At 41.0% G+C, this 71,784-nt stretch overlaps 4 protein-coding genes across 6 annotated transcripts in view; 2 read left to right on the top strand and 2 right to left on the bottom strand.

Annotated features, from left to right (window-relative positions):
* Positions 1-612: 612 nt before the first annotated feature.
* On the top strand, positions 613-12,224 carry cdcp1b (CUB domain containing protein 1b). Its single transcript, XM_053491471.1, has 9 exons — positions 613-840; positions 4,092-4,301; positions 6,028-6,363; positions 6,626-6,979; positions 8,200-8,394; positions 9,076-9,423; positions 9,503-9,856; positions 10,043-10,130; positions 11,174-12,224. Exons 1-9 carry the CDS (start codon positions 789-791, stop codon positions 11,673-11,675), a joined length of 2,439 nt encoding a protein of 812 aa, XP_053347446.1. The 5' UTR covers positions 613-788; the 3' UTR covers positions 11,676-12,224.
* Positions 12,225-20,297: 8,073 nt separating this feature from the next.
* On the bottom strand, positions 20,298-27,521 carry exosc7 (exosome component 7). Its single transcript, XM_053492797.1, has 8 exons — positions 27,390-27,521; positions 27,154-27,255; positions 25,587-25,681; positions 25,018-25,183; positions 23,829-23,899; positions 23,387-23,510; positions 20,832-20,987; positions 20,298-20,463 (listed from the first exon to the last, which is right to left on the bottom strand). The coding sequence occupies exons 1-8, from the start codon at positions 27,444-27,446 to the stop codon at positions 20,359-20,361; spliced, it is 876 nt and encodes a 291-aa protein (XP_053348772.1). The 5' UTR covers positions 27,447-27,521; the 3' UTR covers positions 20,298-20,358.
* Positions 27,522-27,709: 188 nt separating this feature from the next.
* On the top strand, positions 27,710-40,384 carry hgh1 (HGH1 homolog (S. cerevisiae)). 3 transcript variants are annotated; one of them, XM_053492795.1, is made up of 7 exons: positions 27,710-27,942; positions 31,309-31,879; positions 31,993-32,093; positions 34,472-34,570; positions 37,380-37,471; positions 37,564-37,686; positions 39,009-40,384. In XM_053492795.1, exons 2-7 carry the CDS (start codon positions 31,338-31,340, stop codon positions 39,198-39,200), a joined length of 1,149 nt encoding a protein of 382 aa, XP_053348770.1. In that variant the 5' UTR covers positions 27,710-27,942; positions 31,309-31,337; the 3' UTR covers positions 39,201-40,384. The 3 variants fall into 3 exon arrangements, with proteins under 3 accessions (XP_053348770.1, XP_053348771.1, XP_053348769.1); XM_053492796.1 differs by lacking the exon at positions 27,710-27,942 and adding an exon at positions 28,006-28,256; XM_053492794.1 differs by lacking the exon at positions 27,710-27,942 and adding an exon at positions 30,872-31,035.
* A 19,856-nt stretch (positions 40,385-60,240) lies between these two features.
* Positions 60,241-71,784, bottom strand: part of bop1 (BOP1 ribosomal biogenesis factor) — a 73,473-nt gene continuing 61,929 nt past the window's right edge. Inside the window, exons 10-18 of the mRNA XM_053492830.1 lie at positions 70,293-70,454; positions 70,080-70,160; positions 69,356-69,425; positions 66,415-66,547; positions 65,623-65,803; positions 64,754-65,045; positions 61,606-61,690; positions 61,383-61,490; positions 60,241-61,010 (exon numbers count right to left, since the gene is read on the bottom strand). Coding sequence (XP_053348805.1) covers positions 60,857-61,010; positions 61,383-61,490; positions 61,606-61,690; positions 64,754-65,045; positions 65,623-65,803; positions 66,415-66,547; positions 69,356-69,425; positions 70,080-70,160; positions 70,293-70,454 — 1,266 coding nt within the window. The 3' untranslated portion in view covers positions 60,241-60,856. The remainder of the gene's footprint in view (positions 61,011-61,382; positions 61,491-61,605; positions 61,691-64,753; positions 65,046-65,622; positions 65,804-66,414; positions 66,548-69,355; positions 69,426-70,079; positions 70,161-70,292; positions 70,455-71,784) is intronic.

Genomic DNA, 71,784 nt, shown 5'->3' with positions numbered 1-71,784 from the left:
GGCATAGGCTCACAACTCTGTATACAGGATAAAGCGGGATAGATGAGGAGTGAGTGAGTAATATTTGAGATTGACGAGTCCAAGCAACTCCTATAGGGGGGCATTTACTTTGTGTTTTTGCTAGTTGTAAATTCCGAGCCAGTAGAGCACAGTGATAGAGATGATGATGTGTAACCGGCTGAACCTGTTCACTAGTGGTTTGAGATTTGCATTCATTTGCCTGGTGCTTGGTGACTTGTACAGACCCACAGGGGGGACTTTTTTTTTTTGCCTTCGCAGGAATGCGCGCGCTCGGGCGTGTGGAAACAGTGCAGGAATCCGAGTGTAGAGAGAGAGAGAGACACACACACACACACACACACACACAGTAAGTCCAACTCGCGGTTAGGAGTCAAATGCGCATGCGCGCGATTTAAAAAAAAATAAAAATATAAAAAAAATAATAATAATATCGTCAGGAGTAATCAGCGCGCATGTGCAGACGTAAAAGAAAAAAACATTTATATATGTTTTTCACGCCTTTGGTTACACCGCGTGAAGTTCGTCGTGTGAGTGTGTGTGTGTGTGTGAGTCACGCTCTCACGTCTCAGCGCTTCACCTCGCCCGTGCGTGTCAGGTTCGGGCAGGCAGGTGAGCCACGCCCAGCCAGGTGAGGAACCCGGAAGTGCTGCTGCGACTCAGCTACAAGGGCTCGCGGATAACGAATTACAACAACATGCTTAAGACCTGAGGTGTTTTGAAGACAAGTGCAGTGTTGGACATTTTGTTTCTTGTGTGTTGAAGCCAATATGAGCTGGCTGCTGGTGGGGCTGCTGGTGGGGCTGAGCGCAGGAGCTGCAGGTGAGTCTGAACACTCACAGCGCTAACACTCACTCTCAGTCCTGCTCAGGGTCCCGGAGTGGCAGTTAGGGATCATTTACTAATCATTTCCACAACACACATTTACATGGATAAGAAATTATTAATCATTACGATGTGTCATGAATATATATATCAAACCAAGAATTACAGAAATACTTCCCACCATGAATATTAAACTAGATCAACACACAGAACAAGTCACAGAATGTCATTCACTTACAACAGATGGTCCATGTGGCAAAGAAGTAAGTAGATGCATAGGAATTGCGAAACGTGCCTTTAATGACATAAAATTTGTGATTAAAACATCAAAGAAAATTCCCCTTCCAAAAAGATTCAGAATTTTAAACTCTTATGTCATATCTAGGTGGTGTTGTGGTTAGCACTGTCGCCTTGCACCTCCAGGCTCTGGGTTCGTTTCCCATCCCAGGGTCTGTGGTTCGTAGAGTTTGCATGTTCTCCTCACACTTGGTGGGTTTCATCCGGGTACTCTGGTTTCCTTCCACAGTAAACACAAAGACATGCACATTAGGTTAGTCAGAGTTGCCTTGCCCGTAGTATGTAAATAAGCATGTGACAGTGTGTGAATGTGTGTGCCCTGCGATGGATTGACACCCCGTCATGGGTGTACCCTGCCTTGTGTCCTAAGTCTATATGGAAGTAAATTATGGACATTGAGTCAAAACTTTATCTACAAATTTATATGACTTTGAAATGTGATGTTTTAGAAACAGCCAAATAATTTTATAGAAAGAAAGAAAAAACGTGACGAAATACTACTAATATCAGGACAGAAAATATCATGAAAAGGAAAACCAGATTTTTGGACATGTATCAAGACATGGAAACTGCCAAATAAAACAATTAGAAGGAAAAATTCAAGGGAAAAGAGGCAGAGGAAGGCCTAGAAGACAATAGCTTAATAATATTCTAAGCCGGAATGATGCAATATAAGAACAATACCAAATTAGCACAGAACCGAGTACAATGGCGACTCACGGGGGTACTTGGGTACACCCAATCCAATCGTATGACGGGGTGCCAATTCATCACAGGGCACACACATATATACACAGGAAACCCACAGAGCATTGGGAGAACATACTCATGCACACAGACCCCGAGGCGTGAATCAGACTCGGACCCTGGAGGTATAAAACAACAGTGCCACTACGATACCGTGGCAGACACACCCTTTCTTATGTAAATCAATTTAAATTTTCACGACCCAGAGGATTATTGTAGGTAATGCTTAAGTAAGATTCAGATTTGTGAAAACTAAAAAACCCTGCTGCAATAATTATAGAATTAATTTCTTATTTGCGTTCGTTTTCCACAATCAGGTTGATTCAGCAATTCTGTCATAGAGAGGTGAAAACAATCAACGTTACATCAGTAGACACTGTGCAAATTTATGTTGAGACAGTCATTCGTTGTTAACTAAGCATGTTTGTGAGTTGTTCACAACATCGAACTGGTAATTTGCAGTGTTTCACGCAAGTATTAACGCTGGGATTTATAAACACTGCTGGCATGAGGACATCCAGTTAGCAGTAGCGTTGCGATCAGAAACTGTCCAGTCAAGGTCTAAGGAAAGATAAACAGGTAGGGAACAATGTGTTCCAGACTCTGAAAGTGAAGGTGAATTATGATGTAGGTGTGTCTAATAAAATACCCACTGATGGAGTCCTCACTGCTTAGAGAGACAACTGTATAGATTTCAATGAAACACTGTGAATGAGTGATAAATTGTGCATGAGTCCATACATTAACTGTACTTACAAAGTGCATCAATACGTCAGATCAAATTAATAAAATGTCTGATATTGTAGGCACAAGGTAGGTGTACTAATTAAACACATACAAACACAGTTTTATTAGCTGTGTTGTTTATACAGTAATCCCTGTTCAAATGTGTCTGAGCTGCCTTTGAGGTTGCCGTGGCAGGAAGTTGTCAGACCGGAATACCCGTAACTGCAGCTGTGTGTGAACAACAGATAGTTGTCCTATTGAATGTCGCACTGTTCAACTGTTCCTTATGGCCTGAGCCATGACAAAGTTAGGATTTGGATTGTTCACTCTGTTGTCATGATATGGAGAAGCTTTGAAGCTCTTGTCCTGCAGTAATGAGGGAGCAGACTGAGTTTCAACTAATTTAAAGCCGAAGCTCTGAGCTTCAAACACAACTTAACTGCATCGATTACAATCCATTGTGGTGCTGTACAGAGTCATACATGCATTGTATCTTTGTTTTAAATACTTTTGGACCTGACTGGGTGTGTGGGTGTGTGGGTATGTGTTTACATAGAGTACCAGCTAGTTTCAAGTTTGCACACACCTACTCAATCATGGAGCTTCTTTAGATATAATATTTTTTGCATCATTAAATAAACCTGAAGACATAAACTATGAAACCACATGTGGAATGATCTTATTCTGTACATTTCACATCATATTGATTTTAGATTCTTTAGCCAGTGTTTACCCTGATGGCACGTACACACTATTTATAGCCATCAAGGCCTTGGAAACTCCTTCAGGATGTTCTGTTTGATGACCTCATGAAGCAGCTGAAAAGGATGTGAAGTGGTCGTTAAAGTGAAAGGTGGCTAATTAGAAAAATCTAAAGCATTCAGCTGTGTGTGAGCCAGGGGTAGCTCAGTGGTTAAGGCATTGGACTACGGTTCGGAAGATCCCAGGTTCAAACCCCACAACCACCAAGTTGCCACTGTTGGGCCTTTGAGCAAGGCCCTTAACCCTCAACTGCTCAGATGTGTAATAGGATAAAAAAAAAAAAAATGTAAGTCGCTCTGGATAAGAGCGTCTGCCAAATGCCTAAATGTAAATGTACTGAAGGCCTTATATGTGTGCCATTACTTATGTAATATTTGTGTGTGTTTCAAGCCCAGACTTGTGAGTTAATGTGTTTCTTCAGAGATGGAGTAACCTGGAATAGCTCACTAACACTAATAATTCCTGAACTCATTTAAATTCTTCTTCTACTTTTTTTTTTTTTTATTCAGTCATTTTCAGTCATTTTCAATTTTATGAATCATATCTTAACCTCGGGCATCTGTGTAGTGTGTACAAAGGAAGATTCTTTTTTATGTGAATCATGTTAATGTACGCTATACATCGATTTCCCATGAGCAGGGCTCCTAACCTCTCCAGATCAAGTGCTTTAGTAACCAGTACTGGATCTGAAAGTGCGTCTCTTGTTGTTCCTGCAGGGGGAGATGCAGTGCGTGTGACCACAGACAGTAACACCAAGCTGACCATAACCAGAACAGTAGAGGCTATTAACTGTTCTGTGTGTGTGGGTGAAGGCTCCTCCCGGGTCTGTAATACACAACACACTATTGGTAAAGATGAAAACACTCAGGTGGACTTCACCTGCAGCAAACCACAGGACATCTTCACTGTTCAGATTAATAAGTTTGGTAAGTGGGAAGGAGACTAGATGCTTCTTGTTTCCTGTTTCATTCAGAATGCTCACAGTAACTGCTTCACTTCACTCGTCTTTTAGTTATTAGTCATTCAAACTGATTCTACACTGTGTTCCAAATTATTATTCAAATTGGATGTAAGTGTCGACAACATTAAATGTTTAGTTTTTAAATTAAACTGTCTGGGCTTTTTGGATTACTGAAATGAATCTCAGACACGTGTGATAATTAGTTTGCCAGATAAACCCAATCAAAGGAAAAGTACTAAAGAAGGTTGTTCCACATTATTAAGCAGGCCACAGGTTTCAAGCAATATGGGAAAGAAAAAGGATCTCTATGCTGCCGAGAAGCGTCACATAGTGCAATGCCTTGGACAAGGTTTGAAAACATTAGATATTTCAAGAAAACTTAAGCGTGATCATCATACTGTGAAGACATTTGTGGCTGATTCAGTGTACAGACAGGTTCGTGCAGATAAAGGCAGAATGAGGAAGGGATGGTTGTGGATGGAGTAGTGGATGGTTGGTGGCTGGCCACCATGTCCTAACAAGGCTGCGACATCAGCAAGGAGGTGCCAGAGTCATGTTTTGGGCCGGAATCATGGGGAGAGAGCTGGTAGGCCCCTGTAGGGTCCCTGAAGGTGTGAAAATGACCTCTGCAAAGTATATTGACTGACCACTTTCTTCCATGGTAATAAAAGAAGAACCGTGCCTTCCGTAACAAAATCATCTTCATGCACGACAATGCACCATCTAATGCTGCAAAGAATGCCTCTGTGTCATTGGCTGCTATGGGCATAAAAGATCATGGTGTGGCCACCATCCTTCCCTGACCTCAAACCCAAAACCTTTGGAGCATCCTCAAGCAAAAGATCTATGAGGGTGGGAGGCGGTTTGCATCAAAACAGCAGCTCTGGGAGGCTATTCTGACATTCTGCAAAAAAATTCAAGCAGAAACTGTCCAAAAACTCAGAAGTTTAATGGATGCAAGGATTCTGAAGGTGATATTAAAGAAGGGGTCCTATGTCAAGATGCAACATGCCCTGTTAGGATGTTTTTGATTAAAATAGCTTTTAATTTTAGTAAATATGACCCCCTAAAGCTGCAAATTCAACAAAAGCCCATTTTCAGTTCTATACAGCCTATAAAATGTTAAAAGAGTTAAAACTCTGTTGTGCATAATAATTTGGAACAGTGCATTTTCAGTTTTTTTATTTTTGAAATAAATATTATCAATAGGATGTTTGTTCAATAAAATTCAAATTATACACTTAGGGTTGATAACTAGAAAATTATACTGACTGTCATTTGCATTGACTAATTATGAAAATCAGAGAAAGATATCATTTGCATAATAATTTGGAACGTAGTGTAGGGATGTGTGTAATACGTCTATAATATTTATACAGTTTTGTGTCAATCGGTGGGTGAATGAGGAGCTGATGAGATCTGTTAAATGGGGGAAGACCCTACAATATAGCTACCTATATAAACGAAGAAACTAAGTTTACCATTCTGTATATACAGTAAAGCTTTGACCTTTTGACACGCTCCATGTTGTCTGTAATGAGCAGGGGACTTAATGGAAATTAAAGTTATTTAGAACTTTAGCGTTAGAACTTTGAACCAGATTCAGGAGTCTCTTTTATCAAAAGCCCCAAGTTTACATATGTGATCTATTTCTTCATGAACTAACACTAAGTCTGTTTTCTTCCTGTTAGATTGTTCAGGCTATTGCAACTTGGATTTATTACAACCAGAATGGACCTTATTCAACCGAACCTTTATCTGGGACCTGAAAGTCCAATCCACCAGTTCTTTACAGTTTGAGTTTCCAGCTCCAGGACTGAGACAGATCCAGTCATTGGAACAATGTCCTGACAAACCCACATACTCGGTCGTAGCGTATACACGGACAGGAACTATGAACATTGGCAGGTTCTGTCAGAATGGCACGATCACTCGCATCCAGCTTGTGTGGAAAGGGCGCATAACCCTGGAGGTTCCCAAACAAACGCTGCAAAGCTCATATGCTTTTAAATACTCTAAAGTTGACGGTAAGGAACAAAATTGCTCTTGTGAAGTGGAAACCATTACAGTTTAAATGTTTAAAGTGCAGTGGCCCCTTTTAAGAGATATCGGCAGTGTTCATTTAAAAAAAATACAAAATAATTATATATATATATATATATATATATATATATATATATATACTCATAAACCACTGGTTTGTCGTCATAAACTGCAGATGATGATTAAATGTTGCATGAATAAAACAAATGAACCCAAACTTTCTCCATGATCCTCTTTTGTCTGTAGGCACAGTGTTTGCTGTGAATGCCGTCCTGCCTTATGGCAAATCAAACACAGACTTCTTCAGTGCCACTGCCATCCCTCCCAATCAGATGATGATGTGGAACTTTGTTGTACTGCCCAAGCACAACTTCACGGTTCAGTTTGTGAAATACAACCATTTACAGTGCAACCAAAAGAATTCAGTTATTGTGAATTACCAGCTGGCCAACATGACTTTAAATAAAACACTGATGGATGACCAACCTGCTAATTATCAGGGAAACTTCAGCTTGCTTCTGAAAAACTGTGCTGAAGTTTCCAGTGGTTCTGAGCCCTTGCTCAACTTTCAGGTCTCAGTATTTAGGGGTGGAATTCCAGGTAAAAAAAAAAAGTACATTTTTGTGTGTAAATAAGCAATGACTTGTTTATTTAATAGGTCAGCTTTGATATTTGTCTATCTAGTGGCAGTATATTTCCTAGGCTCATGCAGTGTTTCTCATGCTCCCTGAGTCAATACTTTGTAGAACTATGTTTCTCTGCAATTCCAGAGTCTTTTGGTGTGTGTCTCTACCAGCTTTGCACATCTAGAGACATTTTTGCCCATTCTTCTTTGCAAAATAGCTTAAGAACAGTCAAATTGGATAGAGAGCATCTGTGAACAGTAATTTTAAAGTCTTGCTACAGATTCTTAATGGATTTAGGTCTGGACCTTGACTGGGCTGTCCAGCACATCACTATGCTTTGATCGAAACCATTCCATTGTAGCTCTGACTGTATGTTTAGTGTTGTTGTCCTATTGGAAGGTGAACCTCCTCCCCAGTTTGAAATCTTTTGCAGACTGTTCTGTCATTAGGGTTTCGTTTAAGTATGAAACAATTATTTGTCTTGGGCTGCGTAATTGTGGGTAATCATCTCCCATGCTCATATGTTACTCGTACAGTCAACATCCGTGCACATGTGTACTGTTCATTATAACATTGTCACCATGTGTGTGCACGTAAAGCATCTTTAATTTTGTGTGTGTATATGTGTGGTTAGTGAGAGTCTTTATTCGATAAACTGGTGTGGTTATGTCTACAAAGCAGGCTCCTTCCCTATCTTGTCTGCAAGATAGAGGGTGTGTGTGTCCATGTGTCTGTGTGGTTGTGGAATGAATTTTCTGAGTTTCCATTATTTCTTATGGGGAAAATTAACTTTGATATACAAGCAAGCTTTCAGAACGAATTATCCTTGCAATCCAAGGTTAACAAAGCCCAGGGCCACATTCTTTAGATATATTCTTGTATTGTGTTTATGCATAACAATGTTCCCAGTTTTCCCAATTAAATCATGCGAAGTGGACACCTCGAAAGAGAAACCTGACAGACTCCCAAACCCAAATGATTATTTCCCTATTCCCTGTGGATGGACAAGATTAAATAAAAAAATGGCCTGTCTAGTTGTCATGGCGGGGGTCTGGTTGCCATGACGGCCCACTGTGTCCGTACTGTTATGGTAAAACACTGTCATGTAATATGATTAAATTAGAGATTTAACGTGATGTTCTCCCTGAGCATGGTGCATATTAATATTGCTCATTGTCATTCTGTCCTGTTTAGATGTGTGCAAAGTGGATCTTCATAATGATGAAGGCCTAAGTCTTCAGATAGAGAAGAATCAGGACTCTTACTGTGAGCTGGGTATGAATGCAGTGGTGCAGGAGAAGATTGTAGTGCCAGCAGGCTCCCAAGCCAACCTGTCTTTCCTGGACTGCCCCAAGGACAAACTCGTTCTCACAGCCACAAAGACAATTGGTAACCATTAGAGTCCTTTTCTGTACCTTCAGCAGTAATAAAAAGTGTGTGTACCTGTACAAAAGTTTGTACCTGCTATGATTGTATGAGGGGTGTTTGAGTCAAACTGAGACTTTTGATTGTACAAGGGATGGGGTCCCAATCCATCACAGGGCACACACACACACACACACACACACACACACACACACACACACACACACACACACACTGACTAATTTGGAAACACCAATTAGCTTAATCTGCATGTCTTTGAACTGTGAAATTATAAACAATCTGAACTGTGGAACGAAAACCACTAAACAGGTCCCCCTTAAATTTTATCTTATAAGTTTACATTATATTCAGCATACAGTCTGTGCCTTCACATGCATGTGTAAAGGCAGGCAAGCGAAGACTTTTGCACATATAGTGTGTGTGTGTGTGTGTGTGTCTATACTGTATGTGTGTGTATACATGATCATCATGTCTAATTGCATTACAATTTTAGCTTTAAATTTTTAGTTATTTAAAAGTTCAGTGATGGAGAGTTAAGTGTACAGCTGTTTGTAGTACTTGCAGTCTTAAATCAGTGTGTTAATGTGATGCAGTGATGTGGTACTGTATAAATAAGATTTAGTGTTCTGATTCTACTTCACATTGTTTATCTTTTAAAGTGCCAAAATTTATCCTTGTGTCTAGTATCTGGGACTCTCCTCACCATCCCTGTTGTAGACCCCTGCCTGCCACCTCCCCTGAGGCAGGTGACCTGGGTGCTGAACGCTCCAGAGCAGGGCAGTGTGGAGCTCAGCTCCCCTCAGGGCAGTCTGTATCAGCAAGTGCCTGGAGAGCAGCCGTGTGACGGCACAATATCTGCGCTGGTCTCTACAGCCGACGGCTTCAACATCGGTCGCTTCTGCTCTGCTAGCAAAGGCATCATTCAGAGAGTTCAGTTCTCCTCCAACATCACAGTGACTGCTGCTGCAGACGTGGATCTAAGACAGAACACAGCACCTATCCTCAACGTGTCCTTTAGTTCAGAGATCCCAGGTAGGCGTGAGCTCACTGATCAAATTTCATACCACGTATTTCATGTTATTCACATTCAACTCCCCGCTCTTTTTCTCAGAGACCTTGATCTACACAGTTTCTCCAGTCAGCATGACCCCTGTACGCCTCATGACACCCAACTGGCCTGGGCCGATGAAGCCTGACTCCAGCTTGTCATGGATTGTAAATGTCCCAGAAGAGTACAGTGCTCAGGTGAGCTTCACAAATGTCAGCCGGCCAGTGTGCTCTGCCAGTCACGCTATGATCCAAATTCGGGAGCTAGGCTCGGAAATGGAGATTAGCTACAGGGAGGACCAGTTGCTGGAGATTGATCACAACGTTTTGAGGAGTTTCTACCTGAACATGTCCAACTGTGAACCGATGGAAGGAAAATTTGCGATTCTAAGCCAGCTCTCCTTGCAGAAGAAACCTCGTAAGTGTTTACAGTTATAATTTTCCTTGATTACAGCAATCTCTAATTGGTGTAATTTCAGGAATGTAGAGCTGATGGACATCGTTACCTACTGATACCAATAATCATTATTAGTAATTGAATATATAATAATATAATATAATACAATAATGATATAATAATAATAATCACTTATTTATCTCTTAGAGAAACTGCTGGGCATCATTTTGGGCCTGGCTGCAGCACTGCTGGTGGTCCTCATCATCGTGCTTATTGCAGTTTGCATGGCAGTAAGGTAATTACAATATGGTGTACATTTATGGCAGTTGGGAGCTGCCTTTATCCAGAGCGGTATACGTTCATCTCATTTTTACAGCTAAGTAGTTGAGGGTCTTGCTATGGAATAAGATCACTGTCAAAAATATTTGTGCGTAAAAAAAAAGATTTGTGTGTAAATCTACGGCCACGACAGCTTACAGAAATGAGATTTTGTGTGTTTGTAACAGTACAACTCTTAAATATACGACTCGTATATGACCGTTTACAAACACAAAACTCGTTTTTACAACCTCTCAGTTACACAGACGAATTTCGTAAATTAATTGTTTTAATTATTGTCAATTAGGCTACTTTGGGCTGCATTTAATGATATTTGAATAAAGTTGTGTTAAAGTTTGCTGAGACCTTTATCTGGGTGCACGTTTGCATAATCACACCAGGAGTTGTTGATCATGAAGCACACGCCAGATTTCCGTAAGGCAGATCACGCAGCGGTCCAGCATCTCTCGCTGGAATGAAATTCGTGTCCGAAGTTTGCAAAGCTTGTTCTCCAGCTGTGGAGCGGTGCTCTGTTAGTGCGCTGTCTCAGTCGAACCAAAACGCCAAATCTTCTGCCTCTACGCCGGCGTTTGCGAGTTCTAGGTATCCAGGACAAAGGCATCTCGGACGAGATGAATGGGGGGTTTATAAATGAAGGATCTGTGTTCCAAAACTTGAGTCCAGGTTGCCCATGATCCTGTCATCAGTTTACTGAAGTATAGACTTGTTTAGTTTACCTGGCAGTGGTATTAATGTTATGGCTGATAAGTGTAAGAGTAAAATATGAAAGTTTCAACAAACACATGCGATTTCCATCTGAGTTCACTGTGTAAATGCTTATATGAATGATTTACAGTTAAATCCGAATCAGTGGTTGTGCATTAACATGTTTGGATTAAATATTACATTCTACAACATTGGTTATGCCAAACATCTTAGTGCTCCTGTTTCCCCTCATTTGTGTTTATACAGATTCAAAACTCAGATAGTATCTGACTTTCTCTCTTTTCTCACCAACAGGAAAAAAAAGCATCAAATGACCAACAGGTCCTCCATCTACATTCCCAAAGGGGTCGCGTCTCTTCCTGGTGATGCCAGTTTCCCTAAAACACGGGCCAACAACGAGTCTCATGTGTACACCTCCATCGATGATACCATGGTGTACAGCAACCTTTTACAGGATGGAAGCGGTCCTTACAACGGCCATCAAGTGGACAGTTATCACACTTTTATCGGCCCCATGGACAAGGAGATCGGATACGATCAGAACGAAGACAGAGGTCCTGATAAACTGCCCTTTCTGGCCGAAACCTTTGTCCCTTCCAGGCCCCGCACTCCACTGGGTCCTCTTGACACAATGGACTATGGGGACCGCAGGATGGACAACACGCTGCATACGTTCAAAACCCCAGGTGATCCAAATCCAGTCCGAATTTCTGCTGTAGAGCTTCTGCCTGAGCCGGAGCCCGAGTCCGATTTTGATTCTGAGCCATATGATCAAGTATATGAGGAGGCCATGTGACCTAAAGGCAAAAAGTTCTGATCTAGGATCAGATTGTAGATTTGATTTCTGATGAGCCTCTGAAAGAGGTCTGTGCTGCTGCTCAGGGGATCATTAGATTAATAAAAGCAAGCAGCATGTGTCTGACTGTACTGAACACACACTCTCAAAGTGTTCTCTATGCCTGATTTACAGACATTTTATAGGAGACCGAGCAGAACCTTCAGCATTTATAAGACCTCAGTGTTTGTGCCTAGTTTTTTGTTGTTGTTTTTTCCACATGCAGGCTGCTGTTTAAGTGTCTTATGATGCGTACATGACTTCTTTATAACTGAAGAATGAGACACTTGAAAAGCTTGTGAACACTAACAGTCGACCTGGCCTTTAGGAGAAACTCTAAAAAAGGATTTTTTTGTACAGATTTTCAGGAAACTTATTTCATCTGCTAAAAGTTTGTCTTTGGTCTTTTAAATTGTTTGGATACAGTTGTACAGATTTAGATTGTTTCGAAATATTTTAAAGTTGTGTTCTTTTTACATTTTTAATAATAAATTTTAAGTCTTGAAGCAGGCACGTTACACAGCCCCTGTTTCCTGTGGATTAAACTTTAAACTGAAAATTAGGTGTATAGAATTAAATGTCTAAAAACAGCACTTCCAGGAGCGCTAGGAGAGATGAAACGTGACGAGCAGTGGGACTGTAATGGCTGTGTTTAGAATAATGCTTTTAATAAACTGAAACCCACAGCCACTGTTTGTCTCCTCTGTGAGACATGTATAGAGCTGTACTGAAGACGACTTGTAAAAAAAAAAAAAAACTAAAAAAATATTTATTTGTGATTTAAGACGACAAAGTGTGACACACACAGAGAGTAGAGACTGGACTTTATTCTTATGCATTACTAAACTCTTTACATATGTAGAATCATACTGGGACTAAAGATGTCTATGGATAATGGATTTAATGTGTTTAAGTAAGAGAATCCTTTGTCTCTGAGATAATGTGACATCATATAAGATAAGCCCCTCCCTCTGGCTCGATGCTCAGCTCTGTAAAAGTAGTAAAATATGGGACCTTCAGTGTTTATTGTTTGTAATCTGCCCACCTCTGTCATCTCGAAGATACTGTCCGGGTCCAGGGAAAAGTGTGTTGTGACGTCAGGTTTGTGAATTCGGGTTAGATGCTAACTGAGCATTTAGTTCCATCATATTTTTCTGCAGTCAGGTTTATTGCTTACCCTAAAGTAAAACACTTTACATGTTTACTTTGCATGAAGTTGTGTGGTGTGAAAACCTGCTTTAACTGCTTTGTAATTTAAATTTCTAAAATAATTCTGATTTCAGAATAATTTCTCTAGGGATAAGTGATTTTTACTAATATGTTAATCAAATCCAGAGATTAGCCATACAACGGCAAGTTAAAGAACCGTTTAGATAAAAAAACGTTTTTAGGAGTTTTACTTGATTTATGTTTTATTAAAGTTCAGCATTAGAGCATTACATTAGGGGTGTAGTGATGGGTGTAACTTAACAGCGAATCCATCCTCATGCAACTGCAGCCACAAGTCTTGAGAGAACAGCTGTCTGCATCACCCCGAGGCCAGGACCGTCTTTATGGTAAAGTGGAACCATCCATAGTCACCATATGCATTCCAAGCAGGCCACACAGGACACCCAAGCGTCACACCGGTTCATAGGGTAGAGTGGAGTGGCACTGGCAGCATATGTCGCTCAACATAGAGGGACAGGGAGCGAGAGAAAGGAGACAAGATGGGGGTGATAAACCTGACAGAGAACCTGTCGGGAAACATCTTTAACAAGGAACCATTTGTGTGGACACACACTAATGAAGTCACTGCTCTCTGACAGGAATGACACTAATGACCTCTCTAATGACACTTGCTTTTGCTTTAACCACACACACACACACACACACACACACACACGTGGTCACAATGTTATAATAAACAGTACACGCATGCACAGATGTTGACTATACAAGAGTCAACACACACACTGAGACTGAGCATTAGTGATGGGTCGTTCATGAATGATTTGTTCTTTTTGAACAAATCTTTAACATGACTCAGAAGAACGATTAGTCTCGGAGAGTAATTCGTTCATTTTTTACTGCACGGGCTTTTATACAAAGCACTGGATAAAGCATCGTAAAACCTCCATAGGTTATGTTCAGAAAAAAGTCTACATTTGAGTCTTTTCGGTCCGAATTGTTCTTTCTTTTGTCACGTGACTCCCATAAATGCTATGCAGTGCAGTACACAGGAAACAAATTGAACGATTCTTCTTAATGAGTCTTTGAATCCTAGTCGTTCTTTCTATTGTCACGTGACTCCCATAGACGCTATGCAGTGCAATAGATTCAAAATAATGAACAACCCAGACTAGAAGATATGAGAGGTGAGCTGCTCATTCTGTTTATCGTAACATGTCCTTAGCTGTGCTTGGTTGTTCATTTTGATGAACGAGATTTAACGAGTCACTAAAATGATTCAAAATTCCCATCACTAGTGATTACCCACAAGCCCACTGCACAAGAGAGAGAGAGAGGAACGATTGGCTCAGTTGTGATCACGTGACACTTACATATATAATTGTAAATATTGGAATCTGGTGCATTGCAGAGTCTAATTTTTTTACAATACACATGATCATGATTTGTTCACATCTACACGTGTTTGTAGAACACGTCAGTTCGTGATCTGCTTAAATTAAATTGTTAATTCACGCTATGAAAGATTGAGTGCTGCTGATCAGATACCATAATACTGTCAAATACCATAATATTTAATATAACTGTGCTCCGACAATTAATCTAAAGTCATATTCATACCATCTGAATCTATGAAAATCTGATTAATATCCTGAAATATTAGAGTAATTAAGATTAATCAAAAATTCTGAAAAATTATGTGCATTTATGCCCAAAAAAAAACAGTGTTGAATGTCATCTGAACCACTGTTAAACCTGCCGTCTGAACACAATGAACTGGACCGACAGATCCACAGAATTTTTATTGTATGAATAGTAATGTAATCAAAATCAAAATAAAACATTATATTACTTTAAGATACCGATTTTTCATCATAATTTAAAGAAAAAAAGGTAATGAATTTAGAATATGAATTTCACTCTTTAAATTGCAAGAATAAATTATAAGGTGAGTTTTTAATCAAAAGATTTTGCTAGGGGACTCTGCTATTGCCAAAAATAAACATTTCTACATACCTCTTGCTTTTTCCCCCTCTTTCTGTTCATCATCTGTAAGATCCAGGCAGGTAGCCAGGCAGGATGTGTAAAGGAAGAGCAAAGAGGAGATTTATGGATGAAGAACATGAAGTTAGTTGGTCTGAGAGCAGAGGAAGCAGAGGATAGGGTTAGATGGAGGCAGATGATTCGCTGTGGCGACCCCTGAAAGGGAACAGCCGAAAAACAAAGATCTGTAATATCCAGAACACATTTGAACTATAAAAGTCAATATTACAGACCAGCGGTTCCCAAACTGGGGTGCGCGAGAGAATATTTGTAATGGCGGGGAAAAAAATATTTTATAATTTTTTGGGCGAAACTTAACATGTCATATTTTTGAGAGAAAATGAATTCACTGAGAGAAAGAAAAAAAATCGCATTACAAATTGTAATTTACAACCCATGCAATTTACAACCTATGCATTACTCATTATCAACTTCATAAAAACTCGTCCACTAAATTCACGTATTTTCCGAACAATATGCAACGAAATGGGCAGCAAGCACAAAACTCTTCTGCCGCACACAGAAGTGCGCTAGTTATCGCGTGGAAAGGTCTTGTCAAGAATTTTTTAGCTCCGATGTGAAGTGCAGGAATCTTTTGTTCATAACCCATTTCACCTGTCTTCATTCTTGAAAGATGAGATCTGGCTTCAGAAGCTGGCGTATTTGGCAGACGTATTTTCTACTCTTACTGAACTTAATTTAGGTCTGCAGGGCCTTAGTACTACCGTTTTTAACACCCAGGACAAAGTTGAAGCACTTATTAAAAAGCTAGTCTTCTGGGCTAACTGGATAAATGGAAACTCCACCGAGTGCTTTCCACTGTTGTCTGAATTTTTGCAATCCCAGGAAGCTGCACTTAGTACTCATGTCAAAGGCCTCATAACTGAACATCTCAACCAGCTCAGCCAAAATCTTAGGACTTACTTCCCCCCTATGGACCAGTCTAAGATATGGATTCGGAATCCTTTTAATGTCACTCCTCCAATCCCACATCTCTCATTTCACTCGTGGATTTCTGGGCTTCAGCAGTGGTGGAGTATCCAGGATTGTCAAAACGGGCATTGAAAGTGTTGATGCCCTTTGCAACCACATACTTATGTGAGGCAGGCTTTTCTGCACTGACATTGTTGAAAACCAAACATTGACAAAGACTAGATGCTGAGAATAATTTGAGGGTAAAACTGTCCATTGAACCAAATTTTGATGATCTGTGTGCAAAAATGCAGGCCCATCCATCTCACTAAAAAGGTAGGAAGCAATGTTTTTATTCAAAACTGAAATGTTGATATTTTCTAATATCTAGAAAATGTGTATTTTAGTTATTGGAGTTAGAAAAGGTGGAGTTTAATCGAATGGGTGCTTGAACGGTGTCAAATATTAGAAAGGGGTGCACACAGCAAAAAGTTTGGGAACCACTGTTACAGACCAACAGACATAAAACTAATTTTAAGTTAAACCAACCAAAGGATAAACGCAAATAAACTCAGATCCATTGTATAAGGTTTACAGGAACACAACCAGTACAATAACTCGCCACAACAAAACCTAAAAAATACAGTGAGTTATAAAAAAAAAAAAAGCGGCTTAATTAACTAAAACTGAATAACTCGCTAATTAACGAGATGCTGCGGTCCTGTGCTCAAATAAAAATTTCAGAATTAATTAGTCGGCTGAATATTATATGTAATTTCACTTTTTCACATTTTAAAATGGGAGGGTTGTGTCAGGAAGGACATCTGGTGTAAAACCTGTGCCAAGTTGTAGTGCGGACTGGGTATTCCTCTGTGGCGACCCCTTTCCGGGAGCAGCCGAAAGATCAACAACAACAACCAACAACAACAACCAACAATATAGTTTTTAGAGGGATTTTTTTACTGGGCGCGCCTGTGCAAAACCTCCGTAGTTATTGTACAGGAAACAGAAATGAGTTGTTACCTTTGAGTCTTTTGGTCTGAATCGTTCGTTCTTTTGTCGCGTGACTCTGAGGCATAATCAGAGTCTCAGATAATTGCTGGACATTATTGAATATCAGGTTGCTTTGATAGCAGACTACAGCTCATCTGTACTGTATAGGGGGTGTGCATGTGATGTCACAGAGGTCACAGTTAGTCACACCTACTGAGTGGCAGCAGTAATACTGTACCTAAAGTAAGGAAAGAGTTGTTGTGCAGTTGATTGTACAAGTAGTGATTTCTTTTTTCAGACTTCCAAAAGCTAAAGAAAAAAGAAAAGTGGATTGCTGCAGTTTGGAAACCAGGCACTGAACATGGACAGGCATTTCATGTCACATAATATTATATAGTTTCTTTTTGTTGTTTTTTTGTTGTTCTTATTATTAAATCATAGTGTTACCTATTTACTTTTAGACACCGCTTTATATTCTGTGTAATTGTAAAGTTTTGTCTGCATTTATTTAAAAGCATTTATATTGATGATGAGCCTTGTTTTTTGTTCTCCAGACCCACACAGGGATTATCATGGCATTAACTAACCAAACAATCCTAGCTTTACTCACAAAGAAACTGAAAAACTGTCGAGTCCAAGTGCCTTTAATTTCAGCAGATTATTATTAAATTATACCCGTGTCCTGACCAGTCACTTAAACACAAGGTGCAGCAACTAAATACACTGCAAAGAGGTCAGAGTCTTAAATCATGTGCAAATAAATGGACAACACGGAGTAAACGTTAACACTGTGAAACACTGAAATACCACTGAGTCTTTATGCTACTAATAACGAACACACACACACAATTACTTACAAATCAATGTGTCTCATCAGTGTGTGATGGGACAAACATCACCTAAATTATTTCTGTGCTCCAGTCAGAATGCAGGAACGTAATCCTTCGAATCATTCAGGCTGATGGAGGAACCATGGACCAAGTTGAGATGAGTGATTTGTCTCATAGCTAAGAAATGTACACCTGTTTTAAGTAATTTAAATCATAAATTCTAAGAAACATAATTGAATTAAGTGATTCGTTACATAACAAATGTAAGTCATTTGATTAATTTAAATTTGTCCCATTGTAAACCAATGTCAGTGATTTGATTGATTTATGTCATTTTTAACAAATGCTATTTTAATTTGTACAATAAGAAATGTAAATGAAATGTAATGATTTGATTAGTCTCATAGAAAAGTAGGAAGCGTTGGGGGTGTATAAAATAAGATTTTACATCACTAAGGATTTTAAACACTGCATGTTGACCTTCTGACCTGCACAGACACAGCTCACGGGTTAAAGAGGAAAACACAAGGCCTTCCCTGAAACGTCGTCTAAATCCTTTATATACCTTTCAGCATTCATAGTGTCTTCCAAAACATATAAACAGCCATAACATAAACAATATGTATGCAATTATTTACTTTTCAACTGAACACTGATAAAACGCTGAAAGGTCTCCCTCCTCCTTAGCTCGGAGGACACGGCGTCTGTGATTTCCAAAAATAATATATTTTGAATGAGCCTTGGCCCAAGGACACGACAGCGGGGACAGCTGGAAGTATTCCTGGGCCCATTTAGCAATTTCAGTGACTCAATCATGCTGATGAGTGATGTAGTGTCGTTTAAGGGCATCCAATAAAAGACTTCTGCCTTGTCCCTTTCGCACAGAGATTTTTCCAGTTACTCTGAATCTTTTGCTGATATGCTCTGTACATGATGAGATTTGCAAATCCTTTGCAATTTGACATTGAGGAACATTGTTTTTAAATTATTCCACAATCTTTTTACGCACTTTTATAGATTGAAGATCTGCGCTACATGTTCTCCCAGCTGAATCTTTTTACAATTTCTTGCTTTTTCAGCTTTGTTGCCTCAGTGCCAACTTTTTTGAGTATTTCAGCAGGCAAATTAGCTCATTTGGTGGATAAAGTGTACAATTTCTCTAGTTAAACACATGTTCTTTATGTTTTATATAAATTATTGGCTCACGTAATTTGAGAGTCTTTCAGTTTTCATTTTATTCGAATTTAAAAAATGTCACAAATGTTCTGGAAACCGGGTTGTTTGTGTTCAGTGGTATATGATGTGCATCCATCCAAACTTGATTTTATCTGTATTACGAGGACTCAATATTTTTTATATTACACAGAGATAACCTGAGTAAATACAAAATGCAGTTTTTAAACGATAATTTCATTTATTAAGGAAAAAAAGCTGTCCAGACCTACCTGGCCCTATGTGGAAAAAGTGTTTGCTCCCATCGCTAAACCATAAATAAACTCTGATTTTTAAAAAGCAGAGTTCAATTTTGCCACACCCAGACCTGATCTTTGTCTTTGTGGCTACTGCCAAGGTGGCAGATCGTGTGTTCATGGATTGTGTGCTCCGGTCCCTTCTAAAAGACGAGGAAAAAGCCGTAGGCATGAGGCAGCCAGGGAACATGTGGGAGATGGACTGCATGTTAATTAGGCTTCTATGGGACTAAAAAGATATAGTACTCCTAGTTCCAAAAAGAATCGGCTCCTCCATGGCCACCACAGCTTTTGCAAGACGAACTAATGCTGCTCTGAGCCAGTAGTACCATGAGCATCAGTCAGAGGTTTCCTCAACAGCCACTAATGCGCAGGAGAAGCTGCACCTGTAATGCTTGCCCATCTGTAGTGCCTGATCTCTCCAATAACATTTTTTAATCGTTTTTAGAATCCATCATCGTTTTACCACTGGGTCAACACCTCTGGTCCTATCCACTGGCATATCAATTGGCCTACTTAAGCCTGCATTTAATAATATTTGAATAAAGGTTGTGTTTAAACTTGCATCTTTTGTAATTAATTAATCTTAGTGACCTACAGCCATTAATCTCTCACATGAACGCGCCAGGGTACAGGTCACAGCAGTAGGGTAGGTCGATGTCAGCACGCATCACAAAATACTGATGTGTAATTTAAATACATACAGACTTTTATAAAACAGTTACTGAACTTCTACGTACAGAACTATACATCTGTAGATGTACATGCACTGATTAGCCGTAACATTACAACCCCCTGGGAATCTCTGGCCCCTTTTGGTGTGGCTGCGCAGGCCCTCTGAGAATGTGCTGTGCTGTTTGACACGAGCAGATCCTCTGGGTGCTGTGGGTTCTGGCCCTCCTCGGATTGGACTTATTTGTCCAGCACATCACATGGGACTTGACTGGATTGGGTTCTGGTGCCTTTCGATAATAGACGGCACTGACTTTTATTGGTAATGTGTGTTGCGTTGGCTTTTCTGTGGGATCAGACAGAATAAATTGCGGATAAAGTAAAACACACAGCTACTGTCCGCCTCCCCAGTGCAGAGACCTTACTCCATACGAGGCAGAGGGGCAGAGCTGTACCAAATGTAGCGCTGCAGAAGGAAGAAAGACAACTTTTAAAAAATTGGAAAAACATATTTATTTGAGATTAGAGAGTGTGTGTGTGTTTGTGCGTATGTTGCTATGCCAAGAAGCCCACTCTTGTTCTCTCTTTTCCGAGACCCTCTTCTTTTTGCAGCAGCTCCATCAAAGGTCCATGAAGCATCTTCCCCACTCGCTTTCCCGTCTAAAACACACACAGAGATAGGACTTAATTGGCATTACTAAACTTGTTACATATGTATATTCATACTGGAATTAAAGATGTTTAATGGAATTAATGTGTTTAAGTAAGAGAATCCTTTGTCTCTGAGATAATGTGACATTATATAAGATAAGCTCCTCCCTCTGGCTCGATGCTCAGCAGGAGCTCTTTTACACAGACACCAAAACAATGCTCTCAGAGGAGAAGTGAAATAGAGAAAGTTTAAGGGATGAAACTAATTATTTGATGATTTCAGGTTTCACACACTTTAAGTGCGCTCTGAGACATATTATGTTGGTAAAATAGTAAAATCTGGGACCTTTAGCGTTTGTTGTCTGTAATCTGCTCACCTCTGTCATTTCGAAGATACTGTCCGGGTCCAGACTGCCCCCTCCGAGCTTGCGTACACACGTCACTGTTCCTTTCTGGGTGACTGAAATCAACAGACTGGCCACGGAGCAGGCTTTCTCCTGCAGGGTCGCGTCCACTACGTGCCTGTGGCCGATCTGCGCGCGCACACACACACACACACACACACACACACACACACACACACACAGAGCAACGGTCAAAAGGGTCCCTACTCAGCCCCTGGAGTTCTTCCCGTCCTGTCTGCAGTTTTACTTGCTACCAAACACACATATCAGGAGTTCCTGATGTGAAACTGGTGTGTGATGCTGCAACACGTCATATTCAAAACTCAACTCTACACTACTCAACTCAGAATCCTAAGTCAGGAACTTCACCTAACCCCGTGGTTCACAAAGTGTGGGGCGCGCCCCACTAGTGGGGAATACAGACATGACAGGTGGGGCCCAATGAACGGGAGGGAATTAGTCGAAAATAATAGGAAAGTACCTATTCTAATTCATGCTTTTCTATATTGACAATAAAGATCAGACACTCGAAACTAAACAATCACACGCAAAGAAATGGATCATTAATACAAGTAAATTAAAATAACATCAGAGAAAAAGTGGAACCATAGTGCAACAATAACGGTTTAAGGTCGGCATGTTAATTGCAGAGGAACAGTATAGGGTGCAGTGGTGGCTCAGTGTGTTGAGGCTCAGAGTTACGGATCGGAAGGTTGGCAGTTCGGGCCTCAGCTCTGCCAGGTTGCTGCTGTTGGGCCCTTGAGCAAAGCCCTTAACCTGTCTGCTCCAGGGGCGCCGTAAAATGGCTGACTCTGCGCTCTGACCCCTGCCTATTAACAAGAAGCTGGGATATGCGAAGAATAAAGAATTTTACTGTGCAGTATGTGTGATGAATAAAGGCTTAATTTAACTTAACTATATAAGGAAACATTCTGTATTATATATGTAATTTCATTTATCCCAATGTGTATGATGATGTTTCTGTATTTTGGTTGAATATTACTATTTTATCAGGCAGTACTAGTCTGGCATTTCTAGTTTCCAGTGTGGCAACAAAGTTGCTTTTTGATCCTTCAGGCGCTGAACAGAAGGGAAGATCAATATCGTTCTACGCTTTTTGTTGGTATGCGGCATTTTGCGATGATCCCTAAATCATTTGTTGCGCCGTAGAGAATAATGGTGTTTATGCTTTTAAACATGTATAATTTAAGGCGGATGTAACTTAAAGACAACGTAGAGAGGAAATATATGTGTATCTTATTCACGGGTTTATTTTTAAGCAGCTCTTGAATTTGAAGTTGCGAATATAGAACTAACTTTACAGCGGACACAAACCGGGTCAGTAGCGTACTGTATGTAGTGAGCATAATAACGTCAATGGATACATTTGTTACATGGACCACAAAAAAGCAGGTGATTTATCACTATCAGCCTAATTAACCAAAAAGCCAGCCGAAAGGAAAACATGATGAAGCCTATATGTTGCGCTTGGACTCATGGTGGGGATGGTGGAGGAAAAGGGGAGACCTGTGTGTCTTTTGTGTCTTAAACCACTGGCAGCAGACAGCATGAGACAAAGTGGGAAGACACTTAAAGACAACACACCCCAGTCATGTTAATAAGCCACCCGACTTTTTTGAAAGAAAGCTCTAGATAAGTGATGAAGTAAGCCTGTTATAACAATTGCACGTGTGTTTTATCTGTTTTGAACTTGGTGTTATTTGATCTTATTGGCTTAAAAATTTATATTTCAATAAATAGTAAACTTCTATTCGTTATCATTTTGTTGACAAGTGGGGCTTGAAAATTCGCCCACCCCTTAAGTGGGGAATGACAGAAAATGTTCGAAAACCACTAACCTAATCCAAGTTCACAAACCTTTAAAATATTTCTGCTGATTTCAGAAATAAGATGAGTAATTTTTCTTAGCATGTTTATCAAATTCGGACATTAGCTGTACAAGTCCAAGATTTTCCTGGATTGAAAATCGACTTTTGTAGATTATTGCAGCATTAAAGCATTACGTTAGGGGTGTAACGATGCAGCACGAGATGAAACCCAGCCGATTTAGCCAAACTTGGAGCTCTATCTACAGAGCTAAAGAGTTAAAGCGACTCCTCAGGTGCTGTACAGACGTCCTTATGTGACATCCATATGCACCATCCTGCCCAGGTCAGAGGCTTTTGGGAGAATTAAATTTTTCTTTTTGGCAAATTAATTAATGTTTTTATCTATTTATGTTAAAATGTGGTGAATCTGTAGGATGTTTTGTTTATGATGACTGTAGCAATGTGCATTGATTTGCACGGTTTATAATTTAGAAATAAAAAGGAGTCTTTTCCGAGTCAATGTTCCATTGTTAAAATATTCTGAGAATCGAATGATGTCGTAGTCAGAGTGTATCGCTACACACCTAGAACACACTGAGCTGTGTAGAACTGGGAGCGGTTGTGTTATAACCACTGCTGTAAGACTGGCCATGATGAGTAACTGAATAACAGTGCGCGGTGGAGAATGCAGTACGGTACCTTGCACAGGGTCACGATGCAAGGGACGTTTTCCACGTTGAGGCGCATGCAGTCATACGGGTCATCAGACAACTCAATCTCCTTTCCTCCTTCCTCATCCTCCGAGATGTGAACTCTGGGAAGCCTGTTTATCCAAAACACAAAGTCAAACTTTCTGTCATGCCATTTGTACACGTTCAAATTCAGAGCAGGCATAATTAGACTTTTACATTCTCCTAAAAGATCCAAAGTTTCTGATCCAAATAATGCCATCTTCTTTAGATTAAGACTGGGCATAAAAAAATCTTTCAAAAGCAGCACATGTATACGCTTAAATGCGTCACCTTTAAGAGACATGCAAAGTATGATGCTCCAGTCTGAAACATCTTCATGGTCCAATCAAGATGCACCAAACTATTAGATGACCAACAGAAATTTAAACATGAAAAGTGTTGTTGTGTACCGTGTGCTGAAAAGAGCTGCTTTGATGGCGATGGATATGGCGTCGAACAAGTTCCCATCACACTGGAGAAGCTGGAAACAGACAGAAGAGTCATGGCTCCAGTGGTACAGTCCCAGTTACAACATCTATATAATCACTGAGCACTCCGGACATTCTGTTTAGGGAGACTTATAGTCGTGTCCAATTCCAACACGTCATTCAAATCTTTTTGAACTGCTCACTTACTGTTCATATATATTTTTATATATAAATATACAGTATATTTGGAATTTAGTTCTGGTTTTCCTATAATTCTATAATATTTAAAAGAATATAAACATTAAATATAATTCACGTTGTGTGCTGCTTGTATGATGTTCATATCCTTGATTGTGTTTTTCTCTTCTATTGTTTTCCTTTTCCTGACCTTGGGGTCACATGGACATGTCCGTGTACGACTGGTATAAATACTGGCTGTCTTACAGCTTATGTAAACTCTCTCTTTTTGTTGTGCTTTGTCTCTTGATTGTTCATCTAGTCCCTTGGTCAAATGTCTAGAAAAGTTTACAACTACTCTACCAGTCAGAAGTTTGTACACCCTTCTAACTCCATATCGTTCCTGATTTTTATTACTTTCTACACTGTAAAACAATACTGAAGGCGTGTATCCAAAATACACACTAATCTCCTTTGATATTGAGATGTATATCTGCTACTTCTGCTCTGTAAAGCTTAATAATGGCTCTAATCTGAGGTGCTGGTTGTTAATTGATGATTTTGGAGGCTGGTGACTCTAAATGAACTTCTCCTCTGCAGCAGAGCTCAGTTTTGGTCTTGCTTTTCTGGGAAGGTCTTCATGAGAGACACAATACTGTTCTTGTAAGGACTGTTCCAGAACAGCTGACCTTCAATAATCACTGACTGTTGTTGTTGTTACTAAATTACCTAATGCCATGTGTTATTTCATACTGTATATTACAGTATATTTAAATATTCTTGGGTCCTTCTCCTCCTGGATGTCTTCCTCTCCCTCTTTCATTCCCAGTTTTCCCAGAGTAATGTTCTGGACCTTGACGATTAAGAAGTGTGTATTAAGGTGTTCTAACTGCCATACAGTGTGTGTTTCCCACAGGTTTGGTTGGTACCTGCACACCAGTATAATCTACAAGGTGATGTGATGCTACTGAAGTGCTGCGGTGTAGCTGCTCACCAGCACGTCCACATACAGAACCCAGCAGTGCTCTCCGGGGCAGATACAGAGGCTGCGCAGGTCCAGACTGTGTCTGTTATTAAAGACTTTATACAGCTTGTTGCTCAGCTCCACCCCCAGCTCCTCACCTCCGCGACCTTCAAACTCCGGCGTGGCGTTGGCTGAGCTGAAACCAAGGAGGGAAAGCAAGCGCACGTGAGAAAGCTTCATGAGTGGAAAAAACTTTGGAGATTTCAGAACTAGGGCTCAAATATAACATCATTACTGGTATAGTTCATTTAAAAATATATACACTTTAGTACAACATTTATTTGCTTTAAACTAAAAATTACAAACTCAGACTGGAAGCAACTGATGTAATGTTAACGTTTTGTACTGCAGTATGACAGTTTGGTCACAACGCTCAGCCCTGCAGGTTCGAGCCTCATAGTTAGATTCATAACCAATATATAAAGACCTGCAGCATCAAAGCCGCGCCTTCTATTTAAGTATAATATTTAAAGCAAGTTAACAGTGAAAAAAGCCCAAGATGTCTCCCGTATGGAGTTTTAGCTTAACCTTATCATTACCAGTCAACAAAGAACTCCAGATATCCCTCGTCTGGTGCCGAGGGCTTCGGCCTCCCGATCTCGGCTTTAATTCCCACCAGAACGTCCGTCTGTCCCTGTAACAGCACACACATCACAATTTCACTCCATTAAACATTAACAGGTTTTTAGCTACAAATACTCTACAGCAGGATGTGCTCACCTGTAAGGACTAGGTCAGTCACACCGGTGCATCTACAGTACTATTTTTTACAAATCTGTAGACAGTTTTAACTGTTAAAGATTCAAAACAATATAAAACTTGACCAAATCTGCTCATTAAAAAGTATATAAATGTATATAAAGATTATAAAAATGACTAATGACTGTTGTTTCCTGGGTGTTACTTAGAAAAATGTAATTACTATATAAACTTACTATTTACTTTATTAGGAACACCTATGCACATTTGTACAGTTATCCAATCTACAGGTCAAGAGCATCAGTTAATCAGACATCACATCAAACATCAGAGTGGGGAAACCGTCTGATCTCTGCAGTTTTTACCGTGCCATGGAGGTTGCGCTGTGAGTGACGGCTCTGAGAAGGTAACACCATGTTAATTTGCTTGTTGAGAGAGCGAAAGAGAGGGAGAGAGCTCAGGAGAATGAGCAGACTGGACTGAGCTGACAGGAAGATTATAGTCTGTGCATCACTATGTCCATCTGTGGTGAGCACAAAAGCATCTCAGAACCACAAGAGATTCCACTCCTGTCTCCTGAGCACTGAGGGCACAGACTCACCCGAACTGGTGTTTCTGAAACACTTCTGAGACCTGTGATCAGATTCTTTGCCGTGTCTGATACACTGTAGCTCCTGTCCCATATCATGTTTCAGAATTAGTGCTACTGTGTGATTCCAGCAGCAGGTGGGAAGTGCACGTTTACATTTAGACATTTGGCCGACATTCTTATCCTGAATGATTTTAAAAAGTGCTTTAAAGTTTCCATTATTGAGTAACCAGATCCTTACTCTGGTTCCTAAAGAATGTGATCAGAGCTAAGGGGTAGGTGGTTCTGGGCTGGTTTTAGCTTGTAGGCGAGCATCAGGGTTTCGAATTTGATGCGAGCAGCTACAGAAATCCGGTGGAGGGAGCAGAGTGGGGTGGTGTGAGAGGACTTGAAGGTTGAAAACAAGACGTGCAGCTGAGTTTTGGATCAGCTGCAGAAGACATATGGTGGACAGAGGCAGACTGGACAGGAGTGGGGTGGAGTAGTCCAGTCTTGAAATAAAAAGGGACTGAACGAGGACATGAGTAGCCTGTGTAGAGAGAAATGGACGAATTCTTCTGATGTTGTAAAGAAGAAATCGACAAGAGCGAGTAAGGTTAGTAACATGTAGGGAAAAGGACAGATGATTGTCCAGAGTTTACACCAAGGGAGTGATCCGACTGTACATGAGTGTATCTGTTTGTATATACAGCCGAAATGAGTGTGTGTGTGTGTGTTTCTCAGATTCATAACTATTAAATAGAATGAAATGAGCTGCAGGAGGTTTAGGACACCACAGTCTGAACACATGTTACACCACAGCTGGATGAGAGGATTACCAGGCTGACTTTGGCAGATCCATCAGTGTTGGACACAACATCCGTCTCAATCTCCATGCGTCTGTAGTCCTCACAGCCTCGCCCGTCCACTCGGAAATCATCCTACACACACACATTTTATACACTGTAAAGCCTCACTAGCACCAGCTACAGTTACTTAGAGTGAGATAAATGAATAATAAATGTGATAGATATTGTTTATGAAGGTGTAGTTACACAGCTGTGAGCTCACTGACCCGCACTCCGTGTATAATATACATTCTCTCCGCCTCGCTAACCTGTATAGTTGCCATGTTTCAAACACACTTCGTGCTCAGGGGCGGAAACCAAAAAGCTGCACTCAACACCTGAAGTGAACTGCAATGTAGTGCGCGCGTGCGTATTTTACAGGCGGTGTAGTGTACTCGCACAGGGAGCTTAGAGTGGTTTAAAGTCCAGCCTTCGCTGACGTCATCAATTTGCGCCGCCGCGCTAAGCGTAGTGTGGATCAAAGGGGGCGGGGCGGGTTGAGGGCTGAGAAAAGTTTTACAGTTCATTATTAAGAGATAAAATACAGATTCATTTAAAATACATACAAAGTCATTAGGTCACCTGTTGGACTGCCAGCCTGTGGACCGCCACCTGTTGGACTTATAAGTTGGCTGCCAGGCGCCAAAAAAAACAACAAAGAAGAAGAAGAAGAAGCACGTCCCCTCTCCAGTCCTGCAGGGGGCAGTAAATCACCTTTACTCATCTCCACAACAGGGGAAGAAGTCGTTCTCTACCCCATGTGTTTGAGTCGAGTGTAAGGTGAGTGTGTTTAACGTTTATTGCAGTCCTGTTCAGTGTTTTGTACCAGAGGAATCCTGTGTCTGATGTTTACTGTTAGATCTGTAACACGTGATCTCAGCTTCTAATCTAATGTTACTGTATTTTATAAAAAGTCCTACAGTTATAGTTATGAAGGAGTAAAATATGGTTTGCATCTTTTTTTTAAAGAAGACTAGAACTACAGTAACAGCTCTGCATGTTAGTTATTACTAATATTATTGATATTTACCTATTAATATCTGTACTATAACTACTGACACCTCCGACTAACTGTTACTGCATCACTGCTGAAGGTAACAAAGTAACTAATACGGCTTTAAAAATGTCTGAAGTCGACGGATGACGTCATACATGATTATTTGTACTTCAAAACCTGTGACGAAGTAAGATTTAATAAAGAGGCAGAACAGAGTTTTATTAGAACATAACATTTCTTTAGAAGGAATAAGTATTTGGTCATTAAATGATTAAATATATATGAGTGTGCAGACATATATATATATATATATATATATATATATATATATTGTTACGTTCCAAGACGTAATTATTTTTATTTGTAATATTGTGTGTATACAGTGTGTAATCTGAGTTTTGCCGTGTTTTGGTTTTCTCCCTCATTTTCTTTTCTCTCGTCCACCTTACTGCAAAGCTTACTGATGCGGCAGTGCTTGCAGACGAATTTGCACTTACTCACCGAACTGTCTTCTCCTCTGTGCGTCCGTCTAAAACTCCTCTCGTTACAGAAACTGTCGCTCGCATTGTGCCTAAAGCTAATGTCAGTATGTCTGGTGGTGGTGGGAAGTCTGTTTTGAACGGCACGGAGAAAAGGAGGGTTTGTTTCTACTGCCTTGATCCTGGTCATATGATTTCTGATTGTAAGGCGTGGAAGCGAAAGGCCACGTACACAAAACCTAAAAGCGTTGTGGCTGTACAAGCTGTTCTTGATTCGTTCACGGTTGACACTTCCTCCTATAGTCCTTTTCTACTATCAGGTTATGTGTCACTGGCAGGAGACTCTGCAGATAGGTGCGTACAGATTTTAAGGGACACTGGGTCGGCCCAGTCCCTCGTGTTGGAGGATGTTTTGCCTTTTTCTGATGCATCATATGCAGGAGCAAATGCTCTGGTACGTGGTATTGAGATGGGCTGCATTAGCATTCCACTACACACCCTCAAAATAAAGTCAGACCTGGTTACAGGCCTAGTCCAAATGGGTGTCTGTAAGAAATTGCCCGTTGATAATGTCAGTATAATACTGGGAAATGACCTTGCTGGTGGTGCAGTTTTTCCCAGTCCGTTAGTGGTAAGCAAGCCGGTAGCCTTCGATGTCCCTGATCTCTCTGTCATGTTGCCTCTAGCTTTTCCAGCCTGTGCTGTTACACGGTCGCAGTCAAAAAGTTTTCAAGACGTTGTTGATTTGTCTGATTCTTTTCTGAATGTGCCACTTAAGCAGGTAGAGTGCAGACTGTCTATTGAGAATGATGTTGAGTGTGATGGTGATTGAGAAGTTACTTTGCATTACGATACACTGAAAAGTATTTACAAGCCATAAGTTGTAAATTTGGTGATGGGGGTGTTACGTTCCAAGACGTAATTATTTTTATTTGTAATATTGTGTGTATACAGTGTGTAATCTGAGTTTTGCCGTGTTTTGGTTTTCTCCCTCATTTTCTTTTCTCTCGTCCACCTTACTGCAAAGCTTAATGAAGTTCAGCTGTTGGTAATTGCCATCATCCACCATTGGCTTGTCCTGATTCCTGATTGGCTACTGAAGAAGAGGCTTTGGAAATAAAGCTGGAGACTTTGTGAAGCTCTCCCCTGCCTACTCTGTGCTGCCCCGCCACCAGAGACTGTTTCTTCTCCTGCCCCTGAGCTTAGTGTCCGTGCTAGTGGTTGGTTTGTTGTTGTGTGTTCCCCTGCGTTGGGACTTCTAGAGGTGTTGCAGTGTCCTTGTTGTAATTTCACTCTGTATGACCTTACCAAAGATTGCTAAAAATCTAAGACTTCTCTTTATAATATTAAACTGGTTTACTTTGTTGGAGCAGTAGGGAGGTGGACGCCATTTGTTTTTGACCCAAGTTTTCTCCTGTTTTTGGTTAGAAAGGGAGTAAGGTAAGACTTCTGTTGTTTGTTTCAATTTCTTTGTGAGACTAGATAGTGTCCCTCTGTTAAGTTAGCTCTGTTATGTTTGTTATTTTGGCATGGTTCCCCTTCTGAAGTATGATTTGCTCCCCTTCATCATTGAACTTCTTAAATAAAACTCTCTTTTGTTATTTACCAAGTTAGTGTGGTCTTTTGCTGGAATGCTGGGACTGGGGAGAAACAGTTAATTTGTTTGATATTGCTTTTTTTTTCCCTAAGAGTTTGCCTCTGTCGATTTCTTTGTTACCTCCTCTCTGACCCTAGACCAGAGACAAGTGTAACAATATATATATATATATATATTAGTGCTGTCAATCAATTAAAATTATCTATTTGATCACAGTTTTAAAATACTTAGATTTACTTGTATGATAAACATGAGATGTTGAAATAAATAAATGCCTGACAGACTGGTTAGAGGAAACAGATTATTGCTTATGTTTCATAATATCTTAAATATTACCATCTAACTGCATGCTGTGGCTGGGTGGTACGGGGCGTGGCAACATACAGGCGGGCGAGGCTCGAACCCGGATCCTCAGATCTGAAAAATCAACAAGCCTTAGCCACCAGAGGCACCACCCCCATGTCTTACTTTTAATATAATAATATTTAGTATTCTTGTAAAAATAGTAGATAGTAGACTGTAGGAAACTCCAGTCCTGAACTATCGAGTGACTGCAGTCACAGGTCATCAGAGAACAGCTGTCTGCATCAGCCAAGGACAGGACCGTCTTCATGATAAAGTGGAACCGTCACCATTCACATCCCAGACAGACCACACGGGGCATCCATGTGATGAGCTCTCCAACCAGAAGAGGGACACCATGACGAGTCAGACAGGTCCAGGGGGCAGAGGGGGTCTGGATCACTGGCAGCGCAGGAGTGACCAGTGTACTGAGAGACACGGAGAAGGAAAGAAAAAGAGTAGGAGAAATAACAGTTAGTTACTGTCACAGTCACATAATGTATAAGCTGATCCAGCACAGGAAAGTCTTTAATGTCGACCCTAAAACCTATTGTGTGTTTGTAGGCTTTTTCATTTTTAATGAAGTTTGCAAACTACAAACTAGCTACAAGTTGTATGCGATTGTAAGGCTGCATTTAGAGTTCAGTACATTGTGATCGGGCTCCTTCCTGCTGTTCCATATATTGTTCATAATGTTATCTAATAATCTGTGTTCGTCTGTAATCTCATAGACGGTGAGAGCGTTCTGAAGCCCCACACGATGCTGAGCGACACTGAAGCTCAAGAGCTCCTCTCTTTCCTTCAACTGGGCACAAGAGCAGACGTTAAGGGCCAGGCCACGGAGTACATCCTCGGTCTGACAGCTACGCGAGACGGCTGCCGCTACCTACGGATGAAGCCGGACTTCCTGAAGGCTCTGGTCACGCTCACAGCAGACGTCTCCATCGCCATTGTGAAGGACTGTTACCACGCCCTGGTCAACCTCTCAGCCGACGAAACGCTCCACAAGCCCCTGGTTAAGGAGGCGGGCGTTTTACCCGTGCTGCTAAACCGCCTGCTGGACCCAGAGTACGAGTTTTCTGACCGCATCTGCTCGGTCCTCAGTAACCTGTCCAGGCATGAGAGGACGTGTGTGGAGGTGTTCCACGAGCTGCAGGAGCAGCAGATCGGCATGGCCAAGGTAGTCGAGATCTTCTGCACCGAGGGCTTTAATAAGAAAGCCTCGCTGCATTACCTCGGGCCGCTGCTGTCCAACCTCACGCAGTTACCCCAGGCCAGGCACTTCATCCTGGACAAGGAAAGGTCAGTGTGGTTCGGGGAAGTTAGGGGAATGTGGTAGGATTTACAACAGGGAGTACAATGTGCTTTCAACACACATCCTGAACATCAGCCCTCTTTATGTGTCTTTGCTGTAGGTGTGTGATACAGAGGCTTCTCCCCTACACACAGTACGGGGCGTCGGTCACCAGGCGGGGTGGCGTCGTGGGCACGCTCCGAAACTGCTGCTTTGACTACAGTAAGCTTGAGCTTACCGCTTTATTTCTATAACCTTCAGCTCCAGCAGTGACTCACAGTACAAGCGCTTCGTTCCCTGGAAAATGTTTCAGCATTTCTTCTCATAGAGCAAGAGGTGTTTTAAAGCAGAGTTAAAAATAATTGCAGAAATTATATAGTTTTTTATTATTATTAAATTGAACATCAGTTTTATTTAACATGGTCTCGACTAATTAATTACCTTTAACAGACAACGTTATAACTGTAGATTTTCATTATGGTTCTGGTACGTGTTCTGATTATATTTACATTTAAAGATCAAAGAATCAGCAATTAATACAGTAAATTTAATAATTAATTACATCACCTGGCCAAAAAAAGCCCCACACCCTTTAAAATTTCACTCAGCCGTTTATAGCTTTGATGATGGTGCACACACTCTGTGGTCAAGTTCATGTGTGTAAATGATTCCTCGTGCTGCCTAAACCGCCTACGCCTCCGTCTCTCACAGTCAGAGACCTGGAACATGACCATGCGGTCAGGGAAGAAACCCTCCATAGATGTGATACTCTGGTGAATCAGTACTTACAGGTGGTCAGCTGACTTCATTTTATTGCCCCATAACGTTACTGAGTCTAGACCTGAGTAACTGATCAACCCCAGATCATAACACTGTCTCCAGAGGCTTGTACAGTGGACACTATGCATGATGGGAGCATCGCTTCATGTCCTTCACTTCTTACCCTGACACGCCCATCACTCTGGAATAGGGTCAGTCTGGACTCATCTGGTCACATGACCTTTTTTAATCGCTCCAAAGTCCAGTCTTTATGATCCTTAGCAAACTGGAGCCTTTTTTCTTTCTTTTGGAGTCTTACTTACGAGTGGTTTTCTTATGGACTGATAGCTGTTTTTCTCACCAGGTTTTGTAGATTAGACTAATCTATTATGTAACAGATACATAATTTTTTTAATGAGTCTCTCTGTGCTGTAGATGGGCTTGTGAATCTCCAGTACACCGTGAGGCATAACCAGGGAGGGATTTACAATTTCTCACTTTCACTCATCGTCTATACATCTTTATCCTGTATTCAGGGTCACAGGGGCAGAGCCTATCCCAGGAGACTTGGGGCACGAGGTGGGGTACAACCTGGATGGGGTGGCCAATCCATCAAAGGGCACACACACTCATTCACAGACAACAAGCAATTTGGTAACTCCAGTTAGCCTAATCTGCATGTTTTTGGACTGTGGGAGGACACCGAAGTACCCGGAGGAAACCCACCAAGCACAAGAACATGCATACCTTATGCAGACAGACCCTGAGGTGGGAATCGAACCCGGATTCTGGAGGTGTGGGGCCGCAGTGCTAATCACTATGCTACTGTACTGCCTACTGGAAAGTCAGTCAGGTGGTAAAATTCATGGTGTTTATGGTACAGTGGTTATTATTACTGTGATGAATTTACGATTACAAATAGATATCTGATTATACTCTCCAGAATAAACCCTGTTACAGTTCTCAAAATGAGAAGCTGTCAGTTATCAGTGCTGATGATGAAGATGATGATGATTTGTAGTAGGGATGCACCGAAATTTCGGCCGCCGAAAATTTTCGGCCGAAATAGCATTATCGGTTTCGGCCGAAACGTAAGAAAGCGCCGAAAATAAAAGCCGAAATTGTCGCCACGCCTCTCCCATCCTCCCGTCTCGTTCGCGCTGTCATTACGCATCAAACACGGAGTATGTCGGCGGTTTGGAAGCACTTGGAAGCAAGTTTTGTTATTGTTAAACAGCCTTATTACTGTTATTTATTATCAATAAAAGTTTGATTGCTTAATTAATTTGTATTTTTTTTATACAAACAAAAAGAAAATAATTTTAAACATGTTTTTTAATGAAGCCATTTTTGGTTTCGGTATCGGTTTTCGGCCAAGTGCATCCAAAAATTTCGGTTTCGTTTTCGGCCCAGAATTTTCATTTCGGTGCATCCCTAATTTGTAGCGGTGTGTTACGTGAGCAGGAGGACGACGGTGTGCAACAGCACCAGTGAAGTACAGTGGAGGTAGCGCAGAGGTGTTAAAGTGTATTGAAGGACCTAAATCTCTTGACCAGGCCTGAGTGACTGGACCCTGACCCACACGAGCGGGCAGAGCGCTCACTGTACACGTCTGTACTGGTATAATGGTGACTTGGCTGTGATGTAGCAGCACATAACTCATAAGAGCATTTAAACTCCGAGACTGAGGCGTACACATGTGCACCCTGATATACAAACAACTGAACATCTGGTGGCTCTGTGTATGATGTTTGGAGAACTCTACCACTTCACGGAGCTCTGAACCCTGTGGATGTTGTAGATCTTTCCCTCAGGACGATTCTCTCGTGTTTGTGTCGCAGCCCATCACGAGTGGCTGCTGAGTGACCAGGTGGACATTTTGCCCTTCCTGCTGTTGCCCCTGGCCGGTCCAGAGGAGCTCTCTGAGGAGGAGAATGAAGGTAAGAGCTCATCTTTAAGCTCTAATAAACATCTGTTCCATAGCAAAGCCTGACTGCCTTCAACATAATCTCGTACGGGTTTGAGGTCTCCAGCTGCTTATCAGGTCTTCACAGAATAAATGATACAAGGGACTTTTTTAAGCACTGTGTTTATAAAAGTGTGTTGTCTCGTCACTCACCTTATTTTGTTTAATCCTTGTATGTTTTACTCTTGCAGTTTCTTCTATTAATCAATAGAGGGCAGTGTTGGTTAAATAAACCATCAGCTATTTCACATAAAATAAGGACTAACGTACACTTTGGTCACCTTGGACACACACACACACACACACACACACACACACACGCTAATCTCATTCCAACTTCATGTTTTAATCATGCTGTGGTGTCAAACACACACTTCTTTAGTTTTATATTTTTATGTACCTTCTTTAAATCTTGTGTAGTATATATATTTCTAAATTTATATTTTCATTCTATTTATTATGTAACTTATGTACATTATATTCCAGCATAATATTTTACATTTTTAAAATCATTTGTTTGAAAATTCTATCTTAAGTTTAATTGTACTCTATAGTGCAGTTTTTTTCTTTTATTGTAATAAAATCTTTCTATTTCTGGTCACACGCAGCCGTATAAGTGTTTCACTGCATATCACACTGCAGCATCTGAGATTTATTGATTTAAGATTTTATTTATTAATTTTTTTTAGTCCAAACATTTTCCCCTCAACATGCTGCACCATATGCGGCGGGACTTTAATCCTTCAATCCTCTCTTCTCATCATCTGTGCTTTTAGACACAGTTCACATTAATACCTCAGTCTGTAACATCGCGGTGGTTATTTTAGAGCTCAGCAACTAGCCAAGCCGAGTCTCAGTCACACTGCATTCTGGGACTTTAATACCAGCTTTTTATATATATACAGTGGAACCTCGGATTACGAGCATAATTCGTTCCGGAAGTGGGCTTGTATTCCAAAACACTCGTAAACCAAATTTAATTTTCCCATAAGAAATAATGGAAACTTAAATTATTCGTTCTCCAGCCCCAAAAAATGTATACATAAAAATAATTAATACAGAATGTCAAGTAAAAATAAAACAAATGAACCTGCACGTTACCTTTTAAAAAAGTTAAAAATAAATCCCGGCAGATAAGCATTTCCCTTTGTGCATGCAGGCGCTGTGTATGTGTGTGCGTGTGTGTGTGTGAGGCTAGAGTAAGTGGAGACTCTTGCTTTCAGCCCCTCCTGTCTCTCTTTCCTCATCTTACACATTAAAACTTTCTTCTCTCGTTTAAACACACTTACACACACATTAATGAAAAGACTGTTGTTCTGTTCTAAATTATTAAAGCTTCTCCGCTTTATTTTATGTTGCTCGCGACAGCGTAACAGCTCGTTAATCCATGCTCGTGTAATAATGAGATGGACAAACTCGTTGATGCCCGTTCTTCTATTTTCTGCATTGTCAGGTTATACAAACTTTCGGGTGGATCCTGCACTTAAATCCAACTAAAAAAACTACAGAAGAACAAAACTCAGGCTCAATATCTTAACTTAAATCTCACATTCGCCTTCACACACACCGGACTGCATTACCCACAATGCATCTCCCGCACTGGACTACAATTCCATAAACAGGAGTCATAAATCAACGTCTCTCTCCCGCTACACTGTTTAATCTAAAAAGAAAAAGCTATGAACATCATTAATGACACTCTTGTGAGCGCAAACTAACAGAATCACTGCTGTAAAGTAAAACAAACAAACAAATGACCCAGCACCTCACCTCAAGATTTGCGACAGAGTTTCTTCGGAGAGCAGAGTGTGTGTCTCTGGCCTTCATTTCTGTGCGCGCGTGTGTGTTTGTGAATGAGGGTTTTACTCACACAGTGTCTAATTACACTCACACTCTCGCGCGCGCGCGCGCGCACACACACACACCGTGATGAGGAAGATAATAATAAAATATGTTTCATATACACAGAGTCACAGTGTTATAGTAAACAGTACACACGTGCACAGATGTTGATTATACCATTAAGAACGAGCACTAAGACCCAGCAGGGGAGACGATTCCGCAGCAAGAGAGAGAAAAACCGTTGGCTCAATTGTGATCACGTGATGCTCGGCGTCTAAACAAGAAGCGCATGCGTGAAACATGATACTCGGTGCTCGTAAACCAAGAAAATGCTCGTTTTTCAAGTTAAATTTATTAAAAATCTTTGCTCGTCTTGCAGAACACTCGTAAACCGCGTTACTCGTAATCCAAGGTTCCACTGTGTGTGTGTATATATATATATATATATATATATATATATATATATATATAAAGGTTTTGTCTGTACATTTGCTCATTTTAATGATATTTATCGGAAGTCTCGGAAACAATGTGTCTGTATGTCTGTCCTGCCAGATTTTGTCGCTGCATCACACAAAACTGTCCGTACAGAATTTACTGAATCTTTAGCAGTACTTAGGTTTCTGGAACGATGTTATGAACAGTTATGTTATAAGCTACTAATGCGCTACTTGCTCAGTGTAAACAAACACCTGCACCCATGGATATTAATTAGAAAAATTAAACTGGATAGTTTTACTTTATAAAAGCTGTGATACTTGAGTAAAAGAACGTCACTGTGATGTAGATGTGACACGTTTAATTGCAGGGATCAAAGCATGTTAAACTGTTTAACACTCATACAGTAAGTCTCAGTGTTTTTAGCAGAGTGCTGATTCCTGGAGAGTGTGTGTGTGTGTGTGTGTGTGTGTGTGTGTGTGTGTGTGTGTGTGTGTGTGAAGGTTTGCCTGTGGATCTGCAGTACCTTCCAGACGACAAAACGAGAGAGGAAGACCCCGACATCCGCAAGATGCTCATCGAGACACTGCTGCTGGTAAGAAACTGTGATTTATTTTCTAAATGTTTCCAGAATAAAGAAAACCAAAATATTAAAATGATTACGCTTGTGTGTCTGATGTCTCGCAGCTAACGGCTACCAAAGTGGGACGGCAGATTATGAAGAAGAAAAACGTTTATCCCATCATGCGCGAGTTTCATAAATGGGAGACGGAGCCACAAGTGACTTCTGCGTGTGAAAAGCTCGTTCAGGTACAGACTCGCGAGTGTGTCAGCATTAACACATTAACACTGAGTCATTCAGCATCCTTCATGCATGGAGACGATTTAACACACTTACAGCGCTACCTCGGCATAACAACCTTTATAATCCTTATTTTTATTCACATTTGAAAATTATGTATTATTAGGGGCATGGCCGATGAGAGTGACAGCTGCATTGCAGGCATCAAACCGCTAGTGTCTCCTATACATCAGTTTAGCTAACCAGCTAACTGGAATCAATGTGGTTTAGCTCACTACAAGAAATGCAGGAGGTGACGCAGGATGATGTGTAGCGTACGGATGAGTTGAATTAAATGCAGAATGACATTAGCATATAAAGTAACATTAGCTGCCTTAGCATACTACTTTAAGCTAAAACTAAGCTAGCTGACTTGTGGTAACTGAGGTAAGAAGGTGTGTTCCAACCAGCAGACAGGCGCTGCTCACTCGTTACTTATTCATAAGTTGTTGGACTACTGATCGAAAGGTCTCTGGTTCAAACCCAAGCACCTTGCCTCTTCTGGGCCCTTAAAAACCTCGGAACCTCCAGGTGACATCACTGAGGGTGTGTCCTGTTGTTGTTACAGTCTCCGGTTAGAAGAGTTAAAGTGTGTGACGTTTGGTCTCAGGAGTTCAAATCTGATTTCACATCTTCATAGAGCCTGAAACGTCCTGCGCGGCCGTCCATGTGGTCTAACCCCACCCGCCTGGGTAAATACCTAGCATGCTAACAAGTTCTTGTGTGTGACCCCGGAGAGCACGCTGATGGAATTTAGGATTTACAAAAGAGAGATTTGCTGGCTCGAGTAAAAGGGAAAAAACAGGACAGACAGGACGCACTAATTTGGTGGAAAACTCCTGGTTTTGTCGCTGAGGCAGTGTAACACGAGAGCGCGGTTCCATGGAAAAAATGTCACAAGGTCCTCTAATAAAGCTTGGTGTACTTCATAACATGTAGGAGATCCCTTTTGATCTCCATCCACAAGCAGAGCTCGAGTTATTTTGGGTTTTTACCCAACTGTTTTAATCACCGTCGTAAAACCTTCAGCATGCGAGGCTTAACGTGAGCCTCATATTTACTCAGGATTAATGGTCTTTTACTGGCCTGGTGTTCCAGGATTATACAATATGTTTTCCCGTCTTGTTAGGTTTTACAATTAATAGCAATCTTATAAAACTTAAATGGTGTCTGGAAGCTTATTAATCAGGATATCCCGCACTCGGGCTACTGATGGCTCTCACTGAGCTGAAGTCTGTCAGATGTGATCACATGACGTGACATGACTCGTGGTTTTAACTCGTGTTCCCAGGTTTTGATCGGAGACGAGCCGGAGGAAGGGATGGAGAACCTAATGGAGGTAAAGATTCCCGAAGATGTAGAGCAGAAGCTGAAGGAGATGGATGCCAAAGAGCAGGAGGAGATGGAAAAAGGGCGAGAAGAGCAGCTCAGAGCGGAAACAGGGAGGAGTCACACCGCCGATCAGGAAGGGCTGGAACGATGATCGTCCAGCAGGATGGACATCACACACACACACACACATCTCACACACACACCATACGTTTCTCACCAGCCTCATGAGTTTCGGTTGTCGCTCCATCATTCAAGTGAATTCCTCCCGGAGGTCTCAGTGCTCTCCTGGTTTAACATGTACAGCGGAATAATGTTGATTGAAATCCACAGCGTTATCTTAGTTTTAGGAGAAGACCCGGTCCGGACAATGGTGTACTTTTGTACACCATTGTTTAATTTACGAAGGTGAGTCAAATTTTCCGCATTCTGGATATACAATTCATTTTAATTAACTTTTTAGAAAAGACATGTTTTACATAATCTCTTTGCTTTTCAATACACTTTGTCCGTCAGCCAACAAGCTCTTGTATTCCCTCATTAAAAAATGTTTTAGTCTGAGCTGTGAGACACGAATACGTCGCTGTCTTCAGTTCATCAGAAGTGACTCTTTAACACCTCAGAGTGTCGACAGTGTGGAGCAGAAGTGTGCAGATGTGCATCGTCACAGTAGATCACGACACTCTGGGGTATCAGTCCTCTGTGTTTAGTCTTAATCTCTTCAATAAGCATCTCACTGTAATGAGCACTGTTAATTGTTGAAAAAGGTTCAACAATGATGTTTCAATACTTTTGGCCCTTGAGACTCCCAGAAAAGCGTTGATGAATTTTCTAGCTGATGGTCGACTTTTGAACATTTTCTCAGTCTGTGATTGAGAATTTTTTTTTCCATACTCGTAGTGATGAATCTGTGTCTCGTCACCAATCCGTGTCATTACTCACCAGTAAAGAGTGACGATTCTTTAGGACACTTTCCCCTTCCTCAGAGTATCGCTCCAGATTCTGTTCACAGATATCCAAACACTTCTGTTTACGCTCTTCCATTAGTAATTTCAGCACCAGGTACGCCCTTAGACCACTGCAAAATAAAAATCACTGCTTGCTGCTCTTCTTTAGTGCAGATCACATGTGAGGCGTCCATTTTTACTTAACACAGTTACAAATGAACTGATGGAACTTGTTCACACACACCTGCACAGTAGTGACTAGAGAGACAGGAGCCTCGAACTGAATTTTCGACTCTCATAGATATTTTGGCCGTGGGGCTGGATGTTAAAAATTGTCACCTTTACTCTGTTAATCATATGAACATTTCATATTAAAATCCCTTTACATCCATTGTGTCTGACTTGCCTGTGAGTGAGGGTGTGTGATGTTTACTGTTCCAGCTACAGAGAGGAGGTTCATCACTTCAACACACTCAGCACTGGGAAACGTTCTTCTTTACATCCTCACTGCTTTGTACGATTAATCCCTGGGTGAAGGTAGAATAAAATGGTCAAGTGATTCACTGTAATGGAAAAAGTCATTGTGTAAAGTGCTGAGCACATGAACAAGATGGTCAAGTGATTGTGTAAAGTGATGAGCACATGACTTTGGCTTATTTGTGCCATCTGCTGGACCCAAAAATCTCTCCTAAAGTGATTAAAGGTAAAATCTTTGTATCAGAGCATGAAGGAAGAACAAAAAAAAGTAAATCGGTCCCTATAATAATGAGTCACTGTGTAAATTTTGGATATTTAGAGTCTTTTGTGGGGGGGGGGACCCTATAAACTAAAGACACCTTCAAGGTGAACTAGACTCTAAATCTAGTACCATATGAATCCTAATTCTCATCCCCTTTGTATGTAACTTGTAATTGTATCCTGGTGTTCCGCAGTCCTCAGCGTGAAAGCTTAGGGTGGTGTAGGTGCGAGGTCTCCCCACAGCTGTGACCTGCTTTCACTTCTCTTTTGTAAGAGCAGTCAGGGCTACGGGCAATCTGCTGGACCAGGTACCGGGAGGGAAAAACATCCAGGAAACCACAACACCAGTCCATCATAGTACAGCACACATACACGCACTAAGAGAGTGATCAGTTTATACAGCAGCATATTTTTTGGAGGTGTGAGAGGCAGGACATAAAATTGTCACCTTTACTCTGTTAATCATATGGACTTTTCATATTAAAATTCTTTCACATCCACAGGAAGTAGTCTATCTGAGTCTCCAATAACTACCTGGACTCCATATTAGGATGAGGATGGGTTTTCTGTTAAGTCTGGTTCCTCTCAAGGTTTCTTCCTATTACCATCTCAGGGAGTTTTTCCTTGCCACTGTCGGCTCAGCTAGCTCATCAGGGACTATCTGACCATTTTGATTCAAAAACCATATGTAAAACATAACATATAGTACTTGTAACAATACAACTACCTTTTCTCTCTTTTTCCCTTACCTAAAAAAAAAGGTAAGGATCTAATTTACTTTAATAGATGGTAAATGCCCCAAGAATGAGTCCAAGATTTTTTCGAATGTTTTTTGTGATTTCCTAACATTAAAAAGTATTTTCTCAGGAATGCAGTAAGTATGATGTGAGTTCGTTGATCCATTGTTTCCTTGATGGGGAGTGAGTCGATTTCCAGTTCTTTAATATACATTTCTTTCCTGCAGTTCCAGCCAGAAGGATGAAATATGTTTTATGATTAGAAATGTTTAGTGATTCCATATCTCCTAATATCCAGATTCTAGGGTCACAGGGAATTTGGGTACTTACCACCAATGAAGAAACATCAATTATATATTCCCAAAGAGCTTTCAGGACATGACAATTCCAAAGAATATGCAATAGATTACCTTCATATACTATACACCTTTGACACTTTGAAGATATGTTTACATTTAACATATGAAGTTTTTGGGGAGTATAATGTCTGGTGCAAAATGTTAAATTAAGGTTGTCGGAGTTTAGTAGATATTAAAGTAGTCTGTACCCTCTCTATAAGTGACTCCCACTCAACCAAATTGTATGTGCAGCCAAGATCCCCCTCCCATCTCTGCCTTAAAATACCATTATCAAATGGCTTGAAATAAGTTGTTAAAATATTATATCCTACTGAAGCTATACCACTTGAGGAGGTCAATTTCTCATTAAAAATTATATTTTCAAATGGTGATGCTACCGGGATTTTGGGGAATGTTTTAGGAGTAATTTCTTCAATCCAGTGTCTTACTTACTAAGAATTAAAAATATATATATGTCTTGGGATACCATATTTCTGGGATAATAATTTAAAACTTGTTAAAGAATCATTGACATAATTTTTCCAACGTCTTTACCCCTTTATGTACCCATGCTTTAAGGGTTTCATCAATAATGCCTGTGGGGAACAACAGGCTTTTCTAACAATGGTAAATTTCCAAGTGGGATGTTGTCAAGATGACATATTTTATGTGATTCCACCCAAGTAGCATAAGTATTAATTATTAATGGGTTCCTAGTGAATGTAGATAATCTTTTTTTTTTTATTCAAAAAATGAAATAGCCTTTAATGAAACAGTACTCATCTCTCATTGTTCTATTGATTATCATATGACATTAACCATATCAGGGTGTAACCTAATCCAAATAGGCCCAAGTTGTGAAGCTAGGTAATTGAAGTTTCAGTCGCCCTTCCTTAGCTTAAGGAGTTTTACTCTAGGGTTTTTGCCTTTCCAAAAGGAAACCTGATAAAACTTTCCCTAATTCTTTAAAATAAGATTTTGGAATATTTAAAGGGAGGCACTGGAACTTGTACATATATTTAGGTAAGATATTCATTTTGATGACATTGATTCTGCCTATTAATGATATTGGTAGGTCCTTCCATCTCTGCATATCTTCTTTCAATCTGTCTAGGAGTGTGTAGTAGTTTTTTTGTTTTTTTTTTGTTATATCCCGTTAAATGTTGATTCAATATAAATTATTTATTATTATTTAAATATGAAGTATTTAAACCCATTATTGCATAGTGTTAATAGTTTAATTCTATTAATTTTTCTATTTTTTTTTTTTTTGCTTAGATATATTAATGGGAAAAGCTATACTTTTTTCATAGTTCAGTTTGTAACCAGATGTATTACTATAATAAATCTATAAATACTTTTAATAGAGGGTGAATAGAGAGTTGCGGATTCGTCCGATATCTCAACAAATCTATGTAAAGATTATATGAAGATTTATATAAAGATATTGGATACCTAAAAACTGTATTTAACTTCCCTAAACTTAGGGGATGTAAACTTAGACCCAAAGCCCATATTATCTAGTGTTTCAAAAAAAAAAGGAGGCTCAATTCTGTCAAAGTTTACATCCCCTAAGTTTAGGGAAGTTAAATACAGTTTTTAGATAACATTTTGCACCAGACATTATACTCCCCAAAAACTTCATATGGTAAATGTTTTATTTGGGTGGTCATAACCTGAATAAAGTTTGGATCCTTAAGCATGTAAGATCTACAGTAAATATCCAGTTTTTAGATTGAGGTATAATAATTGTTGGTTCCCATATAAGCTTAGCGGGATTATAATCAGAGATAGAAGCAGAAAGGTAGGTACAGTCCTTCATTTGATGTTCTATTGACTGTGACACTAAGAAAAAATCTATTCTTGAGAAAACTGAATGAATAATCAAATTGGTCTGGGTGAAGGGTACGCCATACTGTAGGTCACGCAGCCCCAAATCAGTCATTCTTTGATTTAAGATGGTAGATGCTTTAAAGTCGCCTCCAATAATATAGTTGTCCTTAATAGTTGCTAAAGCTTGGATCGTCATGGTTTGGTCCATAGAGATTTACTAAAGTTATATATTCCCCATTTATCTCACATTCAACAATTATAGATCTTCCTGAGTGGTCAGAATATTTGTTAATTAGGTTAAATTGTAGCTTTTTCTGTAATAACAAAGCTACGCCCTTCCCACTGGATGAAAATGATGAGTAAAATACCCGGCCCATCCACTCTCTCCTGAGTCTTTAATGTTCTTGATCAGTGAGGCCATATCAGTGTTGATCCATTTCAAGTATGATAATATTTTTCCCCTTTTTGGATTATTTGGATCGGATTATTTATACCCCTGACATTCCATGATACACAATTTAAAGAATTAGTCATTTAATTTGGGCCCTGAGATATGAGAGAGAGGATCACCACTGCACACACAATAATGTTACTGCTATCTTTACAAAGTGTTGCACAAAGGCAATGTAGAAGACTTTAAATCCACCGATACGAGAGGGAAAGCAAAAGAGAGAGAAGAAAAAATATAAATACATGAAAAATATTTGAGAGAAAAAAAATAAAAATAAGTAAAAATAAGTAAAATAAATTTTTAAAAAGAGATAAAAAAAAAGGAAAAACCTTACAACTACCTCTATACAACTGAACTTGTAGCTAACGCTAACGAGCCATGATACGGATGTTGGAGCTTCTGCTTCTGTTTTCCAGGTCTTGGACTTTGTCTTTTAAATAAAAAACATCTTTTTCCAAGCAACTGATTGTTGAACAATTGTCTCTTAGGTCATCTTCTGTCGCGCTTACTCTGGTTTCAACCACGACCATCTTCTCGGATAATGACATAGAAGTTTCAATGCGAGCCAACTTTTTTTGTTTGTCGATTTGTTTACTAATTTCTTCTTTGCTTTCTTTAATTTCTTTCCACACTGTCTGTAGCGATATTTCACCTTCCACGTAGTTGGCCATGCTAGGTAACGTGTTGGGGTTGATAGCCTCGAGAGTGTTGACAGTTGGTCGAGATTTACTTCCCTTTTGGCAGAAATTGTATTCTGCCATAAACGATATTAACTTCATGCTTACTTAACCTACTCAAAAGTCTATCAAGTTGGAAAATTAAATAAAAATTTGGATTGATAATATAGCTCGTTGGAGGAGCTCACTGCAGCACGTCCTTCCTCATCGCCTGCATCACGTGACCTCCATACACATTCACATTCCATACAAACTTAAATAATTCTTCTGGTTGTGTAAAGCTGCTTTGCGACAATGACAATTGTTAAAAGCGCTAAACAAATAAAATTGAATTGAATTAAATGAATCTGATAAACAGCAGATACACACATCCTGTATGCCTGCTGTATTCCTCAGCTAGAATCATCTATAAGTTCTGCTAGAAAAACAAACAAACAAGTAAAAGACCTCCGCAACTGGGAATTAAAGTTGGTCTTAGAGTTCAGTGAGTTCCTTGTTTCCCTGGACACGGCCGCTCGTCGCCCCGGTGGCACTTTACACTAATGACCCGCTAAGAGCAGCGCTGTGCACGTCAGGCGTGGAGAGAGTGAATATATCCAGAAGAAGGAAAACAAGATTTGCAATCATGCTTAAAACGTTCAAGTGATTAGTTGTAATTAAGCCCTGGTCTTTTAATTGCATGTTTAAACCTCAGGCCTGCGTAGATTTAACGTCTCTCGCACGTGACGACATCCAGGTCAGCGGAAGCGCAGGCTTGTGCAGGTACGTGACATCTCGTCGCTCTTTTCTCTGTGCGTGTGTGTTTTCTTTGGCCCTGACACACCAGAGAAAAATGACAGTTTGTTTTAAAGTGTTGCGATTAGCAGCCTTCTGGCTCTGGAGGCTTTCAGCGCGTAACTGACAGGTACAGTTAATCTTCAGCCTGCTTTCGGCAACGGCTGCGATCCCTCAGCGGAAGAATTTCCAGCGCTCAAAAAGGGGGAAATTACCCAGAGAGATCCTAAAGTTTTGGGGGGAATTTGGCTGGCTAATATTTTCTTCTGACAGCAGCTGAAGGAGGCGGTTTGGAGCTGTCGAAAAACCAATTATCATCGGACTGCGAGAATGCGGTTTGGAACGGCAGGCGGTACAAGCGCTTAGGTTTCCGGCGCAAAAAGATGACCTCTGAGAAAATCATTGGAGAGAGATGTTCTATCTGAACATGACATCCGGTTCTTTACGCAGGAGTGGATCAACTTTCATCTATTTTATTCCATGTCTCTCCTGAAGATCCTTCTTCTTTGTCTTTCGGCTGTTCCCTTTCAGGGGTCGCCACAGCGAATCATCTGCCTCCATCTAACCCTATCCTCTCCATCCTCATCTCTCACACCAACTAACTTCATGTCCTCTCTCACTGCATCCATAAATCTCCTCTTTGGTCTTCCTCTAGACCTCCTGCCTGGCAGTTCCAACCTCAGCATCCTTCTACCGATATATTCACAATCTCTCCTCTCTCCTGAAGATGATAATGAGATAATGGAGCTGTTTTTCTTGGTTGTGTTATTACGTTCAGAGTGGGACGAGGTGATATGATCAGGTGATACACACACACACACTGGGAACAGTCCTGCACTTTATGTAGGGTTTATAAATAACTTTTATATTGGATATACTGTAATAGTACAGTTAAGGATATATATCATATCATATAAGTACATATCGGTAGAAGGATGCTGAGGTTGGAACTGCCAGGCAGGAAGACTAGAGGAAGACCAAAGAGGAGATTTATGGATGCAGTGAGAGAGTACATGAAGTTAGTTGGTGTGAGAGAAGAGGATGGAGAGGATAGGGTTAGATGGAGATGATTCGCTGTGGCGACCCCTGAAAGGGAATAGCAAAAGACAGGGAAGAAGAGGTTTTTGTTTGATTGGCATCACTTTGGCATAAAATATATATATTTCAATTTTAAGAAAGAATGCTAAGCGCACAGCAGGAAAGAGCTGTCTGGAATGGATGAAGACATTTTATTATTTTCATATGAAAGACTTTAAATCAGTGTGAATTATGTAATTTATTACATAATTATCAATATAGCACGCTATAATTTACATTTCCTTTCATTTATAACAATCTGCACAGAGGCACAGAGGTTAGTGCTGAGGCCTCACAGCTCTCTGGCTCAACACCCAGCTTGGGTCTTAATCTGCGCATATGTCCTCCTCATGTCCCCATGTCTGCATGGGTTTCATCTGAGGTCTCTGGTCCTACTGTTCTGGACTGGTATGAAATTAATGTTTGATATCTCAAGAATGAGTTTGAACATGCGTAAGATTTACATGGAATTACCATCTTATCCTCTAAATATGGTTACATTTTGCAATGAATCAAAACAGGATCAAGGTCACAGCAAGGTTAAATATATAAAATAGTTTGTCTTTAACTCTAACATCCTAAAAGAAATAAAAAGCCTTAGTTTCCTCTCTTTCTTTTTTTTTTTTTTCATTTGGGCAACAATATTTTATAGGCCCCTTCCAAACAGCTGAGATGTTATTAATGCGTTTACACAACCCAAAAAACATGTCACATAAAATGCTACATTTATATTTGATCATTTTTTCTCCTCCAGTAGTTCATTACAAAGAAATCGCAAAGTTTTTTTTGTAGCATTACATATCTCAACTGAGTGATAGAGAGGCTCAAACAGATTAAGACCAACATATTTTTCAGTGAGATACTGACTCAAAATGTGCTCCATCAAAAAGTTGCTCGGAACACTAAAGGGTTAATAGGTATCTTGTGCATCATTGAAGAATTTTAAATCTTTGAACACTTTAAATATAATTTTTCAATTTCAATTTCAATTTTATTTATATAGCGCTTTTAACAATGGTCATTGTCCCAAAGCAGCTTCACAAGAAAAAAAATAAAAGATATTATTTTTTATTTATTTTTATTTTTTTTTAATATAATACTATAAGATTTAATTTTTTTTTCCCACTCATTGTAAATTCAGGTACAAGTTATTCCTATTGACTTCCATTGATTCTCTTTGAAATTGTCCCATGCTATGAGTGTGTGTGTGTGTGTGTGTGTGTGTGTGTGTTTGTTTGTGTACACGCTCATTCACTCATGCCCTGTGTTGCCAGGACAAAGCAGTTATTAAAGTTAAATAAATTAATCTATAATACAGGACCTTAGCTCTTCTTTCTGGTTCTGCCCCCAAGCCCCTCCATCCCCCCAACAAACCTGAGGTTATTTCAGCAGAAAATTGAGGATTTTGTTGATTTCATTAAATTAACTCATTAATTTAACATCGTCTCCTTAGTTAACTATATTTTCACAATTTGTAAAACTGAATAAAACCACAATCTCAATTCCATTTGTAATGAAGAACATTTGAAGAGACAGAGACTGTCACTCTCTCTCTCTCTCTCTCTCTCTCTCCACTGTCTGACTGATGGAGTCTTAAGTTACCTTTTTAAATAATAATAATAATAATAAAAATAAATAAAAATTGCTACTTTAGTCTCGTTTATCAGTAAATCCACGTGTGTCCCAGGTAATATTACTTCCTCTGACGCTCGGATGTTGAATGATTGTTGAGTTTAAAGCTGCACCTTGTAGTTTGATCGAGCACTCTGGTGTGTGCTGTGTGGGCTGGCTGTGGGGAGGCGAGATGGCGAACAGGTGGTAAGAGTATTAACCAGGAAGCACACAGAAACCAGATGGAGCCAGGCCACTGGAAACAGACTCCTACGCTCCGTACAGCAGGGCCGCCTAAATGAGGAAGAAAAACAAACTGTGTGAAATCAGCTACTACTTAAATAAACGTCCGGCTGGTGTACCATCATATATTGGCAGATCTGTGAGTGAAGAAAAAGGGTCTTTGGTATTCCTCTTCTTGTTCACTTTAACCACTGAAGAGAACAGTCTTTGGACATGTCCTACTCACAAGAAAGAATCAAATCCAAACAATACGCAGCAAGCACTTTGTCAGTCCTCCGTCAGTCCACCAAGGCTCTTGCTTTAGCAAACAATAGAGCTCTTTACTGAACACACATGAACGCTCGCAGCAGTCACCTGGCTCGCCAATTCTAGCAAAACTCCTCCATGCTAATGCAGCATCTACCAAACCCTTCTATTAATCACCATAAAGGGAAGTGTGACTTTTTCCACAAGTGCACGCAGACAAGTGACAAATTAAAGGAAAAACCAACACTAACTAAAGTCTCTTAGTAAGGCCTTGGACCACCATGAACTGCCAGAACAGCTTGACTGTGTCTTGGCACACACTTGGTCTCTGGAATTGTACTGGAGGGATAAACACCGTTCTTCCAGAAGATACTCAGTCAACTTGTGCTTTGTTAATAATTAAGGTGAAGAGACTGCCTGACCTGGCATTCCATGAGCCACGTGCCCTGTGGATTGCCCTGACTCTTCCCACAAGGTGAAAAAGTGGATCTGAACCATGAGCTCACAGCATGACAACACCAGAAGTGGACCTTATCATGTGCCATCTGTCTGTATATGATGCAGTTTTTCACCCTCACTGTGAGCTGGCGTATCCCACTGTGAACCCCAGCACCACCAGGCTGCCACTGTTGGAACCCTGACCCAAGACCCTTTACCCTCTCTGCCCCAGGAGTGATGAATCACCACTGACCTCTTCCTCATGGCAAAAAAAAAAAAGTATATATGTAAAGAAAAAATATTTAATGTGCTATAATGTATTATGTGAAAATAAATCCTTCTTCTTCTTCACTGCTCCACTTCTCTGAGGAGCTTAATTCATAGTTATACACAACTGATGCTTTATAAATCCTATAGGAACACAAACCAGCAGTAACACATTTGCTTGTGTGACAGTAACAGAACAGCTGCTTGGAAACACTTTTCACTTCTCGCTCCTATTAAGTGCACCTATCTCTGCACCAACACAGATTTTCCAGCCAAGCCATGTGGGAGTGAATTTTGTTCTCAGAAAGCTGGACATCTAAATTCAGCGTCTTATGTCAGCTAAAAGCATTTCATGCACAACAATAGGTGTCAATTACTGTTCACATTTGACACTTCCCATATCATAAACTTTGCTGTTCATAAATCATAGTAACAGAAGTGTTTGGACTTTAAGATCGAGCTCCTGTTTCTCGCTCTGTGGGCCTCTGCCAAACGCCTTCACTGCATGGCTTCCCCTGGCAATTGCACAAGCACGCTGATTGGGGTATTTCTGCAACCTCAACCTTAACCTGTACCGCCTAATTGTTACATTTCTCCTTTTCTCTACATCGGATGTAAACTATTAACATATGTTAACTACGATATGACATTTATTAAGTTTATAAAAGTCCAAAGCCATGCCATAGATCTTTAATTTTAAACCCTGGCACTATTCTTCCGACTGATGAATTGATAACTGAGTTTAATGATTAAAGTACGCAGACACAACATGAATTAATGATGTCATTATGAACATTTTCATTTGCCAGTTAAATGTTGAATGGCTATTCGTCTTTAAAGATTTTGCGGAAATGGAAATTTCATCTGCCTTAATTTTTTAAAGACTGGCCAAAAGTGTTTTTACCAGATGTGCAGGTAAATAAGCTGTATATGTACAGCTTCCAATAAAAAGCATGGAACCGAAACCATGTGTGCATCGGCATGTCACGGCTCTCGTTTAAGCTGATGAGAAGCCTGTATCTTTGTGCTTTTTAAATGGCAATAAAAATGCTGCTGGTTTTCCTTCTGAACTTCAGTGCAGGTTTAACAAGTCAGCTGTTTGGTCACTGAGTGTATTGACTGACTGAGGGTCAGTTGCTCTGGAAGGGTGAATGTGAGGACAAACAAAAGTAATTGACATTATTGAGCCCAGTGGTGCTGTAGCAGGGCCAAGCAATCTCCGTTTATGACATTCCATGTGGCATTGGAGATCGTAGAGATTTTCTTTTCCACTTTTAATTGCTATCCGAACCATCAGATTGGGACGACGGGTGCAGTGTGTTTGAGTTTGTTTGACGCAGCGAGCAGATCTATGGCACGGCTTTAAACTCAGACGAGCATGGTGTTGTTTCAGACTGTTTCCCTTCCAGTCCCCCCATCCGTGTCAGCCACCTGAGTTCCAGTCTGAATGAATGGACACCACTTAACCTTCTGCCCAGAAACTGAAAAGAATCTCACACTTAGACTGGACCTTCTGTTATTTCTAGTCATTGGATTTTATTATTCAAGGATTTTATTTCATATAACGTGTCCTGAACGTTCCACAGAAGTGATAAAACCTGATCTCTGACTGAAGAACTTCTCATGGGAGAAAAGGTCCAAATCCCACCATTATGTTCACAGCAGGAACTGGTGTGACGTGCACAGTGACTTATCAGGGAAGTGTGGGACAGTGACAGCTTTAGCGCGAGTCGTATCTGAGAACGCTTGCAGGGAACCAGCGGCCGGGTGGTCACAGATGAGCATCTGCCTCCCATTTAGCACGTTGCCTTCAACCAGACCACCTCGGGTCCGATACTTGGCTTAAAAGCCCTCTTGAGACCTACAGCACAGAGCGGGTTTCAGCACAGGCCTCACGACTCTCTTAAGATGGCCAGATTGATTGCCTTTGATATGAACTATATTTCGTTTAGCCATACATCAGGTGTTGGATTTCCATAAAGCTTTATGACCGCAGTAAATTTCTATAATTGTTGAGCGCTCTCTTGCTTGTTGCTCTGTCTCCTATTTATTTAAATCATGTACATTTTTTGTTTCAGGTTTTTTTTCTTTTCCTTTCAGACCAACCCTGTGAGTCTTAACATCTATCCCTGGGTCCTTCAAATTATTTAAAAAAATAAAAAATAAACATTTGCACCACTAGGTTTATTGGCTATCAGTTGGTTTTTTTAGAAATCGTTTTAGACAATTATCATTATTAAAAGATGATTCATCTTTTTATAATCCAAATTAAAATATATTAGTTTGATACGTTCCAAAAGATATGTTACCCCATGTGGGCAATACTAAGTACCCCCTTACTGCTTCCACAGAATTTAAGAAGGTAAGTTGCAGCCAGGTGCTGCTAATCATCAGTTTTACCCCGGGGTCAAACTGTTCAATGCTCAGAGAAATATATATATAAAAAAAAAAACAAGAGTTACATTTCAGACCCTACAGGATATAAGCATGTTAAATGTTAAAGTCCATGAAACCACAATTAGAAGAAGACTGAACAAGTATGGTTTGCTTGGAAGGGTTTCCAGCAGAAAGTGTCCTCTGTCTTAAAAGAACATGGAATCATGACTAAGGTTCATGAAACTGTACCTCATACCCCCGTCAGGCACGGCAGAGTGGGGGTGGTGATTTGGAGGTGTTTCTGCAGCCACAGGACCTGGGCACCTTACAGTCACAATGAACTTCTCTATTGTATTGTAGAGGCAAAAGTGAGGCCTCTGTCTGACAAGCAACAGGACAATGAACTGAAGCAACGTTGTAAAGAGGAATGGACCAAAATTCCTCCACAATGACGTGAGAGACTGAAAGTCATACAGAAAATAATTACTTCAAGTTAGTGCTGCGAAAGGTGGAGCTACAAGCTATTGGATCATGTGTGGGTACTTTTTATTATTGCCCACATGTTTTTTTTTTTTTTCTTTTGGTTTTATTTTTGTTAAATAAATAATGGCACGGTGAAAAAGCTAACATAACTTGATGAACTCGGATTGCAGTAAAGGATTTAGAAAACGGCAAATGAATCATAATTGTGTCATTTAAGTAACAGACAAATGAGGGGTTATAAATAAGAAGAGTGTTCCAACATTAAACAGTTAAATCCATTTCATTTGAGGATTAACAGTAATCTTCATGGACACAGTATAATATAATTGAGAGCCATTTTATCTGATTGCAGCTCTTGGAACATCATGATGTGATATTAGCCCTTCTTTTCCCATTGGGACTCAAATTTGACAGTTGGTTATATGGCCTTATAATCTCACGACATCACTGATCACCTCCCACATTCGGTTGTGATAGAGTGAAATGGGCCTTTTCCTCAGCAGTCCTGTAATTATAGGACGTTAGAAATGAAACTGTTAGTTTGCCCCGCTCCAGCTAATGAGCACCAGATGAGCTTCAACTGCTCTTTAAGAACTTGGTCCAAAACTCCTGGGATTTTTACACACAACAGTCTTTTAAGTTTTTACACAGAACTGTATGGAAAACACTAAACAAAAAACTTTAAATGTAAATGTGATGAAACCAATCATGTTAATTAGACATCACTTCCTGGACTCAGAGGAACATGAAGTTGTGAAGACCTTCCTGAGTTCAGAGGGTGTGTTTTTTCCTAGTTGGAAATCAGGAATGGAGTAACGGCCCGTAGTAAAATGCAGCAAAAGCCCAAAGATGGGTTGCAAAGCACATAAGCATAAACAGAGCAAGGATGTCATAGAAACCTTACTTCCTGTTCTTCCAGACCCTCTGCATGATTCATTAAGAATCGTCTCCCTGTACGAAGAGTCAGCTGAAGACACATTCAGAACGAAGAAGCTTCCTGAACAACATCAACACTTCTGCATAAGAGGGCATGAAGGCATGGAAAGCTTTGTTAATGCTCCATGTGGACGTTAAGGTGTTCTTGCCAGCTGGGATTTCACACACAGACACACACACACACACAAAGAGAGGCTCGGGGATCACATTGCCCCTCTCGCACCGTCTTCCTCCTCCAGCTTCCTGCTAGAAGTGCACTTATTGAACAACATCCAGGTAAGGATTTAGGGGCTCAGATTTACAGCCAGGGGAGGGACCTCACAGCTGGGGTGGGGATTATCTCCGAGCCAGGGCAGGAAGGCTTTAAGGGAATAAATCAGAGGGTTTCACTTCAGCTACAACAGACAGAAGGGGAGCAGAGAGGTAGGGTAAAACCAAATCTCTAACAGTTGAGGAGTGATGGACATGGCAATGTTAAGGTCTTAGGTAGGACTTAATGTATACAAGTGTTTACATAAACATGTACAAAACTGTCCAAAACAATTGGTATGAAGGTGTGTGAATGAGAAAAAGCTATTTACAAACCATGTTTTTTTTTCATTTACGTCTGAACAGTGCTCTATTACCTGTAAGAGTAATGTCGCATCATATACGTAAATTTTCTTTAGCATTGAATTTTTGGTGAAAAGGTAATGTCTCTAATGTAAAATCATTAAAGACAAAAAGTTCTATTATAAATTCAGGTGTCCAAGATTTTTATACACCACTGAGTTGTAGATTTCATTATGGTTAAATCTTTTAAAAATAATAAAAATTTTTCAATTTCTTACTCTCCTTATAAAAAAAAGGACATGTCCAGACCTAATCATCGCCATCCAGCACGTCCTCCACAAACCCTCACCAAGAGTCACCAAATAAAATAACTATTCTTATTAACCTACAAAACATTCACACTCCCACTTTTACACACTTTTTAAAAATCTGCTTGTTATTTCAGCGTATGATGCTTCACTGATCACACAGGATAAACACCGCGTGTGACGTAGGCCAGTGGACTGTAGAAAAGCCTGTTACATTTTGTTGAGAAGAATTAGAGAAAAGGAAAATCCTGGTGAACAAACTGTTATCGATTCAGTCTTCAGCTCTGGAGCTTTAGTGGCTCTGGGAAGCTGCTATTTTGAGTCTTTCTTAAATAAAAATCTCTCCATGACTAGAACAGAACTGGATGTGACGAGTGAAATGATCCTACCAGATCAGCTGTAAGAAACCCAAGAGTCCTGCCTTAGAATCATAGAAAAACATACCCGAACCCAGTCACTGCACTCACAGGAAACCAGCACGACATGTGCTAGTGTAGGTGTGAGGGTGTCCTGGAACTTTTGTTAAAACACACACACCCACTGGAAGAAGTCCGTGTGTGTCCAGATAATAAAAGACTGCTGCTGGGTGCCGCCAGTCCTCGTTACTGCTCACGGAGGGCAGGAGTCTGCTCTCGGGCCTCTCCTTCAAAGCCAACCCTTCCATATCAAATGTGGTGCTTAAAGTAACCAGAGAGCAGGCTTTTACTTTACTCTAAATTAGCTCAGGCAACTCAATTTTGGTGCGGTTTCACTTCCACCAGCGTCTGCACTGCTGGAGCAGCATGATGTCATTGCTGGGTTGTAAGCACATGTGAAGGGGGAAAAAAAAAAAAAAAAAAATGGTTCCCCTATTTAGCAGTAATTTGTAACAGATCTGAATTAAGCCGGCTGCCAAAAGTTCACAGGACCGTTTTCCATCCAATTAAGAGACTGTAAACTCCCAAAGTTTGAGATTTTTGCAGGTGCTCCAAATTGGGGTCAAAGAGTATCAAACCCGAGTGCTTTTCACTAAATGGTGCTCAGTTTCACCGAGGCATACAGGGGCTTCAAGTACGTTTGCTTTTTATAACAAAGTACAAAAAAACAGAGTTATGCAGGAGTGTTTTTTTTTTTTTTTGGGGAGCGACATCTGCCAAAGTCTTCAAAGCTGAAGAAGGGCTCCATTGTCAGGAAGGACAACACCGTCACAGACGGGATGGGATGGAGGGTCTGTGAGTGAGCAGACTGGCCGCTCCTGCCCCTGGTGCTCTGCGCTCGGTGTGTGTTGGCCACAGCGTCCCCGAGCGTCTGGGACAGCCGTCTCCGCATGTCTGTCGAGTCCGAGCCGTACTTTCTGAGCATAGCGCGCATCTAAGTACCAGCCTTGATCTAAGGTCCTCTCTGAAGCACTGTAACTCAAAGCATCTTTTTATATCATCATAGCTTTTATCGCCGCTGGCAGGAAAGCCGTTACAGAGCTGCTGCTTATACAGACATTATTCATAACTTAAATTGGTGACTGCTTTCTGCTACAAGTCCAGTGTATAAGAAAAGCTGAGCTTAGTGGGATTATCAGGGGAGTGTGGTTATGAAGAGATTTGTGTCGGTTTGCTTATACATTAACACTAAAAGCGTGACTGTGTCTAATACTCTGTAAAGCTAGACCCAGACCCATTCGAAACCATAATTGTCCTGGAATTACTGTCATCCAGATTCCAGAGTGAAAACCTCATCCCCTGACTGCGGTTATGATTAGAGAGATACGTGTGTGTGTGTTTGAGGGGCAGGGCAAATGGTTCTTTAAATAAGATGCTAGGAAAATAATTTTACCGTGCCCTCACAATGTCAATAATGTGTTTGGCTGCTACAGTTTTGAATAATAAGCTCTTTTGGCGGTGAGACGCTGGCCTTCAGCTCTGTTCTGTCCATGTCACATCCAGACCGTGTGCTGATCTGTCTCGGTAGGACAGAACGCAGCATTACTGCGGGATATGGCACTCCAGGCATCCACACCAGGAACGTGTATGGCCGACGTATCTGTAGGTGAAGCTGCTCCCTGGTTTAAACAGGAAAACCTCAGTGTGATAACCTGCAGCAATGTTAAGCAGACAGATCAAAGTAAAAAAAAAAAATCTTATTTCCTAACCCCAGCTGGTCTCAAGTCTGCATTAAAAAAAAGAAGCATATCCGGTGTAAAACATGTGCTAAGTTGAGTTCACACACAGGTTGTTGCTCGTATCCCCTGTGGCGACACCTCGAGAGGAGCAGCCGAAAGACTAACAGCTTCTTCTTCCCTGTCTTTCGGCTGTTCCCTTTCAGGGGTCACCACAGCGAATCATCTGCCTCCATCTAATCCAATCCTCTGCTTTCTTTTCTTTCACACCAATTAACTTTATGTCCTCTTTCACTACATCCATAAATCTCCTCTTTGGTCTTCCTCTAGACCTCCTGCCTGGCAGGTCCAACCTCAGCACCCTTCTACCGATATGCTCATTATGTCTTTTCTGAACACGTCCAAACCACCTCAATCTGGCCTCTCTGACTTTATCTCCAAAACATCTAACATTGGTTGTCCCTCTGATGAACTCATTCTTGATCCCACCGATCCTCGTCACTCCCTTAAAGAACCTCAACAACCTTATCTCTGCTACCTCCAGCCCTGCCTCCTGTCTTTTCTGCAGTGTCACTGTTTTTAAGCCGTAGAGCATCGCTAGTCTCACTACAGTCTTGAACACCTTTCCTTTTATTCTCGCTGATACTCTTATCGCACAACACACCTGACGCTTTTCTCCACCCATTCCAACCTACCGTTGCATTGTCATTAAACAGATTAATCTCCCACACTGCTATGGCCTTTTTAAACTTTTTCTTCACATTTTTACTAAAGAACAGTCACTCCACTCGGACACAAAATTTTAAAAATGCTTTATACACACGGATGTTGACTAAGTGACACACATGCACTGAGACTGAGCAATAGATATATAACACAAGAGATAGGGGAACCATCAGCTTAGTTGTGATCATGTGACACTCGGCAGACAAGGCGCATGCGTACTACAGTATATCAAGACATTGCTCGTTTATCAAGTTAAAATTTATTTAATATTTTTGCTCGTCTTGCAAAACACTCACAGACCGAGTCACTCGCTGACTGAGGTTCCCCTGTATAAAGAACATTATATGATACATATCCTGTTATAGCTGAGAGAGGATGTAACTATAGCTGTAAATTATTTATCCTAAAATTATGTATTCAGATCGAGCTGATGTTTGGCTAGACGTGCCTTTACGTGTCAGTACGGATGCGAGTCTCTGTCTGAAGAACGACGCACCATAAAGTCCGCATGTTCTTTTCTATGGTTAGGTTCGATAATGTGCAGACTGCAAACACCACAATAAATATTTCAAGAAGGCTTGGAGACAAGGGTTTTTTTTTTTTTTTTTTGGATGAAAGGAGAAAACAATCCTACTGAACTGCCAAATCACCCTTGAGGCAGCGTTTCTCCATATACTAGCACACACTCAAACAGTCAAGACCTCTGGAGGAAAGCGAGAGAATGATACAGGTATCTTCTGCCAAAGCCCTTGTGTGAGAAATGAATCCAGCGCAGGAACAGACCATGATGAACGATTGCAGCACTTGGATGGTAGAGATTTTGAAAAGAAAAATGCAGCTTATTCAGACGATAGGTTTCAGTGAGCTAGCGGCTCGGCGTTACTTAGAGCTACACTCGCTCGCTCATTTCGACTAATACATTCATACTCAACTTCTCTCTCCTTGAACTCTTTCCTTTTACTTCTTAATAGAGACGTACAGAATCTGCCAGGAATACTGCAACTCTATTTTTCAATTTAGTTTACTTTGCCTAACACAAGGCCACAGGTTATAATATTTTTCCACAATTACATCTGATCCATAAGTCAAGAGGATTGATAGTGGGATTTTAATAATGTCTTACACTCGACCATTTTAAGTACAATACAGTCACACTGCTGTCCAGCTGCTACATCTCTAATGTCATTTGTCAGTATGACAGTGCGTGTTCAGTCTTGGACCATAACTTGCCCAGTAATGCATCACACCTACTAATTACTTCACTTGTAGAGCCTCGGTCATAGTTTTCTGTACGACGTCCCTACAGGGGGTATTCCAGTGAAAGGGCTGCTGACAGCATCGGCACGAGTCGACTAAAATTCCCAACCTCTTAGCAACGTTCCCGAATTAATTTATGGAAGCAAAATGGCGAGGAGCTTTAGAACTCAGACAGGGTAGAATTGGACTCTAATTTTTTCCACTTAGAGTGGAATGCGGCTTTCCTTATGCCCAGTCTCTCTACACCACATATATGCTGTTTGTTTTGACCGCGCTCTCTGTGGGGAAAGTAAGGAAAAGAGAAAAAAGATTTTGAAAAAGCAATGGAAAGACTCAAAGACTGCCAAGATTGCATCCATTTTCCTCTAAAAGTATTCAGAGTGATGCAATGGGACTGTTATTGGGTTTCACTTACAGGAAAACCACAGGTACGTGTGTACACACACACACACACGGTTGTGGGCGAGACAGGCCGTGACAGACATTCAAAGCTTCCAAAGGGGTTTCTTTTCAGACCGTTTTGGTGCCACTGTCTGAAGTCATGCTCGAATCATGGAGAGGCAAGATGCAAAATATGCGGCGTAACTTATGTATTTACCAGCACAAAACCCAGCATATAATAAAACCTGACTCACTGTATGCTGTCTAGCAGAGCTAATAAAAGAGTTTTACTGCAGGGACACGGCTCTGTGACAGCCCATCAGCCTGGAGCTCTGATAGTTTGGCTGAGCCTGCAAAGCACAGGAAGTTATTAGGAGGTCACAGAGTCCTTCTGAGCACTTACGATGTCATCCTGCAGATGCGCGATTTGCCCATGAATCTGTCTCGTGCCATTTTCAGTCTGAACAAGATCGTCAGGCATGTCTGAACATCCTGTTTCTATTTCTCCAGATTTCAGGGTCGTATTTTAGTCAGTTTTACTACACTTTACTACACTGTAAAAAATCTACAAACTCAAGTGGCACAGATACGTGCCGGCAACACAGGTATAAGTGCTTATACAGTAGAAAAGTCTTGCCAGTGGGTTAACGGGGGCTTCAGAGGACAAGTGTTTCCCACAAGATCGAGTCTCAGAAAGAAGCCCTTTCTAACAAAAACAGTGATCCATTGATATTCATATAGAACACATCATGTTAATCCAAATAGTGTACCGAGTTGAATCCTTACTTACTGACCAAAAGTATGCACACCTCTGACCACAATGAACGTCCAATTCCAGACTTATTCCTCTTATATACTGCGCTCCATTCTTCTCTTTGGTGAAGGAAGGCTTTTCACTGTCTGTTCGACTGTGTGTGTGTGTGTGTGTGTATATATATATATATATATATATATATATATATATATATATATATGTGTGTGTGTGTGTGTGTGTGTAATTACTGTTTCTGCACATCAATCTGAAAAGTTATAAACCCATTTCCAAATAATTTCACCTTTTTAGGGGGGATTTTACAGTGAGCGAGTTTAATGTTCTACAGTGAGGAAGATTATTTACAAGTAAAACACATTTAAGATGGTCGGCAATCTGCTCAGGAGTGAACGATCCAGCACATATCAGACCACACAAGCTGAGACTGTGCAACGCTCAGAGAAATAATAATAATAAAAAACCCTACAGGACTCACTGAGCATGTTGCATGTTAAAAGTTTATGACAACACAATTAGAAGAAGAGTACCGCTACGATCAGAAGATTTTTTTTTTTTAAACAAACACAGAAATAAAATAGGTTAAACTTTTACACATGACCGTATGGTGTTTTAGACTGTTAAATGATATGAAGAAGGCAGACAGGTTTCCTCCTACACTCCTGGAAGATGGGCAGACCCGAAGGGGCTCAGAGAGAGTGGGAGAGAGACGCCTGCAGGTGGACCGCCTCGCTGAAACCTGATCTACAACACACACACACACACACACACACTTCTGATGGCTCATGTCTGGGCCTCCCCACACAGGAAAAGAGCCCCATTCCCCGGTCTCCTTCTGCATACATTTCAGGAGTTTTCAAATCACCCTCACTGACCTTGTGGAGGACATGCAGGAAAGAAAGATAGAGAAGAAAAAAAGAAAACGCCAGAAAAGCCCTTCAAGGAACACTAGGTTTAATTAAAAATAACAATTCTCAAAAATTCACTCAGTCAAAGTTTCACAATTCAGCATGTTTAATGACTGTGTAGCATGCCTGATCACGAACGCTGGCGAATACCTGCAACAGCGTCTCGAGACCAGGATGTAAAACAAGCTTTCTGATTGGAAAGTGAGCTTCAGTACGATAGGCCTGCTCGAGCTCACAGCTTCGACTTTGTTCTTTGCTGTTTTTTTTTTGGCATGGCTAATAATTATTTAGATTTTTTTTCACAAGTTGACATCTTTTCCAAGGATTAGCGGTTCAGTCCTGATTCAGGGTGAGAGAGCTGCTCGGTCCAGGGTGGGAAATAGCTTCCAGGTCACTCTCGGCATCAGGAGCAGACTGTAGATCTCAGACACGGTTCAGCTTCATGCAAAAGCTCCGGCCTCTCTGAAACTGACTTGATATTTTCTCGTGTTTTTAATGGGGGGGGTAAAAGAAGGGGGGTAAAAGAAGAGTGTACTGAAAATAAATTTTCTGGAAATAAAAAAAAAACTAACTAAAACTTGTACAGAGGACGATTTAAAAATCACATTCACTCCTTGGATTAATGAAGTGAGACAGATGTGACGTCTAGGTAAACAGACGGACTGTCCCATCAGCCCCTGAGGAGAAGACCCAGGGTTGGGTAGGATGGAACGTCACATCCAGCACCCCTAAGTCATGCATGATGGTGTGACCCTTCAGAACTTTCACCGGGACGATGAGGGGATTCTGCAGCAGGTCACTGTGAGAGGAAAGAAGGGAAGAGAAAAACAGATGTGATGATGTGAGCACACAACTGTTCTCTTTACCCGAGTGGAGTAAAAGAGTGGAGAAGCTTATGGTTACAATAAAACCTATGAATCTGCGAATATGAATTGCAGTATAACCATCAATAGCAAGAGTAAAAGACTACAACAGCTAGAAAAAAAAAAAATAATGCTACATCCTTAGGCTGGGAATAAACAGGTCTGTTTCTCTTTGGATACACCAGAGCCCAGGTGTGAACAGACGTGAGGAATAACAGAGCAGCAGACAGAGAGAGGACGCTTTATATAGAGAGCAAGAGGACTCGAACCGTATACATGTGAGGGTGAAGAGAACAGACAGCACTCACTTGTACACCATCCCGTGAGAGACGACGACGCTGCCGTCATCAGACCCCGAGGCAAACAGAGGGTAGTGCTTGTGGTAGGCCACGCCCCTCAGAGCCTTCTTATGGTGCCTGTTTAAAGACATGAGAGGAACACGCCAGGGAGGTCAGGCATTAGCAAAACACTCCCCTTTAAACCCCTTTACAGAGCCGCTAATCATAAAAACATGCAGTGGCACAGTCTCACCGGAGCACTCTGTACGGCTTTGTAGACAGATCCAGGTCAAACCAGGCCAGACGACAGTCGTAGCTGCCACAGATCACGTTGTCTCCTGGAAAAAAAAAAGAGGAACACAGCAACTGAACCAGTGCACTTTCACCCTGGGCCAGTGGTGTGGACTCGAGTCATGTGACTTGGACTCGAGTCAGACTCGAGTCATGAATTTGATGACTTTAGACTCGACTTGACAAAATATAAAAAGACTTGCAACTCGACTTGGACTTTAACATAAATAACTCGGACTTTCACTTGGACTTGCGCCTATTGACTTGTAAAGACTTGCTACTTCCCATAAAAAGCCCAAAGATAAAAAGTATGTTAACACGGTCCGCTCTATCTCTGTTTATGTGTCTGTGCACGTGTGTGTGACAGAGCGCATGCGCACATTCGGCACGACATCCAATCAAAGTACCGTAGATTCTTTTGATTCGACAGCGTCCAACACGTGACAACAACGTGCACGCGCCAGTTCGCGAAATGATATTGAAGGTAGCTTCGTTTGGCTATAAAAAAAATTGTCTATATGCGAGGACCACTGAGCTTCTACAGAACGCAGTAAAGGCCAAAAAGGAAATTGTTAGCGTTTTTTAATCCTCTGACGAACTCTAGCCATCAGGATGTGTTTCCCTTGTTATCTTGGACATATTTAGAATGATGAACCTCGGCTGAGTCACTTGTAGGCTGTAAACATGTCAGTACATGCGTTGCATTGTTTATATTTAATCACTGGTATACACTACCCACGATTTGCTGATTTCTTTCATATGCAGTTTGGGTTTATTCAAATAATGTGACCTAGTGAATTGACATCACGCGGATAAAATGCTAATTATCTCGCATAATAATAATAATAATAATAATAATAATAATAATAATTATTATTATATAATATTTCATTATAATAATACTTATTATTATTAATATTATAATATATAACATTTAATTATAATATAATAATAATAATTATTATTATTATTAATTTATATATAATAATTATTACTATTATTATTATTAACGTCTTGAGACTGTATCTGACGGGTCTCTATTTTGGCATTATGGTTTTGCTGAAAAGGCATATTTGATATGAAATATCAGACAAAATACTGACATGTTTACAGCCTACAAGTGACTCAGCCGAGGTTCATCATTCTAAATATGTCCAAGATAACAAGGGAAACACATCCTGTTGGCTAGAGTTCGTCAGGGATTAAAAAACACTAACTGTCCTTTTTATTCTTTACCGCGCTCTGTAGAATCTCGGTGGTCCGCGCATAACCCTTCGCGGGCGAGCCTTCTCCGAAATGCGCGTTCCCTGTGCCCTTTTCACGGGGGTGGGGCTAATAAAACGCATCCTGATGGGGGAACCAACTTCGACACAGCATGAGGTAGCCTACGTGAGTGTATCACACAAGGTAGGGAGCAAAGTTCTTTAATGGTATGTGAAGAAAACAACGTTATTGTTTGTATAAAGTAGCCTACTTCATTGAGAATATGTGCTACCATTTTACATTGCTACTAGCATTTACTAACATTTGTATTTTTATGTATCTGAGCAATGTTCTTTCATAAAAAAAAGGTTGGTTTAATAAATACAGATCTTACAACCATACATAATCTGTATACATTTAATTTTTCTGCTAAAAAGACTTGAAAAGACTCGAAAGTCAAACCGTAGGACTTTGGACTTGACTTGAGACTTGTTGGCTTTGACTTGGGACTCGACTCGGGACTTGCCTGTCTTGACTCGGGACTTGACTCGGGACTTGAGGGCAATGAATTGAGACTTACTTGTGACTTGCCAAACAATGACTTTGTCCCACCTCTGCCCTGGGCTTAAAACCCTACAGCGTTCACTACTGATGTCAAAACGTTTCCATGACATCAAGCCTAAGCGACGTTCTTCAGCGTCTGAATGAACACAAGATGAGACACTCTGGTCTAATATACAAATATGGACGAGACTATAATTTACAAGGTTCAATTATAGTCACTAATCCAAGGATTAATATATCACTAATCCAGAGTTAGACCAGAGTTCCACTCCTGCCCTGAGAGCTTAACCCTGGTCCTGAAACTGTATAAAAAACATAAAATGTGTCATTAATTTGTGCTGATTTGGTTGTTTGATGTGACTTTGTTCCCATGTCTGCAGCAGAAAGTGAAATGTGTTTGTCTGAAGTGCTGCAGTGAGGTGCATACTCTACAGCGCTCGATAAATGTCCATGACTCTGAGTTTCAGGTTCTTTAATGAAGCTAAATGTGGCACGTCACGGCGCTCCCAGATGGACTAAAGGCTATCATGCGGCACTTCCGCCTCCGCGGGCCCGGGCCTATTCAGCGTTTATGGGGACAATATTTCTTCAACTTTGAGGTTAGGTTCAACTTTCAACTTAGGGTTTCCCCATGTTTTCCAATAAATCCCACCTCCTGCATTAGGATAGGGTACAAGAATTCTGTCTTATCCCTGATTGGTTAGATACGAGTGCTAAACAATTAAGTGCATAAAAATCTAAATTGTTATACGGACCCATGCAATTTTTTTGTCGCAAAAATCTGCAATTCATTACAGGTTACATACTGATGGTCAGGACGTTACATAAAGTTTGTCAATAATATTTTTGTTGTATTTGTTCTCGTTTTAAATACATTTGATATGATAAATAAATGTTGGTAAACATCCTCTTAATGAGATCATCTGGACAGTTATTTGCTGTTTGCCCAAACAACATCAGAGTACAAAAAAACTGTACATTTAATAGTATCGCAGTTTAAATCAAACAAAACTAAAAACCCATTGAAATATGATCTTTTGAGCAACTCGTGCAGACCTCATTAAATACTTCATAGGTGCGACATAGTGAAAACCTGTCTCCCTTCCTCAGCCAGAGACCTGAGGGCAAATAAGGCGTGTATTTAAAGTGTGTTTATTCTGATGTTTGTGTCAAACTGTCCTGATGGAGAACTATGAAAAATATTATTCAAATAAAGTTTAATTAGATCAGATAAGACTGTAGTTCCTGATCCTGGCACTCAGTCCTCAACCCCGTTATCTAACACCAAACCAGCACAAAGTATTGTAAAAAAATAAACCTCAAACCCTGCCGGGCAACCTCACCTCCCGGGTGCACGGCCATGCTGGAGATCCACTTGCAGTTGGCCATCAGTTTCTTGGTGAGCTCCTGTTTAATCAGGTTGTAGATCCGCACGTAGCGCTGCGTGGCCACGAAGAAGTATGGCCGGATGGGATGGAAGGACACGCACTGCACCATGCCCTTGTTCTTACGGAAGGGGTTCTGCGTGCGGCGTTTGCTCACCTGGTGGATCAGCACCTGCAGACTGCTGCCGTCATCGGGCATGACGCACGCCAGGTAGTCCCCTTTACTGTGCCAAGTCACCTGTCTCACAGCCTGAAAAACAGAAAAACAGAACGAGAAACTGTGTGAAAGAGAACGAGGAGGGTCGAAGGTCAAAGTCATTCTGCGCTAACCTCAACAATGTTAATCCAATTATAACCTCAAAGACACTGCGAGACTAAATTTACGGCTATTAATCCTGGCTTCACCAGTCTGCCAGCTGGTGAGCCGGCTTTTCTTTTTCCAGTAGTTTTAATTGGACACTGGAGGCGTCTTATATTTCTTTCCATTTCAGGAAAAAGAAGACCACAACCTTGTGGCTTTTGCCAATAGTTAAAAGCCTTCTGGCTGGAGCTCATGTGAGGGACAGAAACGCAGCACAGAGACAAACGAGGGAAAAAGACATCAACATTTCATTTCATCTGACTCTGTTCTTCTGCAGCAGCGCTAATACGAATATCTCTCTCTCTCTCTCTCTCTCTCTCTCTCTCTCACACTCACTCACACACACACACACACACACATAAGTCACATAGATGCAGCTTAAAGCTCATAAGAAAAAAAAAAATTAATGTAAACATTTTAATGAGATACACTCATGTATTCGAGCAATTTATCTTTTTTAGGGTACCTTGGGGTGATTGAGAATGAGGCGTTGACCCTGCTCGTGACCTTTGCCCTCAGCGACGACCCACTGCACCGCCTGCTCCTTGGCCTCCTCTGGCTCCTCGTAGGATGAGATGAGTTGATCAGTGGCGTTGCAGATCAGCTTATCTTCAAGGCCTGGGTTTATCAGCACTACTGTCTCACCACTAAACACACACACACACACACACACACACACAGTATTATTAAGCAGCAAATGACGTGATGAGAACTCATAGGATTGGTACTAAACAGCTGTGTTAAGAAAACCACTCGTTAATGTGACTCATTAGAAAAACAGGCTTCAGTTTTCTAGTGATCATAAAGATTGGACTTTGGAGCGATGAAAAAAGGTCATGTGACCTGATGAGTCCAGATTGATCCTAGTCCAGAGTGATGGGCGTGTCAGGGTAAGAAGTGAAGGACATGAAGCGATGCTCCCATCATGCATAGTGTCCACTGTACAAGCCTCTGGAGACAGTGGTATGATCTGGGGTTGATCAGTTACTCAGGTCTAGACTCAGTAACGTTATGGGGCAATAAAATGAAGTCAGCTGACCACCTGAAAGTACTGAATCACATCTATGGAGATGAGTTGCAGGAATCATTTTCACACATGAACTGGACACCAGACTGCATGTTCTAAAATCAGCTAAACTAAATATTAGTGTGTGCAGTTTTTTTTGTCTTGTCCAGGCCGTGTGTAACATGTATACACATGGGGTGTAACACCAGCCTCACCGCGGCACAGTTAAACAGGAAGAGGAAATTAACTTACTAACTGATGGCGACCAGACACACAGAAGGGTTAGGACTCCACTGCACGCTCTTCATGGCCCCGCCCATCTCCAGTGTCTTCAGGCAGCGCGCCGTACTCACCTCCCAGAAGCGCACTGTGCAGTCGTCCGAGCCTGCGGTCAAAAAAGTTCAGATTAACATCAAGTCATCTCAGTCTGTACAGATGCGCATGCAAAGTTATTGTGTGTGTCTTGACTAAGATAGGGATCAGTGTATAAAAGTGTAAAAATGACTGTAGACCGTGTTTTGTGCATGACCCACGCACGCACGCACACACCCTTCACTACAACACTGCCATGTGATTACTCCCGCTCTCCTCCGCTACACTCTAGTGCTGAAAAAAAGAAGGATCTGGCAACCTGGATGCCCATTTCGTCTCTGCCACTGGGACTCCAGCCACCTGACACGAGGCTGCTGAATCGAGTGTTGTTGTGAGACTTTAATACCTGCATGCTTCGTAAATGCAGCAAAAACAAGTCAAGCGGTCCTGGACGGAGGGTGGAGTGTAATAACTCCCTAAACCATAATCACTTTTTAAGTAGTGAGCGCTACGGTGACGGATATAGCAGAGCAGGGACGGTCCCCGGGGCCGTGGCCCAGAGGTCCGCCTGGCACACATAGCTGTGGTCTCCTCCGTAAATCTCTCCGGCTCTGCCAAACACACGCACACACACACAGCATGGTCAGTAAGCCGGTGTGCGTGAGTCTGACTGGGCGTTTGCATGCCAGCTCTGTGTGGAACTGTAGATTAATAGTAAATGGAAATCATCAGTCTGACATCTGATTTGTGTCCACGCTCCGGACCATTCATTTTAACTCTTGCACCGATTTACAGCGTGTAACCTACACTGCAAAATTTGATAGAAAAGTCAAATACTGAGGAAATATCAGAGAGACTGACAATGGCTGTGAGATAAGGGGATCTGGTTAAAACCTCCCGACTGGGCCCGACCCCATCACCACGGTGGTGCAGCGTGCCGTGTATGACGGCGCGGTGTTTAGTGAGCACTTCCTGTGTGTGGCTTCCAACTGGCTGCCCTGACCCCTCGAGTCTCCTGTCTCCACCCCACTAATTTGTAGTTGTGTTTTTTTTTTCTACTTTCAGCTTTATAGAAACTCCTATATTCAGCAGCAAAACAAACAGCACAGATGCGCTCAAGGAGCGAGGTATCAGCCCATGTCCACACAGCAGGACGGCCCGGCTGCGCAGGGGGACGTGTTACAGACGCATCATCCCTTCTTCCTGTACAGGTAGATGGAGCTGGGTTAGAAATCCCACAGGGCTCTCGCTTGGCCTGCGCTCTAACGTGACCAAAATCATACTAAAGTGGAGAAGATAATCTGGGGGACACAAGAGTGGATTCCAAACACAAGAAAAGTCATGTTAAAGTTTCCTGAAACAACTTTCTGAATATTAAAAACCAATTCATCTGGTTTATAGGCCCTCGCAGAGTGTTTTTTAGCCAAATATCACAACATCACACAAGCGGTTACGCTCATCGTGCACTTCGGTGTTATGGAAGACACGACAATTAACATACAGTACACACACACAAAAAAAAAATAGCTCGGGTGTGTGTGGGGCGTGGGGGTGTGTTAGACATGAGAGGGGTTGTAATGCCTGGGAGGTTGTCAACTGCCTTTTTTTACTGTGGGAAAGCACATTTTATTACTGGTTTAATATATTTTACAGCAAGACAAAACAGCGGCTCTGACTCTAGTGGTTTTGCATACGGCTTTATGGAGGCCGTTGTTATGGACGGCTGAGCAGATACTGACACTAAATTGTTGCCAGCCTCCCTCTCTCTCTCTCTCTCTCTCTCTCTCTGTCCCTCCCATTGTATAAGTCATATGTGTACTTTGTTTTCATGATCTCAGCCAGGATATAAAGCTAATTTTATATTACCATTTAGGTATATAGTACTGTAGAACACAGTGGTGTTTCTTACTGATATTAACACAGAACACACACTAAACTAGCCTACTGTGTTTGTAATTGATAGAAAATTAATTACCGAGGCTGTTTCATTCAAATCAGCCAAAGAAATGTGACCACATTTTCATACTAAAAGGCATATCATTTGGGTTTTGTGGCTTTACCACTCCCTTCACTAGAGCACTGAGGAACCGATTTACTCTCAGGGTTATTAAAACTACAACTACAGCTCTGTCATAACAAAAGCTAATGGCAATCAGATGCCTAATACTACTGAGAAAATATTAAATTATAGCAGGCTTTAATATACTATACTACATATATAAATGGAGGCAGAGTTTCTGGGTGTGCGTTTGTATAGCAGAGTTGGCTTTGGTTTGTTTATAAAAATAGTTTTAAAAGGTAAAGCAGGTTCTTAATCTTAAAAAGAAACTTGCATTAGGAGTTAAAAAAACATTTCCCGATAAACAGCGCCATAACTTATTTGCTGTCTGTCATATTTCGACTCCATGAACAACACGAGTCAAGTCTCTTTCCTGTTTGATTTCCCAGAGCTACTAACAATGAACGCCGAGCAGCCAAGCTCTATAAAACACAGTGGAAAAAAGCTGTCTAGAGAAATGAGGACGAGCGAGATGAGTGGTGAGTTAGACATGACTAATTTATCTGGTTCAAGGAATTCCAGTGAAATTGCGTCTGCGCTCTCAGGCTGACGTCTTGAAAATCAGACCCCGGGCCCTCCATCATGAAAGACCACCACCACCATGACATCACAGCGATGCCCCCAGGATGTTTTAACCAGCCGTTTGGCCACTGGGTGAAATGGAGGCTGGAGCTGAGGCTGAGTTGAGATGATGATGACGAAGGTCATGACGACGATAATGCAGAAACATAAACCACTCTACCCAGTGACAGATGTGCAGTGTTTGCTTTCTTTTGTATCTGTTATATTTTTTAAAAATCTATTATTACAGAGAATACTGACCTGAGACCAGCCACTGTCCACTGGGAGACACGCTGATGCAGCGCACTAGACTGGAGTGACCGCGGTACACCTGTAGGGAGAGCAGAAAGTGTCAAGTTCAGCTTTAAAGTGAATCAATCACACACACAAATGTTTCAACGCGATGTACCTAAACTTATTTTTAAGCATGTCACGCAGATTACCGTATGTACACACACACACACACACACACACACCATAGCTAATTCAAATTGCCAAGCCAGGTTTGGTGTAAATAATGTTAATATGTTTGCAAAAGTTTAAAACAAAGTAGGCGTTGCTTTTAAATGACACGGTTAGCTTTATAAAGTTTTAAAAAGTTGATGCTATGGTGAATAACATGGCCCTGGCTAACACAATAATCATAAATTCAGTGAGATCATACGAGGACAACCAAAGCAGCTCACTTCTCACTAATTCACTGCCAATGCCCAGATGTTTAGAGCTCCACTATTTACAGTCCTGAAAAAAACACCAGACTAAACTCTGGTTTACTGAGTTTTACAAGGACAAACATCTGAAGATTTCTCCCCCCCCAAAAAAAGCAGTTGACATCAGATCGTTCCCTCCCTGTAAAAAATGCCACACAAACTGACTAACGCGCTTATCCGCTCACATTAAAGTATCTACAAAACCTGATGCCCTGAGCGCAGTCACAGTAAGGACACACACACCCACACACACACTGTGACTGAGGGTGACCTACCAGGGACTGTGTGGTGGGGAAGGGCTGCAGATCTTTGGGTTTGGGCAGCTTGGGAATCAGGTCCTCGGGGTTCACGTTCACCTGTGAGACGGAGGACAGGAGACATAAATTATATTTCTTTCATGTTTTACATGGTTTCTAACATATTCAGCTTAAATGAAACCACACACTGATGCGTGTCCCCTATACAGTAATAACACCCCGACTACACACCCTCATCTTGCGCTGCCGAGGACAGAGGTACAGGTCGAGGCAGCGCTCGAAGCGCTCGTGAATGAAGCGCGAGAACGCGGGAACGACGCGGAGACAGGCATGCTTCTGTGGAAGAAAGTTGAGCTTGCGGTCCTCTGGGTCCTGCTGCTCCCACACCAGTCTCTGCAGGGTTTCAAACAATCAAACACCATCATTTAAACAACACACAACAACTAAGAAGGACTGGTCTCCTTAGAGGACTTGCCCACATTACTGAGACTGATCCTGAAACTGCACAACGTCCTACTGAGACGCAGCAAACAGTTACAGTGAGGTCAATAAGTACAGTATTTGATCACCCTGTGATTTTGCAAGTTCTCTTACTAAGAAATCATGGAGGGTCTACAATTTTCAGCTTCTTACGGAGCCACTCCTTGGTTTTCCTGGCTGTGTGCTTTGGGTCATTGTCATGGAGTGAAGACCCAGCCACGACCCATCTTTAATGCTCTGACTGATATTTTGCCCAATATGTCACAATACATGGCCCCGTTCATCGTCTCCTTAACACAGTGCAGTCGTCCTGTCCCCCTGTGCGGAAAAACACCCCCAGAGCATGATGCTTCCAGTCCCATGCTTCACTGTAGGTATGGTATTATTGGGATGATACTCATCATTCTTCTTCCTCCAAACACGGCGAATGGAGTTAAGACCAAAACGTTCTACTTTGGTCTTACCTGACCTCAGGACTTTCTCCCATGATTTCTCTGGATCATCCAGATGGTCCCTGGCAAACTTCAGACGAGCCTGGACTTGGGCTGACTTAAGCAGGGGAACCTTCTGAGTTTTTAAACCATGACGTCTTAGTGTATTACTGATGGTAGCCTTGGAAACGATGGTCCCAGCTCTCTTCATGGCATTGACCAGCTCCTCCTGCGTAGTTCTGGGCTGATTCTTCAACATTCTTAGCATCATTGATACCCCATGTATCTACTTAGACTTTGGCTGATTGTGGGGTACACATGTATATTTATGACAGCTAATGACCTCAAACAGGTGCTACTAATTTAAAATCATGAGCAGAGTGTCGCTGGACTATTTAAAAGCAAAATAACAGGTCTTTGAGGGTCAGAAATCTGGCTAATAAGCAAGTGATCAAATACTTATTAAAATACTTAGTAATTCACAAATAAATTGTTAAAACAAAATCATACAGTATGATTTCCGGATTTTTCTTTTTAGATTCTGTCTCACAGTGGAAATGCATCTATGCTGAAAATTGTAGACTCTCCATGATTTCTAAATAAAAGAACTTGCAAAATCACAGGGTGACTCACTGTAATTCACTATGACCTGGGAGGAATCGCTGCCGAGAAAAAAACACAACTACAATAGAGTCACTGAGAACAGAAACATCATCGCGGATTGTAAGTTATTAAAAGACAGGTTGCCTCTTTATAAAATTATAAAATTATAAAAATAGGTTATAAAATTCCTAGTTTAGTGTTAAGCCTTC

Source organism: Clarias gariepinus, chromosome 3 (assembly GCF_024256425.1).
Source record: "Clarias gariepinus isolate MV-2021 ecotype Netherlands chromosome 3, CGAR_prim_01v2, whole genome shotgun sequence".
NCBI lineage: Eukaryota > Metazoa > Chordata > Actinopteri > Siluriformes > Clariidae > Clarias > Clarias gariepinus.
This window is presented reverse-complemented; position numbering and strand designations above follow the sequence as displayed.

Coding starts and splice junctions, on each gene's coding strand:
- exosc7 (XM_053492797.1), bottom strand. CDS start 27,446: ATGGCAACTATACAGGTTAGCGAGGCGGAGAGAATGTATATTATACAC. Junction 27,256..27,389: donor ATATTATACACGGAGTGCGG/GTCAGTGAGCTC, acceptor GTGTGTGTGTAG/GATGATTTCCGAGTGGACGG. Junction 20,464..20,831: donor GTATCTTCGAAATGACAGAG/GTGAGCAGATTA, acceptor TGTGTGTTTTAG/ACGGGAAAGCGAGTGGGGAA.
- cdcp1b (XM_053491471.1), top strand. CDS start 789: ATGAGCTGGCTGCTGGTGGGGCTGCTGGTGGGGCTGAGCGCAGGAGCT. Junction 4,302..6,027: donor TGTTCAGATTAATAAGTTTG/GTAAGTGGGAAG, acceptor TCTTCCTGTTAG/ATTGTTCAGGCTATTGCAAC. Junction 6,980..8,199: donor ATTTAGGGGTGGAATTCCAG/GTAAAAAAAAAA, acceptor TGTCCTGTTTAG/ATGTGTGCAAAGTGGATCTT.
- hgh1 (XM_053492794.1), top strand. CDS start 30,936: ATGACGAGTCAGACAGGTCCAGGGGGCAGAGGGGGTCTGGATCACTGG. Junction 31,036..31,308: donor CGGAGAAGGAAAGAAAAAGA/GTAGGAGAAATA, acceptor GTAATCTCATAG/ACGGTGAGAGCGTTCTGAAG. Junction 37,472..37,563: donor TCATCGAGACACTGCTGCTG/GTAAGAAACTGT, acceptor GATGTCTCGCAG/CTAACGGCTACCAAAGTGGG.